The 72089-nt window shown below is 36.5% G+C and overlaps 2 protein-coding genes and 1 long non-coding RNA gene across 3 annotated transcripts; 1 reads left to right on the top strand and 2 right to left on the bottom strand.

Annotated features, from left to right (window-relative positions):
* Nucleotides 1-34658: 34658 nt before the first annotated feature.
* LOC140182530 (uncharacterized) lies at nt 34659-35852 on the bottom strand. Its single transcript, XR_011878289.1, has 2 exons — nt 35334-35852; nt 34659-35079 (listed from the first exon to the last, which is right to left on the bottom strand). It is a non-coding gene; the product is annotated as an uncharacterized lncRNA (long non-coding RNA).
* A 1511-nt stretch (nt 35853-37363) lies between these two features.
* Nucleotides 37364-44359, top strand: LOC112784083 (solanesyl diphosphate synthase 3, chloroplastic/mitochondrial). Its single transcript, XM_025827196.3, has 12 exons — nt 37364-37899; nt 38532-38618; nt 38961-39041; nt 39162-39233; nt 39546-39680; nt 41019-41105; nt 41803-41874; nt 41984-42069; nt 42328-42460; nt 42695-42784; nt 42988-43086; nt 43923-44359. Exons 1-12 carry the CDS (start codon nt 37765-37767, stop codon nt 44100-44102), a joined length of 1257 nt encoding a protein of 418 aa, XP_025682981.1. The 5' UTR covers nt 37364-37764; the 3' UTR covers nt 44103-44359.
* Nucleotides 44360-61180: 16821 nt separating this feature from the next.
* LOC112783078 (alpha-soluble NSF attachment protein 2) lies at nt 61181-65871 on the bottom strand. The gene is made up of 9 exons (XM_025825837.2): nt 65432-65871; nt 64431-64480; nt 64245-64317; nt 63468-63547; nt 63119-63270; nt 62496-62655; nt 62365-62412; nt 62109-62189; nt 61181-61456 (listed from the first exon to the last, which is right to left on the bottom strand). Exons 1-9 carry the CDS (start codon nt 65574-65576, stop codon nt 61376-61378), a joined length of 870 nt encoding a protein of 289 aa, XP_025681622.1. The 5' UTR covers nt 65577-65871; the 3' UTR covers nt 61181-61375.
* Between the last annotated feature and the right edge of the window lie 6218 nt (nt 65872-72089).

Below are 72089 nucleotides of genomic sequence, written 5' to 3'. Positions count from 1 at the left end.
AAGTTCCTATAGATGCCAATGACTCTGAGCTTCAATGGATAAAGCGAGGTGCCAAAACTGTTCGGAAGCAAAAAAGCTACTAGCCCCGCTCATCTAATTAGAATATGAGCTTCACTCAAAAACTCTGAGATATTATTGTTTCTTGACTCATTTGTATTCTATTTTATTTATCTAGTTGCTTGAGGAAAAGCAACAGTTTAAGTTTGGTGTTGTGATGTGCGGGTATTTTATACGCTTTTTGGGGTTAATTTCATATAGATTTTAATATATTTTAGTTAGTTTTTAGTTTATTCTCATTAGTTTCTAGGCAAAATTCATATTTCTGGACTTTACTATGAGTTTGTGTGTTTTTCTATAATTTCAGATATTTTCTGGCTGAAATTGAGGGAGCTGAGCAAAAATCTGATTTAGGCTGAAAAAGTACTACTGATGCTGTTGGATTCTGACCTTCCTGCACTCAAAGTGGATTTTCTGGAGCTACAGAACTCCAAATGGCGCGCTTCCAATTGCGTTGGAAATTAGACATCCAGGGCTTTCCAGAAATATATAATAGTCCATACTTTGCTCAAGGATAGATGACGTAAACTGGCGTTCAACGCCAGTTCCATGCTGCTGTCTGGTGTCCAGCGCCAGAAACAAGTTAGGAGTTGGAGTTCAACGCCAGAATTGGATCCAAAGCTGGTGTTGAACACCCAAAACAGCCTTATGCATGTGAGAAGCTTTAGTCTCAGTCCCAGCACACACCAAGTGGGCCCCAGAAGTGGATTTCTGCACCATCTATCATAGTTTACTCATTTTCTGTAAACCTAGGTTACTAGTTTAGTATTTAAACAACTTTTAGAGATTTATTTTGTATCTCATGACATTTCAGATCTAAACTTTGTACCTTTTTGACGGCATGAGTCTCTAAACTCCATTGTTGGGGGTGAGGAGCTCTGCTGTGCCTCGATGAGTTAATGCCAGTATTTCTGTTTTCTATTCAATCATGTTTGTTCCTATCTAAGATATTCATTCGCGCCTTATTATGATGAATGTGATGATCTGTGACACTCATCACCATTCTCACCTTATGAATGTGTGCCTGACAACCACCTCCGTTCTACATTAGATTGAATGAGTATCTCTTAGATTCCTTAATCGGAATCTCCGTGGTATAAGCTAGAATCCATTGGCAGCATCCTTGAGAATCCAGAAAGTCTAAACCTTGTCTGTGGTATTCCTAGTAGGATTCTGGGATTGGATGACTGTGACGAGCTTCAAACTCGCGAGTGCTGGGCGTAGTGACAGACGCAAAAGGATGGCGAATCCTATTCCGGTATGATCGAGAACCTACAGATGATTAGCCGTGCGGTGACAGCACACCTGAACCATTTTCACTGAAAGGAAGGATGGTAGCCATTGACAACGGTGATCCTCCAACACACAGCTTGCCATAGGAGGGACGTGCGTGCATGAAGAAGAAGATAGAGAGAAAGCAGAGATTCAAAAGGCAAAGCATCTCCAAAACTCCAACATATTCTCATTTACTGCATAACAAGTAACCTTTAATTCATGCTCTCTTGTTCATTTGCAAGTCAATTGATAACCACTAATTAATATCCTGACTAAGAGTTGCAAGATAACCATAGCTTGCTTCATGCCAACAATCTCCGTGGGATCGACCCTTACTCACGTAAGGTATTACTTGGACGACCCAGTGCACTTGCTGGTTAGTTGTGCGGAATTACATAGTGTGAAGTAATTTTCGTGCACCAGGTTCCTCGTTCGGGAGTTATCATGGTGGCTCGGGATCGCTCCATGAAGGTGTCCGCCATTCCGCGATAATGTTGCAAGTTTTCCACAGACGGCGCCAATGTACTGGATGCCTCCGGTACGGGTTGAGAGATGGATCGGGAACTTGCGGGTCGAGGCGGATGCCAGATTATTTGACTGGAGCAATGGGAGGTGGTACCTACAAAGATACTCCGACGCTCAAATTAGAATGGATCTGAGAGGTATAAGATGTGTAGAGTGAATGACATACCTGAGGGGGACAGGGGCTCTCCTTTATATAGGTTATGGTGATTATCTTTATCTTATCTTATTCGGTTAAGATAAGGGAGGTGTTTGAATTTGATTGTTGGTTAGAAGTTCTAGTGGGCCGGTTTTAAACCTTCTAAAAAGACTTGCGGGTTGGACCCGAATAACCAGATTCAGAGACCGTTCTGGGTGTGAGATTCATGGGCCGGATCCGTAACAAATTTATATTAATTATTAATCTCATTTATGTTTATATTTTATAATAAAAACTAATAACTAAAACTATTAAAATATTTAAATTTTTAAGTGTCTTAAAAATACCTGTATTTTAATAATTTTAATAGTTGATTTTAATTAATATATTTTATATATAAATTTTATAATCGAGATAAATAACTAAAATATAAATATTTTTAAAATATCTGAAATTCTTCTTAAAATATTAGTATTTTTAGTACAAGAAATTTTCTTACAAAAAAATCTCTGGACTAATAATGCAACAATGCCTCAACCCAGCAGCAATTATGACTTGCCACAGTTGGTCCTACAATGGTATAACTATAACCTACGAGAATAACAAGAAACATCTTATAATGAACCGAAAATTTGATGCTTGAACAGAGACATTGTCAAGGTAATCAAACTCTGAAGTTAACTTGTAATGCCCCAAATCGAGTTTTCTTAAGATTTACCATTCAAGTTTACTAAAATGCTCACAGCACACTAAAAATTAAAGGCATTTAAATTCAAACCGATTTAAATTAAACTGTTTATCTAATTCAATTCAAATTGAAAATCGATTAAAATCGTATTAATTTGGATTTAATTATATTCTATTTTTGCAAACTACTGGATCGGATCGAATTTTGAATCTACTTTTTATAACCGATCCGATCCAATCCAAACCGTACAATGTACTATAATGTTATTATTTTATTATTATATTTACAATTATACTTATAACATGTTCAATTTGTTATATATTTTTATATTATTCATGTATTATTATTATTTAATAAATATTTTATGTTCAAATATGATTTATTTATTTATTTTAACTAACCTATAATTTTATTTCTATTGTTATGTTATCGTTGATTTTTAAGATATTGTTAAAATTTGTTATGCCATTGTTGGCTATTTAAAATTTGATGTTGAGACTTGTTATATATATATATATATATAATTTTTCAGAAAAGCTCTGCATACAAGCCCTAATGGCTTGTATGCTTTACAAGTTCATTAACAAATAAAACCTAAAACGTGCTGCTACACATACGTCGTATACACGCGCTATATTAGAGATCCCGCTTTTATCTAACTACCAAATTTAAAAGATTTGTTTCCTCCTTTGTTTTCGTTATACAGAGATTTGGTCGTTCTTCTTCTCGCGCCTATTCCCTGCTTCTTCTCGATCGTTCTTTTCCCCTCCTTTCTCACTGGTATGTTCTTCGTCATTTACGTTAGTTCCTCTCTCTGCAACTCCAGCTTCGTTTTCTATTTGATTTGTTGTTTTCTGAAATCAAAGTTTGAACTCGTTTTGAAGATTATGGATGATTCAACCTCAGATTGTCAGCTGAATCAGGGCAAAGTGGATTATGAATTTGAATCTAACGAAGTTCCTGAGGTTTGATTTACATAAGATTACTCTGAATTTTGTTGCAGTCATTTGAATAGCATTGTGTAGACTGAATAATTCGTGAACATTAACTGTGAAACTAACACGTTAACATGAATCTGTCGATTGAATGTAATGTATTAGTTTTGATTAATTATCTGGAATTTATAGCAGACGCTCGGGTGTAGATCAGAACTTTTTTGGGTGTATTTTTGCGAGAACTGTGGGTGTATTTACAGTTTATGGCTTTTTGTGTTATGTTAGCTGAGTTGTTGTTGTTCGGGTGTATTATATTAGACATGATTGGGTGTGTTTTTAGTTTTTGATATGGTGTATTCTGTAGCCTGTGTATTTACAGTTTATGGCTTTTATTGTCATTTTAGTTGAGTTGTTGCAGTTCGGGTGTATTATATCAGACATGATTGGGTGTATTTTTAGTTTTTGACATGGTATATTCTGCAACCTCTCTCTGTTGTTGATGACCAGTTTGTTCCGAAGGTTGGAATGACCTTTACCACCCTTGAAGATGCTGGAAAATTTTACAGGAACTACGTCAAGGCTGCAGGTTTTTCTACAAGAGTTCGGAGCACAAATAGGAATGGAAACGAGATTAAGAATCAATTGATTACATGTAGCAGAGAGGGAAAATGAAAATCTAAAATATCTCCGACCGAGAAGACCAATCCGACAGCCGGTTTAAACTGTTCTGCAAGAATTTATATACACACATTGAAGGATGTCGGTGCTTGGATCATTTCAAAGGTTGTGCTGGAACATTCACACCCCTGCTGTCTAAGTAAAGCAGAGATGCTCAAACAGCACACGGAACTAAGCATGTCCATTCGTCGTACAATAGAGAATAACGAGGAGGCCGATATCAGACTAAGCAAAACCTACCAATCATTTGTTGCGGCTGCCGGGGGTTACCGCGAGTTAAATTTTATCGAAAAGGATGTGAGGAATTACATTACCAGGGAAGTGCGGAATGTTTCCGAACAAGAAGATGTAAAGGAATTCGGGAAATATTTGTTAAGAATGAAAGAAAAGAATCAGAATTTCTTTTTTGAGCTCGAACTCGAGGAGGATCAATCGATTATGCTGGCTTTTTGGGCCGATGCAAGAAGCAGAGCTGCCTTTGAGTATTTCGGAGACGTTATTTCATTTGACACCACCTACAATACAAACAGGTAACAAACTGTCCCTGTTTATGATGCTAAATTAATGTATTTTTATGAATCTGCCGTAGAGGTGTATATTGGCTGTTTTTTGGGTGTATACGAAGCATTTGTTGGGTGTACCTAATGATTTTGCATTTTGCACTATGATAATTTGTTTCAGGTATAATTTGGTTTGTGGTTCTTTTGTCGGGGTGAATCACCACGGTCAGTCAACACTTCTCAGATGCTCTTTGATGAAAAACGAAGAAATTGAATTATTCAAATGGTTATTTGAATGTTGGCTTCGTTGCATGGGAGGAAACGCTCCGAAAGGGTTTCTCATCGATCAATGCGCATCAATGAAAAGGGCTTTAGAGGCCTGTATGCCAACAACAATTCACCGTTGGTGTATTTGGTACATCATGAAGAAGATTCCAAGTAAATTAAACGGGTACAAGGGACATGCAGAAATCGAACAAGAAATGAGCCAAGTTGTTTGGAAATCTCATAGCAAAGACTCATTCGATAGGAATTGGAATGATTTTCTGCTGAATTTTGGTCTTGTGGACAACAAGTGGCTTTCAGGTAATGTTTGTTAAAAATCTGCAGTAGAGGTGTAAATTGCATGTTTTTTCGGGTGTATTTATAGTCTGTGTTTGGGTGTATTCTGCAGATCTGTATGAAGACCATCATATATGGGTTCCTATCTATCTGGATCACCACTTCTAGGCAGGGATGAGAAGCACACAAAGGAGCGAGAGCATGCATTTATTTTTTAACAAGTTTATCACCCGGAACAGCTCACTTATTCAGTTCGTCAAACAATACGATAATTGCCTTGGAAGCCGGGAGCAAGCAGAGAGAGAATCAGATGCTGCAGATTTTTATACGGTCATACCGTGTGCAACCAAATCCTCCATTGAAGCTCAGTTTCAAGATGTGTACACTCATCAAAAGTTTAGGGAAGTCCAAGCGCAATTCAGAGGAAAGGCAAATTGCATCACGAGATTAACGAATTCCGCTCTAGGCTATTCAGTATATAAGGTTGGAGAACAAGTTTCTAGCTCAATATTCAACAAGTTTGTGGTTACTTACGACTCAGTAACAGCCGAGGTAAAATGCCAATGTTTATTATTCGAGTCGAGAGGGATATTGTGCCGTCACGCACTAAGCGTGTTAAGCTTTGGACGAGTAAGCCAAGTGTCACCGAGATATATACTAGAACGATGGAGCAAGAAGGTAAAGAGGCGACACACACACATCAAGAGCAGCCACGACAAGCCACTGTTGGATCCAAGAAGCAAGAGGTTTGACCAATTGGTTTTTCGTTCGCAAAATATTTGCGAATTTACATCCGAATCTGAGGAGCTGACTGCAATTCTGCACCGTACGTACGATAACATCATGGTTGAGATGGAATCATTGAAAGCTAAAAGGAATGGCACATCTTCTTTATCCCACGAAGACACCAACTTGGAATCCGTTAACGAGCTTCAAAGCCCTCCAAGGATTCGAACAAGAGGACGTCCAAAAAATAGGCTAGGTTCAAAGTTGGACAAACAGATTGCAAATGCCACAAAGAAGAAGAAAACAAAAGCTTTAAACGAGGTAAAAGTGATGTTCTGTAAATACGTGGTGATTGAGTTTAATTTTCTCGTTAATAGTTTAGCTAATATGTGAGTTTCTTATATTCAGATAAACTTGTTTGATGCTGCATCAGTGGTGCATTCAAATTCCAGCCAATATTAAGGACATGTTATGAATTATCAGTTCAGGGTACCAGGAGCAGGGGATAACTCTTTGGGTGTATAGTTACAGAATATGGGTGTAAAAGCACTATTCGTTTGGGTGTATTTCTGAATTTTCTTGTGATTCACATTCTACATATAGATACATATATTTAGGGTTTAGGTTTTTAGGGTTTACAGGTTAGGGGTAAGGGTTTATGTTTTAAGTGTTTAGGGTTCAGGGTTTTAGGCTCAAAGCATCAGGGGGGATAGATCTCAGGGTGTATATTCAACTTTCTTTGGGTGTAAAAAATCGCAGGTTATGAGTGTATATTTGATTTGATGTTTCTCTTCATATTATAGTACCTGTAATTCATACATTTTGAATACAACACAGACAGTTTAACAGCACAGACAGTTTGGGTGTATATTTAAGCAATCTTGGGTGTATATTAAACTTCCGTTCAGTGTAAAAGTTTATAATTTGTCTTTCGATCTGCGTTGATGTTTTCCTTCATATTTTACCACCTGTAATACAGAGATTTTGAATACAGCACAGACAGTTTAACTATGGAAAAAAATTTCATTGAACAGAAGTTGTTTATAAATGGCAAATTTTTACAGCATTTATTCAATTTACAAACTAGCTAGCAGTTAGATTACTCAGTTTCTATATCAGTAGAATTTATCTGACAAAATGGACTCAATAATATTGAGGATGGCTTGGACAGTCTTATTGCATTACTCGCTCTAATTGCTTGATCTCTCTCTTTATTCATTTCACTGAATAGTATCCGCGAAGCATATTCTACTCTATAGTGGTCCACCTCCTCCTACAATTAAAAAGTATATTCTGTTTAAACAATAATATTAATTCCAGTAAAGTAATACAGAGTTATATAGTTTTAAAGACAGTTACCTGTGGCCAATTATCTCATTCATACTTCGCCCTTTTAATGTTTTCGGGCTCAATTAACTCAAGCCACTTCATAACGTAAATAGCACAGTCATAGGTGAAAACGAAGAAAATAAATTTCAAATCTCATTTAGGAACGTTTAATGTTCAGAGTCACAAATTTATACCTTGATTTTTGGCCTGAGATTTTAACGTATGTTGCTTTAATTTCCAACTCATTCTCCTTTTTCTTCAGAGGTGCCCCGTCGGCATATGTTCTAATTCTTGAAATTACATATCCCTTAAAAAACAAAATAAATCAGTAATACACCTGAATGAAATACACCCAAAAGAGAACATACTTACACCCAAAGCAAAACATACATACACCTTATATTGAATTGAAATACACCTATCTATTAAAACAAAGAACACATAGCCAACTTACAGTGAATTTATTAAGCTGCTTTCTCCCATTGCTTGGAGCTTTCTTGTGTAGCGGGTCAAGTATATAAAATCTCCCCTTTGTTGTATCAATCATCCATAACCACTAATGGCCTGAGTAGCAAACAGGCGCAAAAATCTGAAGGATTGCCATATTTTAACAGTGTGTTATTTTATTTGGCATATAAGTAAAGAACGGTACTAACAAATTTTACAAATGAAAACTCACATATCGATGCAAAGCTAATTTTTTTCCATCTATGAAGGGAATAAACATTGGATAGTCTTCCACCTTGAATTCTTTATTGGTTTTAGGTGATATGAATTCCCCGTTTGGCTGCTTCGAAACGGCCATGCTCTGCAACAATTGTGAAACAACAAATGAAATACTGAAAATACACCCAAGTGAATACTTTAAATAAACCCAAATGATTACACAACTTACACCCAATTGAACGTAAAAAATACACCCAAAATGAATACAAAAACAGACCCGTTGATCAGAGAATATACACCCTAAGGAATACAGAAAATACAGCTAAAATTCGTAGAAGTAACACTTACCACAATATCAGGGGGGAGACAATATACTTGTTTTTGAAACCTTTTATCATTTTTCTGGTTAAGGATGAGGCACATGGCAGATACAATCTAGAAATATATGCCGAAATCAATTTACATTAATAAATATTGCAGTTAACTTTGGTGTTAAAACATTAATGTGATTCTAATATTACCTCAGATTCTATATAACTTCCTGCCTAGAGCGATGCAAGGTGCATTCTATTCAAAATGTATTTGTCTTGGGCAACCAGAGTGCACAGGTTGTCAAACTCGTTAGTACTGTCATCTGCGTATGTCTCACTCACGTCGCCCAGATGTAGCACTTCTCTTTCATATCACCCGTATTCTGATTTATTCCCGCAGGAGTTTCAAACTTCCCAGAACTTTCTCCGCCAGTCTCCTTTTGAATTTGTGGACTTTTACTTTCTTCTTTCACCGCACTGCTTGCTATTTTTTGTACTAAATCCTCTAATTGTTCTAGCAAATTTGTAGTTTCTGGAGTTTTTCTCCTGTCTGCCTCCTGCATTGATGCTCCCTCCTACGTTGCTGCTTCTTCTAGGCTTGAATCAGTGAAGCCCAGGCTGAATGATGGCATTGGATCTGTTTTAGGAACATACGATGCTGTCCGTGCCATCATCATCATCAGCGCAGTAGCGTCTTCTTCGGCTGGATAACTGCGTGATCATGTATAACGTATTATAAGAGTAAGAATATACGGATGATAAGCAAAGATTGATTTTAGTCTGATGAACTTACCTTTTAGATGGAGCTGGGGGAAGCGTGGGTGTGCATCCTTCAAGTTTTGGGGGGGGGGGGGGTTCAGGAGTGCTGCACGGCACAGAAAATTAATCATGACATAAAAAAAACTATTCAGGAACAATATACACCCAAACTGTAACCCAATATACACCTATACATTGATTTTACTCTAATGAACTTACCTTTTAAATGGAGCTGGGGGAAGTGTGGCTGTGCTTTCTTCAAGTTGTTGGGGGCTTCAGGAGTGCTGCACGGCACATCAAATTAATCATGACGAAAAAATTATTCAGGAACAATATACACGCAAACTGTAAGCAAATATACACCCGAACTATAACCCAATATACACCCAAACTCTAAACAAATATACACCCAATACTATTTCTTACGTTTTTGTAGTTCCTTCAATTTGTAGCAGAGGGGTTGGTTCAAAATCTGTCTCAGGTGTTTCTTCAAATTCCGGCACGGTGGTTGTTTGGGACACTGGCACGAAAACTTGAATCGAAACTCTAAACAAGAAGAAAAATGAAAGGTTAACAATGCCTTTGAAAATAATAAGGTTATAAGGTTGAAATATTCTTGAAAAACTCACATTGCAAGCGCTTCCGACGGTGTCTCTTCCCTCACAACCATTATATTCGAATCAGCCGGCTCACTGGCTGACTCTTGAACCAGACTCAACCTAAAATACACCCAAATAAAGTCAAAAAATACACCCGAACAATTCAAAAGGAAGACATGCTTTGTTTTTTGGGAACTTACATACTTGCAGTTTTTGCTTTTTTTTCCTGCCTTTTTTTTCTCGAATAAAATAATAAAGGGCTTTTTTTTCTAAAAAAAATATATACAGAATTAGAAGTAGAAGGTAATAAAAGAACAAAAGTAACAATTATTTGAAAGAGAAATTACATGCTCTCTGCAAGCCTGTTTACACTACTTTGTTCTGTGTGTCCTTGAGAGGAAGGATCATCACTTCCGAAGTTCACGTCCGGTATTCTGTGCAGTCCTGTTTACACTACTTTGTTCTGTGTGTCCGATAAAATAATAAATTTATAATTAATATAATATAATATTAAAATGAATTTAAAACATATATACATTTTTTAGTTTCTTAGCGTGCACATGGGTCGGGTGAAGCCGGGTTCGCTTTCACTTAGATCGATCCTAAATAATAACAGGGTCTATTTTTGAGACCCTTATCCGACCCTAAACTTAGTAAAGTCACACCAAATTAGCCCCAAAGTATTCGGGTTCAGACTAGGTTTTCGGATCGATCCGGATCATATGCACCCCTATTTTAAGGTTATTTTTGTCAGCGTGGTGAATTTTCGGATACTATTTTAGCACTTTATCATATATATAGTGATAAATTTACATATCGATTAGTGTGGTAAGTGGTTGATGACGGCCAATTGCACGGGTTTGGATTTTCACACTAAAAATAGGATTTGTCCGTTGCAAGTATAGTCCAAACCTAACAATTGATCATCAATCAACTGATAAAGTCAATACAAAATATAAACCGAGATCAAGAGTATTTCAACCTTGGGTCGTTCTCCCTAGGAATGCAAATGAAATGTTTTCTCTTTCAGTTGTGAGGAAAAGGGGGTTTTCAAGCAATTAATGAAAGATTAAAAGAACTAAGCAATAAAAGAACAAAGAGATGATCAAAATTAGAATTTATGCAAGTAAAGAGAGGATGGGATCAAAACTAGTAAAAATGCTATAAATGCAGTAAAAGAGCCTTGACTTGGGAATGAGAACCCAAGGAATCCTTGTTGGAATAAATTAATTTTCAATAATCCAGATCATCCATATTGAATCATCAAAAATATAACATAATGCGGAAGCGTACCTTTACTCATAAGAGTTAGAAATTGATGGAAGAATTTGGATCTTGTGGTTCTTTCGATCTTCTTCAACCAAAGCCTTCTGTATTCCTAGGAGGCTGAACTGCAACTCTTTTGATGGGGAAAGAGCAACAAAGGCGGCTTTGGTATGTTGGGGACCGAAACCCTGAAGGTCTATTTATATTTGAGCATGGCACCCATTAAACCCTAAAGCCCAAATAAAATAGTATCTAAAGCCCAAAAGATAATATATCTAAAATCCAAAAAAGATAATTATCTAAGGAACAAAAGATAATATCCGGTTTTATTCTCATTTAATTCCAAATCAAAAGTAATAATGACTTATTCAATTAGCATTTATAACAATAAATGAGATCATCATTATATAAGTCATTTAATTTGAAATAGCATAATTTGTGATTATAATTAATATATGTATTGCCCACAAATAAGTTAGAAAATCAAATAATTTCCTAACAATCTCCCACTTGGGCTATACATATATTATTTCTTGACATAATCACATCTTTATAAACTTTATGCGCGCATCTGAATGCTATTTCTCTCATTACTTTAACAATCTGGTCCATCTCATACATTAGATATGGAACTACTGCAGCTTTTATCACATTAAATGTCGTGACTAAACCACGCCAATCACCATCCTAATATACTCAACGACATAGATCAAATTTGAATGAGTAATATGGAAATTACATGCCAAGTGATCTCATGCATGTCTATTTCCAGCTGGTCCAACTTTATTGAGATCAAACACAATACAAATATTACAAAATGAACATTTCACATAACATGAAATAAACCATCAACTTAATTCTGCAGAAAAAATAACTCAATATCTGTCATAAGATATATACCATAAACTCCCACTAAATCAAGGCATCACAACTATTGACACCCATCCGAGCAGTGTGCTCATGAAAGACTTTAGGGATCAATTCCTTGGTTAGTGAGTCTGCTAGCATATACTCTGTTCCTATATGTTCTATGAAATCTGTTTTTCTTAACCTTTCTCCTTGACAACTAAGAACTTGATGTCTGTTTGCTTCGATTCTGTCAAGCTCTTATTGTTATTAGAGTATAGTACTGCTGACTTATTGTCACAAAATATCTTTAATGACCTTTCAATGTCATCTACTATACGAAGCTCAGTGACAAAGTTTTGCAACCATATGCCTTGAAATCGGAATCAGAGTACCTAATGATCTCTAAATTTTCTGATCTCCGATAAATAAGCATGTAATCCTTTGTTCTCTTTAAATAACGCATTACACGTTTAACAGCTATCCAATGATCCATATCCGGATTGCTCAAGTATCTACCTAACACTCACACTATAAATGATATATCAGGACATGTGCAGACTTGAGCATACATTAAGCTCCCTAATGCTAATGCATAAGGTTTATCATGCATTGTTGTCCTCTCAAGATCATTTTTAGGGCATTGCTTGAGACTGAACTTGTCTCCTTTAGCTACGGGTGTGTCCATTGGTCTAAAATTTTTCATGCCATATCTACTTAAAATCTTTTCGATATAGGTCTTTTGTGATAATCCAAGAATACCTTGAGAACGATCTCTTAGTATCTCGATTCCTAATACAAAAGAGGCATCACCAAGATCTTTCATTTCGAATTTGTTCGATAGAAATTTCTTAGTTTCATGCAATAAGCCTATATCATTGCTGGCAAGTAGAATGTCATCAATATATAAGACCAAAAAGATATATTTACTCCCACTGAACTTGCAGTATACACACTCATCTATGATATTTCCTCAAAACCATGAGATAATGACTTGATGAACTTGTGATACCATTAACGGGAAGCTTGTTTGAGACCATAGATGAATTTTCTCCATTTTATTTTGGAACTCCTTAATGACACTTCTTGAGGTTGTTGAGCTTGCTGTATGGGTTGGGGTTGATGAGGATTCTCATCATTTTCTTGTACTATAGCAGTATCTCGAGCAACAACAATATTCTCATTGTTCTCTTGTACTGTAACTGGATCTACAGTATGATTCTCATTTTGCTCTTGTACTATAACTGTATCTTGAACAACAATAGGCACAAGGACCTGATCATTGTCAGTTACAGAATCCTCATCAAAAGCAACATTCCTAATATTTCCTTCCCCCCCAAACTCAACATCCTCAAGAAATCTCGCATTTTCCGACTCAAAAATAGACCTTGATGCAGGATTGTAAAACTTGTACCCCCGTGAACGCTCAGCGTAACCAACAAAGTAGCAACTAATTGTCCTTGAGTCCAATTTTCTTTCATGCAGCCTATAAGGTCCCGTCTCAGCTGGACATCCCCAAATATGCAGATGCTTTATATTGGGCCTTTTCCTAGTCCAAATTTCATATGGGGTTTTGTTAACTACTTTGCTTGGCACCCTATTAAGGATGTATGTGGTTTTTAAGGCTTCTCCCCAGAGTGATTCAGACAAGGAAGAATGACTAATCATACTTCTCACCATATCCTTAAGAGTTCGGTTCCTTCGCTCTGCAATACCATTCATGCTAGGTTTGCCTGGCATGGTGTATTGCGGAACAATACCACACTCCTCTAGGAAAAGAGCAAAAGGCCCGGGACGTTGCTCACCTGAATCGTCATATCTTCCGTAGTATTCACCACCACGATCAGATTTGACAGCTTTAATTTTCTTTCCAAGTTGAAGTTCAACTTCAACTTTGAAAGACTTGAAAACATCCAAGGCTTGAGACTTTTCATGAATTAAATATAGATACCCATAACGAGAGTAATCATCTATGAACGTAATAAAGTACCGTTGTTCATTCCAAGAGACAGTAGGGAATGGGTCACATATATCGGTATGTATCAGTTCTAAGACATCTTTAGCTCTCTCGGCACCTAATTTCCTTTCGTTTGTCCTTTTCCTTTTTATGCACTCAATGCAGACTTCAAAGTCCGCCAAATTTAGGGGTCCAAAAATTCCATCAGACACGAGTCTCTGAATTCTCTGTTTAGAGATGTGACCTAGGCGTTTGTGCCATAATGATGTCGAATTCTCATTTAGTTTTCGTTTTGTACCCGTTTGCAGTATTTCATTATTATAGGAATTTAAGTCAAGCCTATATAGATTATCCACCAAATGACCAGAGCAAATATTATTCGAATTATAAAAGAGACTGACTTTATTGTCTCCGAACGAACAAAAATAACCTGATTTGTCCAAACGAGAAACAGAAACCAAATTTCGTCTAAATGACGGTACATAAAATGTCTCTAATAAATCCAAGTAAAATCCACTCGTGGAACATAATCTAAAGGTTCCTATAGCTTCGACTGCAACTATATTTCCGTTTGCCACATAGATGTATCTTTCAGCATCACTTGGCGGTCGGCTCCACAGGCAACCCTGCATAATAACACTTACATGAGTAGTAGTAACAGAATCTACCCACCAAGTATCAACAGGTGCATAACTTAAACTAGCCTCAAAACAAACGAAAGTAAGAATTATACCCTTCTTTACACGCCAAGTGGCATATTTGGTACAATCCTTCTTCATGTGTCCCACCTTCTTACAGAAGAAACAGGTTGAAACTTGATCCTGTTTCTTAGACTTTTTCTGCTGAGAAGGCACATCCGCAGTAGTATCACGCTTTCTTTTATACTGAGAAGATGAAGCCATATGAACACTTTCACTCTTATCTTGCTGTAGCCTCTCTTCTTCTTGCACACAGTGAGATATAAGCTCATTTAAGGACCAAGTGTCCTTCAGAGTGTTATAACTCACTTTGAATTGCCCAAAGTGTGCAGGAAGGGAAATCAAAATAAAATGCACGAGTAAATCTTCAGACAACTCTAACTTTAGTGCTTTCAATTTTGAAGCAAGATGAGACATTTTCATAATGTACTCCCTTATGTTCCCTTTACCTTTATACCTCATGGAGACAAGTTTGCTCAAAAGGCTACTTGCCTCTGCCTTTTCATTCTTAGTAAAGAATTTTTCAACATCTTTCAGGAACTGTTTAGCATCTTTATCCTCAGTAATTGAGCCCCGAAACGCCTCAAGAATTGAGCGTTTCATGATCATAATGCTCATTCGATTAGATCTCTCCCACTTCTCTATTTTAACCTCATTGAGATTTTCCGGAGTGGAAGTGGGTTTCTCCTCTCAAAGAGCTATATCTAGATCTATACAACCGAGGACAATCTCCACGGTATCCTTCCAAACTTTAAAGTTTGAACCATTCAACATAGGAATACTGCTAATTTGTGCAGAAACATTGGTAGCTAAAGCCATAGTTTCTGGATTAGAACAAATAAACATGCAGTAAACATTAGTTAAATAATGGAAAAAAATTCATATTGAGATATCTAGAACAACATTAATTTTCAATCTTTGGATAGAAAAATTAACTGTAAGTGATACTCTCATTGCAGTAATCAAATATTGTCAAAATTCCTGTCACACATTAAGCCTTTCTTTAGACCGACTTAATGTGCACATGAAGACTTAAACTTTTCAATCTATTTATTACCGCATGTATTTTCTATTAATTGGCCAAACAATAAATTTTCTTTGGGCCGATTATTGTTCGCATAAATAATAAGTATTACTTTATTCTTAGTTACCCAAATATTTATTTACTATTAATATGTGTATGTAATTCGGCCAAATATAGGCCTTCCTTTGAGCCGACCAATATTCGCATGAATTACATATCACCATATTCCTTATGTTTTGAATAAATCAATTTTCACAAAAGAGGCTACTTTGGCAGCATAATGTTCAATCAATTTATTTCAAAACCAAATCTTTATAAAATAGGTGGGTATAATAATCCAAATTGTTACTAATTTTTTTATGTAACAATTAATATTTTTTATTACTCAAATATTATTGATGTATACTCATAACTTGGCCAAATATAGATTTTCCTTTAAATAGATCAATATTCGCATAAGTGACATATACATAATAATCCTTATATCTCATACAGATAATCAATTATCTTTACACCAAATTAATGACACATACAATTGAATACCAATTGTATAGGTTACAATAATATACGGAAAAAGACATGATAAAAAAATATCTATTTAATTAACCGTATAAAAAAAATGCAACCAAGACAACATTAACCTCTCAGTAATTATATATTGTATACCGTGAAGATAGATTATATATAGTCCAAATATATACATATATAATAAATGGCCGACGATAAACATAATGCAATGTATATATAAATAAAAGCAACCAAAACGGCACGGAGGGGATTCTTTTACATATATAACGCGAATATATACATATCGATGCACGCACATAATCAAGAACAATTTCATTAAGCGTGCATCAATTTCATATATAATGTAAACACGCATATGTATATCTATATTGATCTAATAAAATAAAATCGAATATTTTCGATGATTGAATTATGGATGGCTTTGATACCACTTGTTGGAATAAATTAATTTTCAATAATTCAGATCATCCATATTGAATCATCAAAAATATAACATAATGCGAAAGCGTACCTTTACTCATAAGAGTTAGAAATTAATGGAAGAATTTGGATCTTGTGGTTCTTTCGATCTTCCTCAACCAAAACCTTCTGTATTTCTAGGAGGCTGAACTGCAACTCTTTTGATGGGAAAAGAGCAACAAAGGTGGCTTTGGTATGTTGGGAACCGAAACCCTGAAGGTCTATTTATATTTGAGCATGGCACCCATTAAACCCTAAAGTCCAAATAAAATAATATCTAAAATCCAAAAGATAATATATCTAAAATCCAAAAAAGATAATTATCTAAGGAACAAAAGATAATATCCGGTTTTATTTTCATTTAATTCCAAATCAAAAGTAATAATGACTTATTCAATTAGCATTTATAGCAATAAATGAGATCATCATTATATAAGTCATTTAATTTGAAATAACATAATTTGTGATTATAATTAATATATGTATTGCCCACAAATAAGTTAGAAAATCAAATAATTTCCTAACAATCCTATCATCACCATAACCACAACTATGATAATTATGATGAGTCAATCTCGCCTAGTCAACCCCAACCATCGAGGAGTAAGTCAAGCAAGCATAATTGACCTTAATCCACAAGTCCTAACCAACTTACCAAACTAGTTGGTAAAAGGCTAGCGTCAATGGAAACAAGAGTCAACTAACTACCCAAGAATTACCACTAAATGTCGGACATTATGACTCTAGTATCCTAGGAACTCAAACCACAAGCCAAGGTGGGAAAATCTACTCAAAATCTAGAGTTGGCATTTTCACTAACACCTTGTGTGAATAAAAGTAAAGCATGAGAAATTGTAAAGGAAATTGGAAAACTATACCCAACTAGTGTATGTTCCCGTACTTTGTACGGGATAATATATAAAATTATATTAAAAATTTTATTAAAAAATTAAATAATATATATAGTAATTATTATTATAAATATTTTATAAAGTTATAATTAAAATTAAATTCTCAAAATTTTTAATACTAAAATATTAAAAATAATTAGTATTTATCTTAATCAATTTGAGTTTGTTAAGTGATCATCTCACTCGTCCGCTTAAACAACTATTAGGAATTAGAATCTCGCCTTGTGTATATAGCAATCCATTGGCTAGCGATAAACCCTTAATAAAAGGAGTATCAATACGTGGTTAGACTTGGCAGGAGTTTTCGAATACGCAGGTACCCGACCCGTCCATACCCGGATGAAAAGGATAATAACTTGACCCGAGTTGGGGCAGATTTTGCTCAAGACAGGTATCGTCGGGTTTAGGGTGTACCCGCCCCGAATATATACATATAAACACTTTTAGGAATTAGGATTTGCCTCACATCACACATGATTCATAGCTTCCGTCTATACTCTATAGCCATGCAAGATAAATTCAATCATCCTCACCTAAAATCTTCTTCTTTTCGACTTCTTCACAAAAAACCGCATAGCTCCTGTCATGTTGTTGTTGAGTCCATCGCTGCTTACCTATTTACAACTCCCATCTTCCTTCACAGCCAGAGACGGACCCACGTTTAATATAGAGGGGCATTTGCCCCCACAAATTTTAAAAAAAAAATTAATACTTATATACATATATACCACTTATTATATTATATTTGTCTCAAAATAAAATATAAATAGTTCTTTTGTATTTTATGTTAAAAAATATTTTGTTAAACTTAACACATAATAATAATTATATTGTTAAATTTGATTTAGTATGAAAAATAAATAAATACACTCAAAAATTAGTGATAATTAATTATATTATATTAGTTAATTATTTAATAATTAAATTAAAACTTAGTTTTCTAAATACAACTTAAATTATTAGTGATTTTTTAAAAATTGTTTAAGATAAAAAAATACAGTATCTATGTATTAATATATTGTAATTATTTTGGTTAAAAAAATTATTTATAGTATAAAAATTATAATAAATAAATTTGACAATTAAGTAAAATAATTGTTTAAAAATATATATAAAAAAAATAATATTTAATCATGTTAAAAATAAAAAAAGTCTTTATAAATATTTTTTGTTATTTTAAATATTATACTATGTGTATAAAATTATATTTTTATTATTTTAAATATTATAATAATGATTGTGTGTATTTCTAGTTCTTATTAATATGTATTAGATAGTTCTAATTTTAAATTTTGAATATATCTAAACCAATTTAGATTGATCAAGTGATCAACTTAGTCGTCCGCTTAAATAAGTATTGAGGGTTTGAATTCTGTCTCGTATGTATAGCAACTCATTGCCGGCCAATTGTAGATTCTTAAATGGAATTCAAATTCATGACGGATTAGTCCTTAACTTGTTGAATATCGTGGGAAGCAAAAAAAATATCTATACCTAAATTTTATTATATTTTTGTCCCAATTACTAAATCTCTCTCTCTCTCTGAGTCTGTTAAGTTCTTCTATTCAAACATTGATATTTAAATTATAAAAAAAATTGATTTTCATATTTTATAAAAAATCATACTGGCGGTAATTGTAAATATGACGCTACTTAAAATTAAATAAAGTAACATAAATAAAATAAATAAAAAAATAAAAAATAACTTAATCTTATATAAAATTTACCTATAAAATTCTGTACCGAAAAATGAATTTAATTTTAGTATATTAATAATATAAAATATTTTATATAATCATTCAATTCAATTAGATTTATCTATTTAAGTCATTATTGAAAATAAATTTAAGATACCAACATACAATTACTTTAAATTAAGCAACAATTATCAATACTATATAAAGGATACACTATTCCACTAAGAATGATTGCCATAAGGAATAATTTTCCAATTTTTTATACTAATATTAGAAAGTTTATATAATACTATATAATAATATTATCATTATCAATACTATATGATATCAAAACAAAACAAAAAAAAATCACTGTGCCAATATAATATTATTAATATTATATAAATCATCTTTGTATTTATTTTTTTGTGCGTATATAATATTTAATTAACACATTAAGACATATATAATATTTTGTTAATAGATATATAATATAAAGCGATTTACAAATTATTATTAATTCGTATATAATATATAATTAAATTTAATGAATTCAATTAGAATAAATAATAAATTATTTATTTTATTTCAGATTTTATAAATGAATAAATTAATTAACTAATATAACAAATTACAATTAATGTAGTAAAATTAATTAAGTAATATATATTATAATAAATTATATTAATATTCAAATATCTAATCAAATCAATTAGCTGATATAATTAAATCATGGTAATAAATTGTATTGAATGAGTTAAAATAATTAAATCGGGAAACACTCTCCAGAACATGCCATGTCAGCTCATCATTAAGTGCAGACATCCGATTTTTATATAATAGAATAGATTATCAACAAAACAAAATATAAACAAGCAATCAAATATAAAATTCATTAATCAAAACTTCAAGAAACACAAAATTGCAATATAAACAAAGTAACTTGAATCAAGGGAATGAAAATGCTTTAATCAAGAGGAAATTGAGAGTACTTACAATTAAGGAAGCAAAATGAAAGATCAAAGCTTGCTATAAAATGCTACAATGGAAATTAATAAATCCTAGGAGAGCTATCTACTCTACACTACTTCTACTCCTAATTACTATGTAAAACTATGTAAAAATTGCTCCAATGCTTCCCCCCCTTTGATAAGTGTTGAACTCTCTTCTATATAGCACTTCAATTCAGCATCCAATCCATCCAAAATGGGCCAAGAGGCCTAAGAAATCGCGAAGCACATGCATCATGAAATCACGTGTTGGGACCTGTGCGGACGCACGCACGATGTGCGGCCGCACACGCGGCTGGAAATTCTCCTATGCGTACGCACAGGCACTCGTGCGCACGCACACGTCGCTGTATGTGCTTTCTTTGTTTTCTTCATATTTTCTCCCTTGTACATGTTTTCCTCCACTTTTGCCCATCCATTCTTGCCTTCAAGGCCTGAAATCACTCACAAATCATATTACGGCATCGAATGACATAGAAGTGGAATTAAAATCGCTAATCCAAGCATTAAAATGCATGTTTTCACATTTAGGATCAAATTAGGGATCAAACACAAAAGTATGCTATTTTGGTGCTTAAGTGTGAGTTCATGTGCTAGAATCCATCCAAAGTGAGTGAAAATACACCATCAAATATGGACTCATCAACTCCCCCACACTTAAACAATAGCATGTCCTTATGTTAAACTAATAAGGAGAATGATCAAAGGGGTAATCAACTTATTAAATGCAACTATCTATATGCATGCAAGTATGTAAATACAATCTATACCTATGTATCTATCTATAGTATCTATATGAAATTGGTAAAAATAAACAATCGAATTCCCAAGCAAGTATGGACAAATAGGGCAAAGCAAGGAAATACCCCATTGCAACCAAAATCTAGATAATTGATCCAACTCATCGAAAATGAAGCAACTTGCAAGAATACATGATAAGAAGCATGGGAACATAGAGTTGAGTAATTGAACACTCACTAGGTGTATATACACTCTAAGCACTCGGTGTTTAGGGGTTTAATCACTCAAGTCTCCTTTAATCATGTTTTCAAGGATTTGCCTTTCATCAAACAATCAACAACAAGTGATGCATGAACGCAATTATCATGAGGACTTCATATGGTTGTAATGGGGTTAGGATAAAGGTGGGATAGATATGGTTAAGTGGACTAAATGCAATTGAATCCTTGATTAGTTTAAGTCTCCAACCCAACCTAGATCAACCAAATTACCACAAAATGCAATCCTAACCTTCCATTAACTCTTTTTTCACAAACACTCATGTATAGCTCATCATTCACCTCGCATATGCATTTCTTATTCATTTCCTTTCATTTAGGGGTAACTTTTATCCTTTTTTTTTTAAGATAAAATGCATATGATTAAGCAGCTCATACATGATTGTTCCCATTTTCCAAAATTTTCAATGAAATACCCAGAAATAACCTTTTTCAATCACTACCAAAGTTTTCCAAAATTCTCCCACACTTAAATGAAACAAACTTCCTCAACCTAAGCTAATCAAGGATGCAATCCAAGGTAATTCATGGTTTTTCTGCTTAAGGTTGTGATGTGCTAAAGTCAAGAACAATGGGGTAAATAAAGCTCAAAGGGGTTAACAATGGTAAGTGCAAAGTGTAGGCTATATGAGAAAGGTGAGCTTTTAAACAAAGATGGCCTCAATCATGCTCAATGCAATTCAAAACATCAATCACTGGAAATAAAGAATCACACAAAACCAAGATTACAATCATAGAAGAGATATATCACACAAGAACAAAAATTAGTGGTTAAAATGTGTAACCACTCAATATAGCTCAAAACTCACAGGGTGGTTGTTCTTTACTCTTCTATGTTCTATGAGGAAATCATTCAAGCAAGTTTGAAAAATATTTTTCCAATCAATTCAATAGAATGCCTTTGAAACAAAATTCTTGAAAATTTTTGTTGTTTTTCACCAAAATAATTTCCTATATATGTAGGTATGTATGTTGTGATGGATGCAAAATTTTTCAAAATTTCCTAGTTTTTTCTCCTAATTTTCAACAAGCAAAAAGTAACATGAACAATTAGGACCAAGATACTAGGCATAAGCTATTCACATCATCCAATCACAATCCAACTCTGTACTATATACCATGCAAAATAAAATATATATATATATATATATATATATACTAAAAAATGAAAGTGCAATGCTAGATATAACCAGAAACAACTAATATATATACCAAAGTTAAAAGTGCATAAGTTAAAGTACTAAAAGTATCTACAAAAGCATAATAAGGACTGAAAATAAACTAAAATGACAAGTGTTCGGAAGAGAATATTTACACCTAACAATAGTAGAACCTCCCCCACACCTAGATGATGCACGGTCCTCCGTGCCAAAATAATGAATCTGGGGAAGTCAACTTTGAGAAGGTGATGGGTGATGATGATGACGGTGATATACAATCAGCTCTCGGGATGTCACTGGCGCGGTCTCAGCTCTCGGCTGGTCAAGTGTCGGGTCAGGTGTCTCAACTACCATCTCTACTCTCGGCTCAGGTCCAGCTGCCTGCTCCTCAACTCTGGGCTGCTCAGCTGTGGGCTCCTCAACCATATACTCTGCAAGCTCCTTAACTGTCTGCTCCTCAACTCCATGCTCTTCAGCTATTACCTCCTCAACCATAGGCTCCCCCGGTCTCCGGTCTAGGTGCTCGACGACTTGGCCAGCTTCAGCTGCTGGCTCCTCCAATGGAGGCTCCTCGGCCTCTGACTCTGGTGTATCAGGAGGAGGTGGCCTATGGTCTCTACCCTCAAACTTCACCATTATCCACTGGAAGCAGTGAGCGTTGCGGCGCTTATAACGGTGCACGGCCTGGAGGATATCTCGACACAACTCATACGGTGTCTGAGGTCGGGGTATAGGTACAGGAGCTGTGGGAGGTGCTGATGGCTTTGCTGTGGCTGATGAAGGCTCAGAAGTCTTCCTCTTCTTCTGGGGTGGCCCGTCGTAATCTCTGTATGGCAGGAAAGGCTGCTTACTGATGTAGACAAATGTTCGGTCTGTCGGACATCTATCGACACCAGATAAGGCTGCTAATATGGTGATCAGTGATGGAAAGGGAATGTTGAATTTCAGTTGTTGGTTTACCTTTATCATTGACTCTCTGATAAGGGAAATAACAGAGATCCTCTTCCCCTCCAGAATAGCCCATAGTAATACTGCCACCCGGATCCTGATGTGCGTGGCATGCATGCTAGGAAGAATGTAATCAGCAATGATCTGCTGTCAGATCCTTGCCTCTGGGTTAAGATCGTTGCACGCAATACTCAACGGAACCGCGTTGTCCCCTTTACTGTACTCCCATCTAGCCTCAGGCTGGCCTATCTTCTCTAGGACCACATCCAAAGAAATCTTGCCCAGTGACACATCCTTCATCACTTGAGTATAAGCGTCGCGTGCCGGAGGAATATGCGGGATATCTAAGAGGGCCTCTAAAGCAGTGTCAGAGGTGTCCATGGTGACACCTCTGAGAAAAATGGTTTGGGCATCCCTCTTTAGGAAATTGGCATAAAATTCTTTGACCTGGTGTTCATTTACCTCCACCGGGTCAAATTTTATGAATTCCCAATGATAGAAGTTAATTCTGTTAAGGATCATATCTGCATATTTCTCAGGAAGATTTAGCTTCCTCTCATAATGAAAGGCGCGCTTTTCTAACTTCTTGTACTATTCTTGGGCCTCTACGTTTATAAAGGTGTCTGGTTGGTCACTTGGAGGTATAGGAGGAGGAGGAAGAGCCAAAGGATTGGCTTTCTCCTTTCCTTTGTGGGCCATCCTGAGAAAGGTAAAACAGAGCACAACTCAGGGGAACAGAAAAAATCACAGAAAAAAGAAGGATATAATCAAACAATTCAATTAAGGGCCAGTCAAATAAACAAACATCAATCAGGGGAAAACACGTTTAAAATAATTAAATGTTTAAAGAAAATGCGTTTCTCCAAAATCAGGCAACCTAAGTAACAAATGAATGAATGAACAAACAAACAAAGCATGTATATGACTTAGGTGCATTGTGTTTGTGAATTGAATGGAAAGAAACTGATTGTTGCCATTGTGCCTTAAAGGTTGAAAAATTTGTAAAAATTGGCAAAATGGGTACAAATCAGATTCAGAGTGAAAGCCTATGCATATTCATGCTTAAAAGATAAGAAGTGACCACATATACACAATCTCTTGTCCAAAGCAATGCTTGATTGAAAAGAAAAGTTGCCTTGCTCAAAAACATAAAGGAACAAGTGACTATGTATATGGCTTTGATGTTAAGAGCACATGAATAGGCAGTTAGTCAATTCACCGAACAAACATTATATGTACTGCTGCGAAAAGCGCCAAACAGAATTGAAGATTGATAATATTCAAGCTAGTTTGGGTTTAAAACAAAATGGTTCAGCAGTTAACATATAATGCAGGGAATCAGCATGCTATACACTTTAAAGTACCAAATAGGAGGATCAAAGATGCGAATTCAAATCCAATTTGGTTACAGGACACAATCAGCAAAGAAGTGCATAATGGCATGTTAATTATCAAAGGATGATATGCTCAGCAAAATTTTGTCATCAAACTCGATAATCACAAGGGCAAGTGAAGCTCAGATTAATGTTTTCAGCAGGGGCACAGAATACAGTAAGTAAATCATCTCAGACAGCAGTTACATTTAACAGAATATGTTGCACAAGCATGAAGTAAGAATGCAGAATGGCAAGAAAACCAAAAGCTATGGTGATCATTCATAGAAAGTTAGTCAAAAATCCCATTCAGGCATTTCAATAAGCATACCATGTGCAAAATTCAGCAGCAACAAGCATAGTTCAATATACATGGCAGCAGTCACCGTTCAAGTAAGAACAACAACATCATCCAGTTCAGAAAACAAACCAAAAAGACTCAGCTAGCATTACACATTCAATCCAGAGAATAGAAGTCATCTATCTTAATACCACCTAATAACTAGAACAGAATAAAAAAGCAGTAAAGAAAGAAGCAGTAAGGATAATCCAGCATAAAAGAAGTGGAACAGAGGGAAGGGAAACTGGGCTCGAACCTGCAATGCTTAAGAGAGAAGAGGATGAAGGCGGGTGAGGGTGAGGTGGAGAGGGACGCAGTGGCACATGGGTCCGCCGCTGCTGGGCGCTACTCACCAAAACAGAAGGGGCGCGGCCTAGGGCTGGCTCGGTGACTGGGAAGAAAAGAAGAAGGGAATGTAGAACATAGAGAAGAGGGAAAAGAAAGAGAGAAATGGATGGGTGAGTGGTAATCTTCAGAGAGGGAAGAAAAGAAGAAGAAAGGGTTACTGAGGAAACTGAAACGCGACACTCCCTCTCCTTTTGAATTAACGTTCGAAAATTGACCTGTGCGGACGCACGAGGTCGTGTGTAGACACACACAAGGAGAATGAGGGAGGCATGCGCGCGCACAGAAGCATGCGAGCGCTGCAGACAGAAGATGTAAAGCAGCTTGTGTGGGCGCTGCGAACAGAGGGATTTGTTCATGCTGTGCGGGCGCACAAGGGGTGAGCGCTCGCACATTTTTTTTTTTTGAACTTGAGAGGTGGGTGAAGCGTGCGGATGCACGCACAGTGTGCGGCCACACAGAGGGAAAAGATGGTTGGTGTGCAGACGCACGAAAGATGCGATCGCCACGACCAGAGGAAGTATTTAGGGTTATGCGGACGCACAGATTCGTGCGGACGCACAGGGACTAGGGAACAGGGGGCTGTGCGGACGCACAAGGCTGTGCGGACGCACAGGTCTCTGTTTCTGCAACAAAAATTATGCCTCTAGGGCATCAATCTTGACATCCAAAACAGTTTTTCAAGTCCCGGAACACCACAAAACTCCCAAAAACACATTATTTTACCAAAATTACTTAGCAAACATCAAAATAAAGAAACCAACCAAGCAATATAACCAATTATTCATGAAACAAGAGGTAAAAGAGAGAAAGTTAGAAGGATATTACCTTGGTGGGGTGTCTCCCACCTAACACTTTGGTTTATAGTCCTAAGTTGGACTTGGTGAGAAGATCCTCGTTAGGGCAGCTTATACTTCCACTCCTCCTTGAAACTCCAACCAAGTTTGCTATTGATTTGACCTTCAGGGTCCCAAATGAATTTCATCAAACTCTTAAGAGACTTCAAGCTAGCATCTAGGATTCTCAAGTATTGACTCTTAAAATTAATTCCTGGATCCCATACTTGAGTTCCTCTATCACCATTAACATACTTTTGCATTCCATGAAATCTACTAAATTGACTCTTGCACCAAAATTGAGCTTTAAATGCTACATTGGCTCCATGAATGAGCTTTCCATTTTTTTGCCAATTAATATTCTTCTCTACACCATCCACTACTCCAAGAAGGTTCCGAAGTTGACCATCCATTTCCAAAACGGCATATTGATGTGGGCCTAAGAAGCTTGTTAGAGAAGTCTTCACCCGCTCAATTTGTTCTTGCTCAACTGCTTCCACCCTTTGGAAACAAAAATCTTCCTCAACCTCCTTAGAATTTTCTTCATCATCACTCAAGTCAATGATTGGAGGTTGTGTAAAATCCATATCAACATCTCCTTCCAAATTTAATGATAGAGGTTCATGAAGGTCATAGAAGGAATTGCCCAAGTTGGACAAAAAATCTTGAATGATGAAATCCTCTTGATCAATTCCTACCAATGCTTCATTTATCTCCTTTTGCACTTCATGTTGTGCCTCAACTTCTTCTTCTTAATTTTGCAATTCTTCTTTCACTCCACACTTTTCACTTGGTTCCACACGTTCATCCACCAAACTCTCTTGCTCGTGGCATGAACGCAATGAAGCTAAATGAGCCAAAGCTCGTGCTAAGGTGGACATGACTTGCTCTTGCTTCTTACGAAACTCTTGTTGTTCTTGAATAAGCATGAAAAGTGCTTCTTGTGTGGCTTGATCCACGTATGAAGATGAAGATTAAGGTGACGAAGGTTGACAATCAAACTCATGAAGGTAAGGATTTTGTATGTAGTGAAGTGATGGTGTGTAAGATTGGTAACTATAAAGGTAGGTGTTTGGGCTCCATTGGGGTGCATTGTGGTAATAGCGTGAAAAAGTCATGAAGAAAATATAAACAAGAAGCTACTGGCAAAAGCAAACAAACAACTAAAAAGTGCTATTTACACTATTAACATATTCACAACAACCAAAAGATATAACACCATTTGCACATTCCCCGGCAACGGCGCCAAATTTGATGACTGCCAATTGCACGGGTTTGGATTTTCACACTAAAAATAGGATTTGTCCATTGAAAGTATAGTCCAAACCCAACAATTGATCATCAATCAAATGATAAAGTCAATACAAAATATAAATCGAGATCAAGAGTATTTCAACCTCGGGTCGTTCTCCTTAGGAATGCAAATGAAATGTTTTCTCTTTTGGTTGTGAGGAAAATGGGGTTTTCAAGTAATTAATGAAAGATTAAAAGAACTAAGCAATAAAAGAACAAAGAGATGATCAAAATTAGAATTTGTGCAAGTAAAGAGAGGATGAGATCAAAACTAGTGAAAATTCTATAAATGCAGTAAAAGAGCCTTGACTTAGGAATGAGAACCCAATGAATCCTATCATCGCCATAACCACAACTATGATAATTTTGATGAGTCAATCTCGCCTAGTCAACCCCAACCATCGAGGAGTAAGTCAAGCAAGCATAATTGACCTTAATCCATAAGTCCTAATCAACTTACCAAACTAATTGGTAAAATGCTAGCGTCAATGGAAACAAGAGTCAAATAATTACCCAAGAATTACCACTAAATGTCGGACATTATGACTCTAGTATCCTAGGAACTCAAACCACAAAATACACCATCAAATATGGACTCATCAGTGGTATCAAAAGACACTGCATCTCCAAGGTACTCGTAAGCAACTCGCAAATATAGTGAAAGAAGCTTGGCTCACTCAAGTGAAAGAATCAGTAATGTTCAAATTTATACTATTCCTAATCCTTTTCTTTCAGCAACACAGTAAATTCAGCAACAACAACCACAAAATAAATCAACAGCAACAACCACAAAATAAATCAACAGAAAATTTCAGATTAAACAACAATTTAGCAATCATTAACCACAACTTCAAATCCAAAATCAACAACAATAGAAATTAAAAAAATTGAAAAAAAATGATGTTTATGTTTTTCAAAAATAAAAAAAATAATAAAAAAGAAGAATGAAAATAGGAATAGAAAACTCGAAAGAGGGGTGGTGTTGCTGCCGTTTGTTGCCGTCGCGGTTGAGGAGAAGAGGAGAAAAAACGACAGTGCGGGAAGCTAGCGCTTTCGCAGCTGTGGTTGAGGATAGGAACAGATCGAGAGGGAGGGGAGCAGATCCCCTCACCACCAGAAGCTCGACGACGGTGATGGAGCTCGACGCCAAGAGAGTAGCTCCCACCTCAGTCGCGACGCGATGTTGGCGGCCGCACTGGAGTAGAAGACCCAAATTGGCGGCCTGAGCTGAAACGATGCCATTGAGGTCGATACCAACATGATTGTCATTGAGGACTAAAGAGGTGTGGAGATCGCAGAGGGAGTCGTCGTCGTAGGAGATGAGAAAGGCGAGGCCGACGCCAATGAAGGAAGGGTTGAGGTTGGAGATGGAGAGGGAGAATAAGGTGGAAAAGGAGGCAGGGGCGGAGGTGGTAGGGTGGCAAAAAGGGAAAGAAGAAGAATTGGGGTGGGGAGAGGAGAGTTCAAAGAGAGTGGTAGGAGGAAGGAAATGACGAAGAAAGAGAGTAAAAATTATTTTTATTATTTTTATTAATTGTTAAGTGTAATTTGGTTAAAAAATTAAAATTAAAATAAAAAATGACGATTTTATAACATTATCATTTTGTAACATTAAGGATGATTTGGCAATTAAAGTGTGTACCAATTAAAGTGAGATTTTGAATAATTCAAATGCATGCATTACACAGATTTTGACCACTTCTCTGGTTTTATTTTTGCATTTATTTAATCATTGTACTTTCCTTTCTTGTTTGTCAAATTAGGCGGGCTACATATTAAGTCTGATTGTTCTTTTCTTATTTGCTTTGACCAGAATTTTGAAATTTGGATTGAGTTGGTTTTTGTTTGGCACCAAATCTGCTCCAACACCTTTGGATATTGCTTCAATGCAATTCTTGCTTTATTTTCTTTCTTAAATGCTGCCAAGTCTGCAGTCCTAACTTGATGACATTGAAGCTGATTCTTTTCTTTTGTTTTTTATTTTTATTATGCAAATCTGTCACCCTAAACCACTACACACATGTTGAATAATAAGTCTTGCTCCAATCTGCGCTGCTAGATTGAACCACTTCTATACTACATATCGCTGTTCATACATTTCCTCATGTTGTAAAATTTGTGCATGTTGCTGGGGGCAAGGTACCTGAAGGCATGAACAAAATTTATGCTAGTTGAGGTGTTCTTTCGGTTAGTTGACTCAAGGCAAGCGTTTAGCTTGTCATCAAAATTTATGTCAGTCTTCAAATGTTGATAGTTGTTAGAAAATGAAAAGCAGCCCTGCAACATTATTATACTAAAATGGTAATGGCGGAAAAATAAATGTGGCCTATGACATGGTAAAAAAACAAAAATTTTAGGTGACAATAGAAGAGCATCAAGGGCTAGTGTTGATACATATGTTGAAGTGATCTTCGTGTTGATAATGAAACACTAGAAGTAAAACACTAGAATGTGTTTATGAATTTCAATATATGGGGCTGGACATCTATTTTGGACTATAGTTATGAACTACATGGTTAAAATTAGAAAAATATAACTAATTTAGGTGGTTTAGTCATTAGTTTATTGAGTTAATACTCAAAATCGTCCCTGAAAGATGCCTCGATCTCCATTTTGGTCCTCGAAAGATAAAATTAATCAAAATCGTCCCCGAAAGATACACGACTTGGTCACGTTAGTCCTTCCGTCAGTTGGGCGATGACGTGTCATGTTAAGTGCCACGTGGCACATGATGACGTGGCAGATGATGCCACGTGTCACGATATGATTGGTTGACGTGTCAGGTCAGTGACACGTGGCATGCCACGTGTCACTTGACATGTAAAAAAGTCATTTTTAATCAAAATAGTCCTTAAAAGTTCAGACGTAAGTCATTTTCATCCCTAAAATTTTAAAAAATAATCAAATTAGTCCATATATAATTTTTTTTATTTTTTTTATAATATTAAATTTGAAATATTTGTTAATACTACTAATTTTAATAGAAATGTAATTGACAAACAAAAAATTAGTAATAGTATCTTTTCTTCTTAAAAATTGTCAATAAAATTATCTCTCTCCTTTAAATCTTCTCAAAATCTCTCTTATTCTTTTCTATTCTAAAACATTTTTCTTACATTATCATATTTTGCTAGAATATATATATATATACTCAAAATTGAAATGTATGTATTTATTAACCTAAACAAAGTTATATGCTCAAAATCAAAATTTATATATTAAAAGAAAAATTATATAATCTATCTCAAACATATGAAACACACAAAATATTAAATATTTTTAACTATATGGAAGTACTAAAGAAAATATTAATTTGGTCATAATATATATTCGTTAACAGCGTTAATATCTTAGTTGTCAAATTATTTTGGTTTGAGTCAAATAGATCTATTAAGAGATCCAAATCTTTTTTTTTATTAAATATTTACAAGAAACAAATATAAAATAGCACAAATGAAATTATTAAACTAATTATGTGATTATCAAATCTAAATTTATAAATGATGTTATTCAAGGGTCGAAGGAGTGTCATTTTACTTTTTCTAAATAATGAATTTGAAAAGAAATTCAATTTTTCTTAGAACTTTCTAAATTTAATTAGTTTCAATTTATAATTCTGAAAGATTATATAATTTTTGTGTTTTATATGTTTGAGATAGATTATATAATTTTTCTTTTAATACATAAATTTTGATTTTAAGCATATAACTTTATTTAGGTTAAGAAATACATACATTTCAATTTTGAGAATATATATTCTAGCAAAATATGATAATGTAAGAAAAAGGTTTTAGAATAGAAAAGAATAAGAGAGATTTTGAGAAGATTTAAAGGAGAGAGATAATTTTATTGACAAAATTTTTAAGAAAAAAAGATACCATTACTAATTTTTTGTTTGTCAATTACATTTCTATTAAAATTAGTAGTATCAAAAAATATTTCAAATTTAATATTATCAAGAAAAAATAAAAAAAAATTATATAAGGACTAATTTGATTATTTTTTAAAATTTTAGGGATGAAAATGACTTACGTCTGAACTTTCAAGGACTATTTTGATTAAAAATAATTTTTTTACATGTCAAGTGACACGTGGCATGCCACGTGTCACTGACCTGACACGTGGCATGTCACGTGTCACTGATCTGACACGTCAGCCAATCATATTGTGACACGTGGCATCACTCGCCACGTCATCACCCAACTGACGGAAGGACTAACGTGACCAAGTCGTGTATCTTTCGGGGACAATTTTGATTAACTTTATTTTTCGAGGACCAAAATGGAGATCGGGGTATCTTTCAGGGACGATTTTGAGTATTAACTCTTAGTTTATTAGTTCGTCTAAATAAGTGTTGAAAGTTCAAATTTCGTCTTGTGCATATAATAATCCATTGACCAATAATAAATCTTTCAATGAAGTTCAAATTCACGACGGATTAATTTTTTATTTGACAGACTAAAAGCTATGATAAGAAAAAAAATTAGAGAAGCATAACACATTAGGAAGTTCCTCAATTTTTACATGAACTTGTACCTTCCCCTCTTTTATTTTCATTGTTTATTTTAATTCTTAGACTAAAGTATTAAGCATTATATTTAGGGAGCATCTCTCGTGGTCAAGGTTATGGCGCCCAAGAGTGAAGCGTGGTAATTGTTATTGGTCACCGCAGGACGGATTTGGAAATGTCTTGACAAAAAATGTGTATATCATGTGGGTAGGAATGGAAATAGGTTAGACTTTGTTTTTAATAGACTTGATTTATCATGTAGTTAATTGATTTGAGCTTAATTTATAATCTGTTATAGAATTTTTTTAAAATACCAAGTCTGATATGTTATTTAGATTGGACTGATGTGAAATCTGTTAAAAGGTCTGATAAATTTTTTTACAAAAATAAAAATATTATTTAAAAAATTATTTTTTAATAAACATATTTATATGTAATATATCATATTTAATATTTATAAAAAATTTTAAATTTTAAAGTATTTAAAATATATAAAACTATTTATAATTAAATATAATAAATTTAAAATATTTCATAATTTATCAAAAATAAAAAAATTATTTATATATATAATTATGTATTAACGAGCTTAGACAAGTCTAACAAACCAATAAAACTAATTAGTAAATTTGGGCGTGATCTATTAACATAATAAATCTTTTATAAAAATTTAAATCTGTACCTATTTTATAACAGGCCAAATCAAACTAAACATAAACCAAACTACAGATCACCTAGCCTTTTTTCACCCGTACATGTGCGCTGTTTATGAATGGAAAAAAGCTCTTATTAATTTATATGCAGTGGGTCGTACAAAAAACCAATAGTTGAATACCCATATTGTAAAATTCCATTAGGTATGAGATGTAGAGTAATTCAAAGTGCATGTTTATGTTCATGCTTGTTCGCTGAAAAAAAAATTATTATTTACAAAAAAATGAAAGATGATATTTTTTCTTATTCACTAATAAATCGACTAATTAAAATCATATTTTTATAATCAATTCGATCTTCCGATTGAATCGGAGGCGAACGTCTAGGAAAAGATCGTTTGAGTTTAAAAAAGAATCGCTTAGATTTATCCATGATTTATTTATTCCTATTCTGAAAATTCTATTTCTTAACAAAAGGGTTTTTTTATGTATACTTATACAATGTATTGACTTTTTTTTGGAAGTCTCATTTTTTTGTTATTAATTTATTTGAAGTTAATTATTTTTTGTTAAAAATTAAATAACTTGACAAATTTATAAGAATAATATCTTAAATTTTAAATATTATTCTTAGAAAAATATATTCTAATCCAAGAAACAATATTTAATTTAAAAATAACATGGGAGTTCTAATTTTTTTTATAATTTCATTTACATTTCCTTAATTCAGATATATTTCATTTAATAATACATCACAAAATACTTTCACTGTTTAGATATATGTCTTCTAACACTTCACATAGTATATCATCTCCAACCATTCTTTAATATTGGCATTTTAAAGTATTTTATGACAAAAAGATACATGTAACAAATTTTTTTTTTTATTATTATTATCCATTCTAATTTTTTTTTATGCCAAATATTAAAAAGCATTAATGTTTTTGAATTCTATTAGAAATCTATTATAAAAAAAAAATACTAATTTCACCTGAAATTCATGATTCAAAAGCATTTTTTGAGTCTTGACAATTAATTGAATTATTTAATTTCTCAAAAATTTCAAAAAAGAAAAACTTTTCTCTATCAATGATATAGAAAGTAAATTATTTCATATATATATATATAACTTGATAATAGTGCTAAGTGCTAACTTCGGACCCTGAAGACTATTTTTATTAGTAAAACATCAAAATTTCAGCTTCTTGCAGATTTTAAATGCCACTATCTGTTTATTTGGGTGTTATTATTTTTATAAAAGAGATTTTTTTTAAATTTTTTAACGTGTTCGACAAATTTTTAGTAATAAAAATAAAAATACTAAAAAAATAAAAAATATTTTTTTTGAGAAGATATAATTTACATCTTTTTTTAAAAGATCTTTTTTCTTTAAAAAAGATGTTTTTTACGTAATAAATAAATAAAAAAATATTTTTATATTGTTATACACAAACATAATTAATAGATAAAAAAATCTTTTTATATGAAATATCTAAACATAAAATTATTTTTACTTTTTTATAAAATTTAAAAAAAAAATAATTAAAAAAAATATTTTCTTAAAGCTCACCCAAACAAACTATCTATAGCTGATATTTAATCAGGAAAAAAAGGGGACACCAATGAAGTCCTATTGGAGGCAGTTGAATACATCAATACATACTCACTATCATAAGCAATACATTGTTCCAACATCAGGCATAAGCTACTCTACAACAATGACAGCAACGAACTAAAGAGGAAAAAAAAAAAATAGAAGATTAATCTACTATTTCAACTTCATATCGTAAAAAGATATTGATGCAGAGTAAAACTGCAGTTTTTTCATAAACTTATCAGAGACTAAAGTTTATCAAGATCCATTTTATTTCCACCTCACCCTCCAATAAATAATTGAAGCATCCGACCTTCATCATTATCAAATTTCAACCCGAATTAACACTTTCAATCATGTCTGAGAGCTAATTTACAGGTAAAATTACCAAACCTCCCCCTTAAAATTAACCATAGTTGTGGCCTAATTCGACTAAATTTGTGACAAAATAACTACAAGAATCAATCTTCATGTTAGCTTAATCAATATAAATAAGGAATTAGAACATGAGAATTCTATAGGATAGGTCCACAACCATAGCATTCGTAAATTCTCCTAAACCATTTGGAAGAATCGAACCACATATGGTCTTGTACAATAAAAAGACGAACAATCTCTGCAAGTCAAATTAAAAGTATACATAAAGGTTTTTACTCATCAAACGTATAAAATATAATGATCTAGAGCTTCTGGCATAACCACCGGACACCAAAGGTGTTTGGACTTTATTAGTCATGCTGAATTGTTGAGTTCACCAACTGTCCTTTGTAGTTTATGATCGTCGAAGCTCCCTTCATCACGTAGAAATGCTGTCCTGGCTGGTCCCACAATTTTGAGGCGAGATCTTTTTTCGTTATCCTGAGTTGGTCTCAAACCTGACTCTGATGGCTGCACAACAAGTAATGCAAAAATAAAATAGTAAATCCACAAGCAGAACATAAGGGATACAAAACCTATATTACATTGTTATTAACAAATTAAGAACCCAAAAGAGGTTGGACACTTTCATGAAAATTTCAATAATAATCCAAAGATGACCAAGTAGCATGCCTCCAAGATCTATACTTATCCAAGATACTAACAAAAAAACCAAAGAGCTCAACAAGAACAACGGGGCAAAGAGAGAAATGATGATAACATACCTTTGAATATAGCGCCTATTAACCCCTTCCTCCAAGCCGCTTCCGACACCTTGATAGCCGAATCCACGCACACAACTTTCTCCGATCTGCGCTTAACAGGTACGCCGCCAATGACTCACGACGCTTGTCCCGGATTTTACCTCCGATGACGACCGCGGGCCACAAAGTGAGACCAAGAGCCTTCAAGAAAAACCACTCAATTTGACTCACTAAACCTACATTCAACTAAATTCCCTGTTGAAACTCTAACTATATTTTTGAAATTTTTTTAATTTTCCTCAATAAATTTTTTTCCAAATCAAAATTTCAAATTTCTAATCACTTCCTCTATTACTATTATCAACTGTTATTAGTTTTACTGTCATTAGTGAATTTACCGTGTTTCATAATATAAGTCAACTACAAACTCCCACTACACGTGTCCACAAATCACATATCACATAGTCACCTTAGCCACTTTAAACACTTGGCCACTACAGAAGCTCCCATTTATTTATACCTTGCCTAATTGCCTGATCCTCTTTTTTTCTCTAACAGAAGCAAGAAGTCAAAATATTTTAACACTCATCCTATCATCCAGATGTATTTTCTGATTCCTGAAAATTAAGAGCGCAAAGTACTTAATAGAAGATTAGATCTTGAAATGCCTAATTGTTGTTGTTATTCGAACACAAATATTAGACAAGTACTAGAGAAGGAAGCCATTTAGTTTATATATTTTAATAGGGATGTTCGTGAATTGGATCTAATATGTATATCAACAAAGTTTATACGAATATGATCCGAAAATTTTAGATATGGATCCGATCACACAAATAAGATCGGATTGCGAATTTTGTGTAGGTATTCGCATATCTGCATATTCACAAAAATAAAAAAATAAATAAGTAAATATTCTTTCTATGTTTTATTTTAACTAATAATTATCATATATATTGTATTATTTTAATTTATTATTTAAGAAAAATATGTTCAATATTATTTTAAAAGTAAACATATTTTAAAAGAATAGAAAAAATGAATTTTATGATATTTTTAATAAAAATAAGTTTTTAAAAATATTTTTGCATTTTGCAAGTATATCCAATATTCGGTCCGATCCGATTCGTATATGTGCGGATCGGATCCAAACTTAAAAACTGCGGTTATTGGATCTTATCCGATTTGATGATTTTAGTGCGGATCGAATTAAAATTTTGACTATATCAAATTTAATCCGCGTTCACCCCTATATTTTAACGTAGCATTTTCGAATTTATTATTAGAAACAAAACAAAAACATTGATGGCGATGAATAAGAGAATAAAATCTGTTGAGAAGAATTGGCTTGAAAGATAATTAGAGAATAGTGTATTTGGAAGAATTAATAGTGTGCAAACAAGGATTCTCAGTGGAAAACAAAAATCAGAGTGAGGGTAGCTAAACTAAAAATTTGGATTGAAAATTTAGATCAAAAGAGTGAAAAAATGAGAACAAAAGAATGGTTTAAATTTTAAACAGTTTCAACAAAAAATAATATTAAGAAAATATAAGAAAAAGGCACGTTAATGAAAAAAAATAAAGAAGAGAGTTAGAAATGATCAGACTTATTTAAAAATATTAAGTGAAATGATTACTATAATAACATAAATTCATTTTTACATTATTAAATATAATTTGATAAAAAATTATATATATTTAATCATGTAACGTTATATTAATAAAAATAATTATTTAAATAAATATAATTAAATTATTATATAAAATATTTTATATAATTATATTTTTTAAAAAATATTTAAATGTAATGACTACTATAATAACATAAATTTATTTATGTATTGTTAAATTTAATTTTGATTCAAAAACAGTTTTATATATATTTAAAATATTAAAATTAATTATTAAAATAAATATATAATAAAAATAAATTAAATTTTAATTTTAATAATTAATTTTAATATATATATAATAAAATAATTATTTAAATAAAAATAATTAAATAATTATATAAAATATTTTATATTGTCTCTCAACTCTTCAAAATTAAAATCCGTATTATTATTATTATTGTGATTTTAGTTAGAAACACAGGAAAAAAGAAAGAAAGAAAGAAAGAAAGTAAAACTCCAAATAACTGTGAGGTTCATAACTCCACACACCATCAGAGACCAGATACCAATTCTTCTCCTGCCGGTAGCTGCTGTGTGCTCTTCTCTTCTCCCCAATCCATCTCACGCCTCCTCCCTTTTCTTTTGTCCTGAACGCGCCGCTACCTAAATCTTACGGCGGCCTATATCGCCGGCGACGCCGACGTACGCGTTCCATTTCCACGCCGCCTACATCAGCCTTAGGTCAGCCGGCATCCACCAGTAACTAACAAGGGCGGTCGTGTGTGCTCTCTGCCTCTCTCTTTTGACCGTTAACTTCAACTGCCGTTTCTTCCAATACCATGTCGTTTTATCGCGGACTGTCACGGATTTCGAGAAATCTCAGAGGCGGCGGTAGCTTCAATGGAAGTCGGTTCCGTAGTCTCCAATTTCTTGCTTCTCACGAACACCACTCATCTATGGGCTCTGCTGAAAAGGTAAATGTCTTCTCCCTGCTTTCAACCTTGCTTCGTGTTTGTAATTAGGATCTAAAAGTAGTTAATTCCTTTTAATCAACTCATTGGAACGATTGGAGCCACGAGTAAATTTGGAATCGGTTTATGTTTTCTGAATTTTCTATTACTATCAATAAGCATAATCATAGTGCTTCCACAATGTTTGGTTTCAAAATCGCAATACTCTAATGATTAAATTATTACTTCCAATATAAGATGGATTAGGCACTTCATACCTAGATGATTATTGTAGGTTCATATTTGTTCACTAGTTTGAAATTGATATGAAGCAAATCATGAATAGTGGTTCTTGCTACAGGAGTCAGGGTAAGTGGCGGGTTAGACCAATGAATTTGTTTAATGCTTCTTTTTAAATTGTGAAGTAAGGGGAAATGATTGCGATTTAAAGAAAAAATGAATACCTAGCTGAAAATAGTTATGTTAACGAGAAGGAATTTTGAATTTACCAATTATGGAGATTTATTTTCAGTGGTTACAGTTTGTGCTAGTTTTAGAATATTATGGCTGAGGAAGATTGATGCTATTGAAACTTGGTTGATTAACAGAGTAATTGGAGAAATCTACTTTACTAATGCTTTAATTGTGAGATGCAGGTCAGAAGTTTTGTTTTTACAAAGGGTCTGCCAGCATTGCATAGTAGCAGATATAAAATCCATCAACAAAGCCACTCCATTTCTGAGGTTAGTTAATTTATGCACACTGCTATACTGCTCTGAATCCCATTTCTTATAGTTTTAAAGCTATATATATTTCACTTTCTTTACATAGAAGCTTCTACATTGCAGAACAGAATTCAAAAAATCTGTTTGAGTTGCTACATTATTTATAAATTTCACTGTTAGGATATCCATAACTGTAGATGTTCTCCAGAGAAGCTTAAACTAGTTCGACTAGTAGAGATTAACTTATTCATCATACCTTTTAAGAATTTAATTGGGAATGTCTCTTCAATCTTACATTTCTCAATGATTTTCACATTCCTAATCTTCTATTGAGACATATGTACTGTTGTTACTTGTCAGGATGAACTTGATCCATTTTCCATGGTTGCTGATGAACTCTCACTTGTTGCTAACAACTTGCGAGCGATGGTAGTTGCTGAGGTATTAAGTTTGTAAGTTTTTTATTTACTTTTAATGCAAATGCTTGGAAGTAACAAAAAATTTCAAAACTTATTTCTGTTTAAAGTCAGGTGTAGCTCATGGTGAAATTGAATATGACAGGTTCCTAAGCTTGCCTCAAGTGCTGAATACTTCTTCAGAATGGGGGTGGAAGGAAAAAGATTTCGTCCAACTGTAAGAATAGTTTTAATTGTAATCTGATCTAATGGTTATTCTCTTATCCAAAAATGTTTTCTTCTATGTTTTATAATATTGGAATTTGGAAATATTTGGGAAACCTAAATGTTCAGACTGTGCGATGGACAAGGGTTTTACAAACTAAAGCTCCAATTTTTCCTTGTTTTAGTATTTCTAAGTATCAAGATGCATTATTGCCATATTTTACTTTATCAATTTTATGTGGAAAGTGGATTTGGCATCAACATGTTTCTGTTGTCCTTATGCTTTCATATACAGGGTATGGTTGATGTATGTATATCTCTGCAGGTTTTATTGTTGATGTCAACAGCATTAAATCTATCAACACCCAAGCCACCTCATCATTTCGACCAAGGAGGCAGTGTTGCGACAGATCTACGCACAAGACAGCAATGCATAGCTGAAATAACAGAGATGATCCATGTGAGTCCTTCAGAAAATGTGCTGTATTAAATAAATGATACTTTCTTGACAGTGTTGATTCTCTTATGAATAAATAGAACTTACATGGTAGTTGGTTATTGATCTATATTTTTTCTTTGGCTTATGATTGTATGATGGAATTCCTATGAAATATAAAATAGATAAATCTGAACTTATTAAGCTCATTAATTTGTAGTCAGAATTGGAAGAAGAAATGTCTTATACTTAAGTCTGCACAAAGCATGGAATTGTGTTTATGATCTCTGCCCGCAGGTTACAGTTGTTTTAAGGGAAAATTCCTTTTTTTAGGCTGAGCGCGAGATAATTTTATAAATGTGTTCTAGGTTTAGCCATGTGTGGAAAGTATTGAAAGATAACTGTGACCATAAGATAATGCATAAACAACAAGAAAAACAACTCAGCCTTTTTTTTCCCCACAAGGTCGAGTTGGCTATATGGATTACACAATACCATAGTGTTTTGTTGTGAACCATATATCAATTTACACCATTTATAATCTAATTATCTTTTAATAATTTCACCACAGTTAGGTCTTCCTCCTCTTTCATCCATCCAGTCTCCTCTTTCTGGTATCTGTAGGTCTCCTTTGCACATATCCAAATCACCTAAGCGGAGATTGTACCATCTTTTTAACAATATGTGCAACCCCAACTTTTTTATCATGCATTCATTCCAAATCTTATCTCTTCTAGTATGCCCACCCAGGCACACATCCAATGCAACATCCTCATCTCTATCACATAGCTACTGTGTAGTTTATTTTCTTGTTCAATTTTTACCGAACAATCTTAACTCCCATATAGCAATGAGTAGACAGTTGTGGAGTAAAATCTATCCTTAAGCTTTAGTGGGAATTTTTTATTTTTTTTAAAAGAAATAATCTCAAACAACTTTGATAGCACACCTCCATTTTGTCCATCCAGCATGAATTTTATTTTATTTACATCTCCATCCATTTTGGTTTAATCACTATATCCATTAATTACTGTTTTTTTAATATCTATAGCAAAAACTTTTCATTCAAGCCATACATGATCATGTTTCCTGGTCTTTCTATTTTCCCTTAATAAGACAATAAAATTACCTTTTGTGGACTTCTGTCTACTAAAATAGCTGCCTCCTGCCGCCTCTACTATTGAATGAGTTAGTGTTGCTTAAGTCTTTAGGGAGAGCACCCAGTGATATTAACTAGTTGTTTTGTTGCAATTTGACTCTGTCTTTTGCTTGTTTTATTTATTCGTAATGTTAAGTTATTTATTTGTTTTGGGAGTTGGGGGTGGATTTCTGCCAAACTAATGGTGTTATAATTTGCCACAGGTGGCTAGTCTTCTTCATGATGATGTTCTGGATGATGCAGACACCAGGCGTGGTATTGGTTCATTAAATTTTGTAATGGGCAATAAGGTATATTAAGTTGTGTTCATATTACCTACTTAGTATTTTCGATCTGTTCTCAAATGTTTAATGATATTTCCATAGTTGATACAACTTTTCTGAGATGGTTGCTTTTCTATATTCTTTTTAGGGGAAACTACCAAAATTTCTCCCCATTTTTGAAAGCACTAACAAAAATACCCTCCACCTTTGATAATGACAAAAATATCCTCAAAATGTTATAAAACGCGACAAAATAACCAAAAAGAATATTATTTTTTTATAAGTGGCAAACGACTTTTATATTTGGCAAACCGCTTATGGATTTGAACCAAAATTTTGTATGAATTTTCGGATAAATTATTTATAAAGTACATACAAAAAAGGTATCAAAATTCAATCTCTAGATTTTTTTTTCATTTTTTTAAAGTACTGTTGGCCATTAACAAAAAAAAAATCGCAAAAAAATCTACATAGCATAAAATCTCCAAATTTTAAGGATAAAAATGTTTCGTGTTTCTAATCATCCTTGCAAAAACTGCATCAAAATCTGATCTCTAATGCACATTTTGAGAATATATATTTAACCGTAGGTATTTTTGTTGCGTTTTAAAGTATTTTGAGGACATTTTTAACGTTAACTAAAGTAAGAGGTGTAATTGTCAGCGTTTTCAAAATTCGGGGCGATTTTGGTAGTTTACCCTTCTTTTTGTAACTTTTGATGCAGTTGGCAGTGTTGGCTGGGGATTTTTTGCTTTCTAGGGCTTGTGTTGCTTTGGCTTCTCTGCAAAACACAGAGGTAAGACCCAAGGCATGTGGCTGATATTTTGTATAGTAAAAATATAAAGATGAGAAAAATAGTTATGGACTTAACACCTTATATTTACCTAAGGACTGTACTTCTGCAGGTTGTATCTTTGTTGGCAAAAGTTGTAGAACATCTTGTAACAGGAGAGACCATGCAAATGAGTACGACAGCAGATCAGCGGTGTAGGTATGTGTTATATTTGTGACGACTATGCTTCTATGGTCTCTGTACACAGGACCTGTACGTGGGAAGTTTATATTCATTCTACATAATTTGTACCACTATATCTGAATTACTTATGGTTTGTGTTAAAACTTCCCAATGTAATTATTAGTTAGTTAGATAGATAGTAAAGTTTATTTGATTTTCTCTTGCACGAATACATAATTAGGGGCAAGTCTTGGACGCATTTGTTGGATTTCTAACAATCGTTTATATTTTCAGTATGGAGTATTATATGCAGAAGACATATTACAAGACAGCATCATTGATTTCAAATAGTTGCAAGGCAATAGCCATCCTAGCTGGCCAAACAGCAGAAGTTGCAATGCTTGCTTTTGACTATGGAAAAAATCTGGTTTGTATACTTGGGTTTTCATTTTTAAGTACATGTTACACTTTTAAATACCGAGTCTTTACAGAAAGAAAGATATTGCATTTAGCCTTTAACGTGTGCCCTTCATTTTATCTGGCATCGGAGCAACATTTCAGCTGATATCTTTTTATATACCAGTTCTTGTTTATTGTGAATGTTTGTGAATTTATTTTTTTTCTGGACAGCACATTCTGACCCCCCTTTCCTCTTTTGTAGGGATTGGCGTTTCAGTTGATAGATGATGTGCTTGATTTCACAGGCACATCGGCTTCCCTTGGAAAGGGTTCTTTGTCAGACATTCGCCATGTACTTTCAAATACTTCTGATTCTTCATTAGTCCTCAGTTTTTATCTCCAATGTAGTTTAAAATATTTTGATGAAAGCATATGAATCCACAATTTGATCATTTTGTCAAATGCATTATCCATGTCCATTCTTGTTTCTCATGACTTGATTTCTGCCTTTCTTCGATACTGAGTTCTTGACCCACTATTTATCCAATTTGGTAGGGAATTGTAACTGCTCCAATATTGTTTGCAATGGAGGAGTTCCCTCAGCTGCGTGCAGTTGTTGATAAGGGCTTTGACAACCCTGACAATGTTGATATTGTAAGTTAATGTGACTGATTTCATCAATATTTTCTCCCTTTGGAAAGTAATAACTAATAACTACCCTGTATTAAGACAAAGCTCAATTTTGATAGTATCTCCATTGGAATAACGTGTAAATATTAAATAATCCTCTGGGCTTAGAAGCATGAAAAATACTTGTGCCTATTTTGTCTTATGGTTAAAATTTTAATTAATTTAAGTAAGAATTGGGATGGAAATGGATGAAAAGTTTTGATAGCTTAATGAGTTAATGTCAAGGATCAACTCTCCCCAAGCTTAACGTATTGCATATGTCCAACTGCCTAGAAAGAACATTTATTTGATAGGTGTTAGTGTCAGCCACTCAAAGACCCCTGTATGCTAACACATGGCACATGCATCCATTATCAAATATCTGATATACCATAATCATTTATGATGAACAAGTGTTCATATTATACTTCTCAATACAACTTACAACTTTAGGCTGAATAGATTATTATTAAGTACCAGGAAGCCTCCAACTATCATATAACGTAACTTAGTAAGAGCAAGTATGCATGTGACATATACCAAGATTCTTGGCCTCCCAAAATGTTTCAGATGTATTGAGCTGTAGCAAGTTCTGCTATGGCATTGAGTATAATTTGTAGTCGTTAATTTGAAGTTCATTTCATTCTTTCTGTGATCATGATATCATGTTTTTGCATCATGCGGGTTGACGTGCGGGCTTGTCATTTTAGCAACAAATATATTAGGGTTATCTTGGAAAGTTCATAGTTATGTATTGTAATTTCCTTTTTTTATTTTCCCGCTAACATGTTTAATGTATATTTGTATATTTGCAAATATAGGCTCTTGAGTACCTTGGAAAGAGCAGAGGTATACAAAGGACAAAAGACCTGGCCATAATGCATGCTAATCTTGCAGCAGCAGCAATTGATTCCTTACCAGACAGTGATGATGAGGAAGTGAAAAAATCAAGGAGAGCCCTTGTACATCTTACTCAGAGAGTCATTACAAGAACCAAATAAAATGAGAACATTCAGGAATTTTAACAATTATTCTGTTCCAATTTTTCAAATTTCTATACTTGTTCCCCCAAAATTGAGGGGAAATAATTTGTTTTAGGACCAATTTTGTTATTCATAATGTTCCTTAGGTTTAATTCTTTTTTAAGGCTTGATAGTTTCCCTCTATTTTTAAATAGGCCTTTATAATTTTAAAAAATTTTGTAATCAGAAACTCCTATAGTGAATAAAATATTGTAATCAAAGTCCCTTCAACCAAATGATTGGTATGAATAATGTCACTTCAACTTCTAACATCTTTTGCTCTATCAAATGTCGGAAATTATATTGTGTTGGTGGGAATTATGTTTTCCCACAAAATTATGCATTTTAGTGTTTCACATGTATAGGGTACTGCAGGAATAGAAATTACTATTTCACCTTTTCAATTTTTTAATTTTCAAAAAATAAAAATTAGTCATGATGAAATTGCTCCTCACGATTTAGATTTATCCCTTATTCTGGAAAAAGTTCAGAAAAACCCCAATATTTTTGTATTTCACACAAAACTCCCGGTATAAAAAAAAATAGTGAATATCTAACTTGGTTCTTCACAATTTTTTTGAAGGACAACAAGGCCCATAAAAAAAATTTACTTTTCGACCTCTGATATTTTTTTTCGTGAGACAAATTAGTCTTTCTATTAAAAATCTATCTCTGGAGTTAATGGAATGTAAATACGTGACATGTTAAGATGGTGATGTGCCCATTAAGTGCCAGCTTGGATTGGCATATTAATGAATCACCCAATCCGACCCTTGACAATTTTTAAAAAATATAACTTTGTCTCTTTCAAATGTAGAGAACATAAGCAAACCCTAAGTGTCTCTTCCTCCTTGTATAGAACCCTAAGTGTCTCTTTCTCCTTGTGTAGAACCCTAACGATTACGGTGCTACCACCATGAGCCATGGAGATCATTTTTCACAAACTAGGAGTCACACTCTACGTGATTATATTGTTGGCGGAGACAGTAGGAGCTGCACCTTTTCTTCTGGGAGTGTTGGGCAGCCAAGAAAGAAGAAATTCATGTCTTCAAAATGTCACCTGGACACCTACGCAATTCTCTTCCAATCTTGCACAAAACTTAACCCAAATAGGTTCTCCTGAGATGCCCTAATTATAATGCAAGTATTGATTTATAATTTTTGCATGAATTTGATTTTTTTTTTGTATATTTTTTAAATCTAAAGAAGTTATATAATTTTATATTTTTACAATCAAAATTTTTAATTTTCAGGCATCCGTTCCACATTACAAGTATTTCAAGTGGCTAGATGTATTAGTTGAAAAAACTACTGATGAGAACATTATTTTTAAGAATGCTATTTTAATGGAAAGAAAATTGAAGGAAGTAGAACATAGAGTAAAGGAGTTAGAGATGGAATCAGATTTGAAAATTCAAAACGAAATTGAATCCCAAAGTAGTAAATATTATCTCAAATGTTTTAGGCTTATAATTTTGGGTTTAATTAGTATCATACTTGCATTAGCCTTTAGGACATGCCCTAAGTAGTTATCATAACTTTATTTTTGGCATTTTGTGGTAATTATGTTGCTGCGTAATGCTTTTCAGATGTAACTAAACTTATGTAAGGTTATATTTTATGTTAATGAATTTGAAATCATTTTAATCTAAAATCATAGTGTTGAAAGAAATTACATTATACTACAAATGTGTAATCACATCTTCTGATGGATAAATATATAAAAATCTAGGTTGAGGTATGGTCCACATCATTGCAGTAGAATTCGGATTGCTCCTTAACAGCTCACTCAAGTAGTCTTGTATTTTACTGTATTATTCTCCTTCTTTTCCAATTACTTGTTCCCTTGCACTCTTGCAGCCTTCAAGACTTTTGTGATCATCTCGTCATGCAGTTGCACGTTATACTCTTGAACCATATGCACCTTAGCCTCTCTGGTTATCAAGTCTGGCCGAATTTTCAAAACCTTAACCAACTTTCTTGCAACTCACTTGCAATCGGCCTGATTAGAACCAAATTCCCTCCCACACGTATGGTTATTTACAAAAATTTTGATCTGATAGCAACAATCTCTAAAATTATATGAGGTATAGATTAACCACAGACATCCTTCTTCAGCACACGTCGTCCTAATTCTTTCTGATTCGTTCTCTCATAGACAAAATAATTCTTCAAGCACTCCTTGAACTCGGCCATTGTGTCAAACTCCATACCCAACTCAAAGTACACTTTTTTATAGCCATAACCGATTTCGTGCTCTAGCCATTTGTGTTTATTACCTCCCTCATCATCTGATGAAGCAGGGAAGGCAAATACTTCACTCATAAACATACTAGGGCACGGATTCAGTACACGGAAGGAGTTTGCGCACCGAAATGCCAAAATGCTGTTTGGCGCACTAATAAGCTAAAATGTATCAAAATCAAAATATATATTTTTGTGGGGTCTTCTTCATAATTACACATAAAATAGGGGTAATTTCTTTTAATTTTTTTTAAACGAATATATTTCACTTCATTGTTAAAAGCCGTCTCCTCTTTCAGGTTCTCTTCCTCTCCTTCCTTTGTCGTCCCCTTCCATTATCTCCACCGCCAACAACGACAGAAAAAAAGAGCTAAAGCTCCACCATTCAACACTGTGAATCTCGGTGCTTCCTTGTGTAGAACCAGAAAAGCACCATGACCAATGATCCTATTAGCATTGAAACACCTTTATACACAGTACCAAAAGTACCATGACCAATGATCCTATTAGCATTGAAATACTTAGTAGCAACCTTCAACTCCTTATAACTAAACTGTTTAGGCATCTTAATAATCTCAGAACCAAGTGTATCCATTTCTTAACACGCTTGAATTTCTTAGAATAAACCCAAATTAAAGCACCAGCAAATAAAGCAAGAACAAAAGCACAGGCAGTAACAACACCGGCAACCGCACCCAAATTTTCTTTACACAAACCATTGTGACAAGAAGACGACTTACTCTCCTTTTGTGCCACTGAAGGCGCAATTGATGGCAGTGGCGACAACGACGATGAAGAACCAGCTGAATTAGCCCCCGGATTCATCAGAGTAACCGCCGGCGGTGGCGCCGCCGCCACCCCCGCCGACGACAACGGAAAGAAAGAGCTAAAGCTCCACCATTCGATTTCTTCCCGTTGTTCAAGTGAGCGTCGCCGAGGAGCTTGAGAGAATTGAGCCTTAAGGTTCCAAAGTCAAACTGAATTAATTTAAATATTTGATTTTTTAATTTTTTTTAATATAATACCACAAAATATTTTAAATTTAACAATAATAACTATCATAAAACTAATATTATAAAGTTACCTCACTGACACAAAAGTAAACTAAAATATTACTAGCCAATCATATGAAATTAGATTCAGACAAATTTCTACCATTAGATTAAAAAGCATATATAATCCAATGACTCCTTATCAACAAGCGCACCGGTCAGCCAAAACTAAATGATATGCACATTGGTAAGTCAAACACACACGGCACATGGAATCCGTGCCCAACATACTACTTCACTTCTTCAGAATCAACCTCTTCTATAATGGGCTCAACACCCTTAGTGTGACTTGACCCACTTTTATCTTACCTAGAATTGAGTTGAACCTTACAACCATTATGTCCAGGTGTTGTCTACCTATATTGTCTCTTGAACCAACTCCAACATCACCCCCTCCACTAGGACTAAAGTTGGGCCTTGTACGTTTCTTTCTCTTCCTAACATATTTTCTTGAATCAACCTTTTTCTTGTCCGTGTTCACATTTCTAGTAGCCTTCTAATCAACACTACCCTTCTCATTACCACAATCATCTTTTCCCTTTGCTAAATTGTTAACCTTCTTCTTTTTAGTAAACGTCCTTAGCTTTACTCTGCCTTCATCACTATCAATGTCACTACTCTCATTGTATGCATCTGAAGGAAGCTTGTATGCCTCATCTTCGAAACTCCCGTCATCATTATCAAATGAGGATAAGGAGGAAGAATCATTAACTTGACCGGAAACCTGACCTAAATCCTCGTTAACATAACAAAGCTCACTAATTGGGTTTTCAAAGTATAAATTAAAATCTAGACAGTCATTCGCTAATAAATTATTTCTCAAATCATTTATCTCAGAATCTTCCTTAATCACATGAAGTCCAAGTTTTAAATTACGAACTGTGGGTTCTAGTCAGTACATTGCAACATAATCAGTATATCCTAAACTCTTTAGTAGTTCTTCTAGATAAAAAAAAGTTCACTAAATCTAAATCCATTGGAAGAAATTTATGTACATTTTCATCCAAATACTGCAACACCTCATTACTATCTTTCCCAAGTCTCTCACCATGATTAAATACAGGCACTGTAAAGTTAGACATTTGTAGCAGTAAAAAAAAACAAATTCAACACCAATAACAATAGTTAATACATTTTAAAATAGTTTCATAATAACACTACTAAAGACTAAAAGCTTAATAACATAATAACAATAATACTTTAATATAATGGAAATGTTCTAAATTGATTAAAAAAAGAGAAAAAAATATCTTCACCTCCAAATATAATTAATATAAACAATATTAATATTGGTGTCTTTCTTGTGATACATTGTCTCTTTGTTCCGTTATTGTGATTCCAATGACCTAAGCCATATTCTAATTCAGCCCATCATGCAAAATCTAATTATAAACTAACTCTAAATCACAGGATTCAAAAAAATATTCAACGGAGAGAAGATTAAAAGCAAATTCAACATGATTATACATGTTACAACCCAGCCCAACTGGCCAACACGACTGGCACGCGTCTTTGTCGAATCCGGACAATCGCTCTGTGGGGCACCACGCACCTGGACCTTGACCCGAGCATCTCGTCACCTAGGAGCCAGCTCGCCTGGCGATAGCTAGCAAAAGGAAACTTCGCGGAAGGTGGGTCTTTTGTCCATGAAGGGCCCACCTCTGACACAGTATATATAGGGAGGGTCCTACCCCTCTCCAGAGGTACGTCATCACTACTTTTCCTCCTTACCACCTGCGCACCATATTGACTTGAGCGTCGGAGTGTCCTTACAGGTGGCACCCCCCTCAACTCACGAAGAACCCGGAAAGTCGGCCGCTTACGCTGTTCGTTCCCAGGATCCAGGCCGAGGCAGGGATCCATCTTCACACCCAATCAGTAATCCTAAATCGTCCGGTAACTGACCTACCGAACATTGGCGCCGTTTGTGGGACCTTGCCGATATGGACTTTGTTTTGGTTCGTGGTGGGGCTGACGGCGGAGCTGGGCCCCGCGGGAAGTAAATGGATCCCAGAGGCAGTAGGGTAGCCGCCGGAGCTCCCGCTCGCGAAGGCACCAGATCCCCCCCACGGCAACCCGAGGGACGACCCTTTGGAGGAACAGGCAGTGACAGCTAGGGGTGGCAAGCGGGGAAGCCCGCCCCGCCCCGCCAGAAGCCCGCCCTTTGGCGGGCTGGCCCGCCCCACCCTGCCTAGTGAGGCGGTCCCAAAATTCCAGCCCGCCCCACCTAACGGCGGGCTGACGGGCCGGCGGGTTAAGCCTGCCAAATATTCTCTTTTTTTTTAACTTTTAACTATTAAATAATATATATAAAGATATAAAAAAATCTCTTCTATTTTTTACTTTTAACTATTATAATTTCTAAAGGCATAAAAAATTATATTTTTTATATTCATAAACAATAAAATTTTTGTAATTTTAAATATCTAATAAACATAATTATAAACCAATTTTCCATCCAAAACATAAGTATAAATATTCTCTCCAAAATAAAATAAACACAATTTAAAACATAATTATAAATATTGTCTCCAAAGTAACATAAACATAATCCAAACCACTTAATTTTTATCTTCATACTCTTGTAAGTTAGGTTGGGAGAAGTTAGGTTTTGGCAAAAAAATTGTAAAAATACCCCCTCACTAAAAAAACACTAAGCCTAGCGGGGAAGCCCGCCCTGCCCCGCCAAAGCCCGACAAAGCCCGCGGTTTAAGCGGTGCGGGTTAGGCAGGCTTTTGCTATTTGGCGGTCCCAATTTTCCAGCCCGGCCCGCCTTTTTTGGCGGGTTACACGGGGCAGCCCAGCGGGTTTAGGCCCGTTTGCCACCCCTAGTGACAGCGCCAGGATAATACAAGAGCTGCGCCATAGGGTGCAGAACTTAGAACGAAAAGTAGGCAATCGGGAAAGTCTTCAGCTTACTCCAAGCCAAGAGCCTTCCCAATCCACTCAAAGAGGAGGAAGGAGTCTCCGAAGAAGTCACTCTAGGCGCACTCCGAGCCCCCGGACAGAATCAGAAAGCCAGAAAAGCAGAGAGGTGCCAAGGAGACGACGAGATCCTCTGGTCTACACCCGATCACCAAAAAGAGATACCAAAGAGGAAGACTGGAAAAGCGACAGAGAACGAAGAAGAAGGAGCCGACTACAACAAGAACACCACAGAGAAAGGGCAAGGAGAAGCCGGCCTAACAGAGAGCACAGCAGGGAGAGACCGAGAAGAACCCGGCAACCGGTGGTCATGGGGCGACCCCTTTCCACCACTCGATCCTTGGAGTACGACTGCCGAAGTACTTTGATAAGCTGACAGATATGAGGTACGACGATACTCAAGATCCCCAGGAACATCTAATGGCCTTCGAGGCCAGGATGAACCTGGAAGGGGTAGGCGACGAAGTAAGGTGCCGGGCTTTCCCGGTAACCTTAGCTGGGCTAGCGATTCGTTAGTTTAATGCCCTCCCCCAGGGCTCCATAACCACGTTTGTTGACATCAGTCGCGCCTTCTTGGCCCAGTTCACCACGCGTATCGCCAAAGCAAAACACCCGATTAATCTGCTAGGAGTGACTCAACAAACCGGCGAGCCGACTAGAAAGTACCTGGATAGATTCAATGATGAGTGCCTGGAGATTGACGGCCTAACCGATTCGGTGGCCAGCTTGTGCTTAACCAACGGGCTACTAAATGAGGATTTCATAAAACACCTTACCACCAAGCCCGTCTGGACAATGTAGGAAATTCAGAACGTAGCCAGGGAATATATCAATGATGAAAAAGTAAGTCAGGTCGTGGCAGCCAATAAACAGCAGCCCACACACTCTAATGCCCGCCCATCCGGCGGCGGGAAAAGGTCTAAGGAACACTCCAGAGAAAGAGGATCGGCCAAAACTTTTAAGTCCTTTCCCCATGTTGGAAGGTTCGCCAACTACACCCCCCTAGCGGCTCCAATCGTCGAGGTCTATCAGCAGATCGCCGACAAGGGTATCTTGTCGAAGCCCCGACAACTCAAGGACAGGACGGGAGGAAACAAGAACCTCTATTGTGATTATCACAAGGTTTATGGCCACAAGACCCAAGACTGTTTTGACCTGAAAGACGCCCTGGAGCAAGCCATTCGAGAAGGAAAGTTGGCCGAGTTCTCCCACCTTATAAGGGAACCGAGGAGGAGGGACCGGGACCGATGAACCGAGGACAAAAGCCGTGCCGTAAGGCAAAGACGGGAACTCGAGGAGGACAGTGAGCGTGGTCTCCCTGTGGTAAATGTGGTGATCGGAAGGGACGTCCCTCCCAGATCGAAATCGGCTAGCAAGAAGGACACTAAGGTCTTAACTATGTCCTCTGGCTCCACGCTGCCCTCTCGGAGGGTACCCTCGATATCATTCGGCCTTGAAGATCAATGGTTTGACGAGGTTGCAGAGAACCTGCCGATGGTGATCACGGCCAGGGTGGGTACCGGCCTAGTAAAGCGGATCTTGGTGGACACTGGGGCTAACTCCAATATCATGTTTTGCAATGTATTTGACGCTCTGGGCCTACGGGATACCGACTTGAGGGGCCACCAACACGCCATCGTAGGCCTAGGTGATAACTTCATCAAGCCAGACGGCGTAGTTTCCCTCCCAGTCTCCATTGGCGGAGGCAGGGGGAAGAGGTCGCTAATGGCGGAGTTTGTTGTCTTAAGGGACTCCATGGCCTACAACCTCATCTTAGGAAGAAAGACCATCAACGAGTTTGGGGTGGTGATTTGCACCAAGCTGTTGCTGATGAAGTTTGTTGCTGATGATGGATCAGTGGGGACCATCAGGGGAGACCTGGAGATGACGGTCGCATGCGACAACGCCAGCCTCTCCTTGAGAAAGAAGTCTAAAGAAGCATCCGGCGTCTTTCTTGCCGACCTAGACGCCAGACCAGGCCGGAGCCAGAGGGAAACCTCGAAAAGTTCAAGGTCGGCGACTCAGACGAGAAGTTTACCTTTGTAAACAGAAATCTACCCCATGACCTGAAAGAACCCCTAATGGAGATGATCAAAGCCAACTTGTTTGCCTGGACTCCGGCCGACATGCCGGGTATAGACCCCCAATTCATGTTGCACCAACTAGCCGTGAGACCGGAAGCAAAGCCAGTGGCCCAAAGGAGGAGAAAAATGTCCCAAGAAAGAGCAGAAGAGGTGGCCAAGCAGACGGCCAACCTACTAGAAGCGGGCTTCATTCGGGAACTCGACTACTCGACTTGGTTGTCGAACGTGGTCTTGGTTAAAAAGCCCAGTGGAAAATGGAGAATGTGCGTGGATTACTCTGACCTTAACAAAGCATGTCCCATGAACTCCTTCCCTCTACCCAACATCGATGCTCTTGTTGACGCGACGGCGGGTTACCGGTATCTGAGCTCCATGGATGCCTATTCTGGGTACAATCAGATACCAATGCACCGGCCAAATGAAGAGAAAACGGCGTTCATAACGCCAGGAGGGACATACTGCTACAAGGTGATGCCGTTCGGGCTGAAGAATGCAGAAGTCACATATCAAAGGCTAATGAACAAGGTCTTCAGGGACTTCATCGGTAGGACGGTGGAGGTATACGTAGATGATATCTTGGTCAAGACCATCGGAGCCAAGGACCTCATAGGTGACCTGGAAAATGTCTTCACCTCTCTTCGTCGACACGGAATGAGGCTCAACCCGCTGAAATGTGCCTTCGCCGTCGTAGCCGGAAAGTTCCTGGGATTCATGATAACCCAAAGGGGAGTAGAGGCCAACCCGGAAAAGTGTGAAGCAATTCTACAGATGAAGAGCCCGAGAAGCGTGAAAGATGTCCAAAGGTTGGCGGGCAGACTCACCGTGCTATCCCGTTTCCTCGGTGCGTCGGCGGCCAAAGCTCTGCCTTTCTTTAACTTGATGAAGAAGGGGATTACGTTTGAATGGACCCCGGCGTGTGAGGAGGCTTTCAAACACTTCAAGGAGATAATCTCGGCACCTCCCGTCCTCGCGAGGCCTAAGAACGGAGAAGCGCTGTACTTGTATTTGGCAGTAACTGATGAGGCCTTGGCGGCGATTTTGGTGCGAGAGGAAGGGAAGACCCAACAGCCAATATATTTTGTGAGTAAAGTACTACAAGGAAGCAATCCTACAGATGAAGAGCCCGGGAAGCGTGAAAGATGTCCAAAGGTTGGCGGTCAGACTCACCGTGCTATCCCGTTTCCTCGGTGCATCGGCGGCCAAAGCTCTGCCTTTCTTTAACTTGATGAAGAAGGGGATTGCGTTTGAATGGACCCCGGTGTGTGAGGAGGCTTTCAAACACTTCAAGGAGATAATCTCGGCACCTCCCATCCTCGCAAGGCCTAAGAACAGAGAAGCGCTGTACTTTTATTTGGCAGTAACCGATGAGGCCTTGGCGGCGGTCTTGTGCGGGAGGAAAGGAAGACCCAAAAGCCAATATATTTTGTGAGTAAAGCACTACAAGGAGTAGAGCTAAGGTATAGCAAGCTAGAGAAGGTGGCATATGCGCTCCTGACCTCGTCGCGAAGGTTGCGATAGTACTTTCAAGGACACCAAGTAATCCTCAGGACGGATCAGGCAATCCGACAAGTACTCCAGAAACCTGATCTGACGGGTAGAATGATGACTTGGGCTATTGAACTCTCCCAATATGACTTACAGTATGAACCCAGGCACGCGATCAAAGTGCAAGCCATGGCTTACTTCCTGGTAGAAGTGGCAGGGGACCCGGCCGGGACACTGAGCACACGGTGGAAGCTCCATGTGGACGGAGCATCTAACCAAACGTTTGGAGGAGCATGAATCATCTTAGAAAATCCAACTGGAGTTGTATACGAGCATTTAGTCAAATTCGAGTTCCTGGTGCCAAATAACCAGGCAGAATACGAGGCCCTGCTGGGCAGACTAGCTCTAGCAAAAGAGATCGGAGCTACCCGATTGGAGATATGTAGCGATTCGCAGGTCGTCACTTCTCAGATCAATGGGAGCTACCAAACTAGGGACTCACTGTTACAAAAAATATCTGGGGAAAGTCAAAGAGTTGAGCAAGTAATTTGAGGAGGTCACGATCCAGCACGTTCGAAGAGAAAGGAACACACGGGCAGACCTCTTATCGAAACTGGCGAGCACAAAACCAGGGACGGAAAACCGGTCTCTCATTCAGGGTTTGATAAAAGAACCAGCAGTGGCTTTGCATTTGACCCAGGCAGATCCTTCCTGGATGAACCTGATCATGGACTTCATGGAAAAGGCCAAACTCCTCAGCGACGAGAAGGCGGCCAAGACAATAAGGCGAAAAGCGGGTAAGTATGTGATCATACAGGGACAGTTGTTTAAGAAAGGGCTTAGCCAACCACTGCTGAAATGCCTGCGTCCCGACCAAACGGACTACGTTCTCAGGGAAGTCCATGAAGGATGCTGCAGTCACCACATTGGAGGAAAGGCCCTAGCCAGAAAGCTCGTCAGAGCCGGTTACTACTGGCCCTCTATGATGGCAGACTCTAAGGAATTCGTTCGAAGGTGCAAAAGATGCCAAGAGAACGCCAACTTCCACAGGGCGCTAGCAACTGAACTGAGTCTACTAACGGATTCCTGACCTTTCTCGCTGTGGGGAATCGATTTACTGGGCCATTTCCCGGTTGGACCTGGGCAGGTCAGATACCTGATAGTGGCCATTGATTATTATACAAAGTGGATAGAGGCCGAGCCGCTGGCTAGCATATCCTCGGCAAACTGTCGAAAGTTCATGTGGAGACAGGTAATAACCAGGTTCGGAATACTGGAAGTCGTCATCTCGGATAACGGGACCCAGTTCACCGATAAAAGATTTGGAGAATTCCTTGCCGGCCTAGGCATACAGCAAAAGTTCTCGTCAGTTGAACACCCCCAGACTAATGGACAAGTGGAAGCGACAAACAAGGTCATTCTACAGGGCCTCAAGAAGCGACTCGACCAGAAAAAAGGGACATGGACGGACGAGCTAGGGTCGGTCCTCTGGTCCTACCGCACGACCCAGCAATCATCCACCGGAGAGACCCCTTTCTGACTCACGTATGGGGTAGATGCAATAATACCTGTAGAGATCGGCGAACCGAGCCTGCGAAGATGGCCCACTTGTCGGAAACGGCATTGAAGCAGCGGATGGCTCTGTGCTACAATGCCAAGGTGCTCAAGAGAGAATTCGAGCGGGATGACCTGGTCATGCGACGCAACGATGTCGGGCTACCGACACCAGGGCAAGGAAAGCTGGCAACAAATTGGGAATGCCCATACAGAGTGAAAGAAGTGCTCGGCAACGGCACCTACAAAATGGAACGGCTTAACAGCAAAGAAATACCAAGGACATGGAATGCGATTAACCTAAGGAGGTTTTATCCCTAGCAGCCAAGGCATGCTAGGCGAGCAAACACCTTACCGGTTCAACCAGGCGAGTAAGATTTGTATTGCTGTATACAGGCTCATTTGACTTTGATTATTGTTTATGTTGTCTTTTTACCCCGCATTTATATTACTCGGCTTTATCATGCCTCGTTGATTTTATTTAAGACTCATCGTACTCTCTCTGCGCGCTTGAATAAGCAAAACAAAACCGCACCCCGGGACTGATCACCCCGGGAACCCAAAATATTAAAAGCCACAAAATCGGCTCCAATGACTACCAAGCGAAAACATTAGCTACCAGTAAAACGGTAAGAAACAATGGCGGTAGACGAGCAATTAGATACATATATGCCAAAAACGGCAACCGAGTTCACTACAACTACCTTGTTACACACACCAAAAAATGGCAGTAAAGCTAGCAAAAAAAGTATATAAAAATCTACATATCACAAACGCAAAGTACAAAGACAAGGCCAAATCACTTCTTCAGGATGTCGACAATCTTGCCATCCTTGATGGTCTTGAAAACGCTAACAGCAGAGATGTCAAAGTCGGGAGCCAGCAGCTTTACTTGGGCCTTGAGGGCCTCCTCAGTCATCAAGATGGCGTTCTTCCCCTGCTTCACGGTCTCCTTGAACTTCTTTTTCGATTCAACCGCCTCTTCTTTAGCCGCGGCTGCCGAGGCAAGGGCCTCATCACGCTCCTTCTCGACTTCTTTCACCTTGCCTTGAGCAGCGTTGAGCTGCCTCTCCAGAGTCATCTCCCGCTCGGTAAGCCGCACCACGGCGGCATCAAAAGTCTTGACCTTCTCTGCGGCAGTAGCCAACTGCTCCCGAAGTGATTCAACTTCAGCTTTGTATTTATTACTTGCTCTAACAGAGGACTGAAGCTTGTTCTCTAGGGAGTACGCTCCCGCCAGAGCAAACTCCGCCTTCCTCGCTATAGCATCTCCCCGGAGCAACGTGCGATACATCCACCTCGCTTGCCCAGGAAAATCCCCACCGTGGAAGAAGTCCTCCGTGTCCGGGAGCAGTTGCGAATCAATAAAGTTTCCGGCATCGAAGTTCTTCTCCATCACGGTAAGAACTCCTTCCGGGCTCGAAGACGATTTCCTTTTTCTCGGATTGTCCACTATCACGACGTCTGGATTCTCCACCTCGACTTTCGGCTGAGGTGTTGGGCCACCGCTAGCCCCGGTCACCTCGCTCTGAGAGGGATGGGATTGGGCCCCGGCCTCAGGGGGGTTCTGAGAAGGCTCCTCTTGGTTACCGGCAGCCTGGTTCTCAGAGGCCAGTTCCTTGTCATTATCACCAGCAAGGAAGGTGTTGAACAAAATTTCAAGGCCAACTTGCTCGCCAGCCATCGACACTGGTACAGAACACGGAAGCTCGTTAGTCGCTGGACTAAAAAAAACTACAATTACTCACGTATATAATTCCTAGCTACATCCTGGTCACCCATAAGAAGATGGGGATTAATGTTATTCTTTCCAAATACAGCCAACAAGACGTCGGCTACCCTTTTATTCTCTGTGGACAACCCCTTATACGTCACTTTGGTAAGGCGTTGGCTCACGCCCCGAAACTCCAATAGGTCGGGATGCGGCACATGCCCTCCAACATCAGCCAAAAAGGGTGATGGCCCTCCATTGGACGAACCTTGAAAAACTTATCTTTAAACCCATGATAGGAATCCTCAAACAAGCAAAAAATCCTCCGACCCAGGGCAGATCGGAAAGACATAAAGCCCTTCTTAGCCTTCCCCTCCTTAGAGGGATTCTTCAGAGTAAAAAGAAACAAAAAGACTTCAACAGAGACTGGCAGCTCCAGAAAGTCACAAACCATCTCAAAACAGCGGATCGAAGCCCAACTGTTCGGATGCAACTAAGACGGCGCTACATTACACCGGTTGAGTAGCGCCATTTGAAAAGGGGAAAAGGGGATGCGAACTCCCACTTGAGTGAACATTGCCTTATAAAACCAGATCCAATCGGCAATTCGGGAGGCATGAAGGTTTAGTTGATAGATCCGCTCATGTGCGGCAGGAACAAAGACCTCATAGTGGGACTCCCCGTCGGTCCCACCACATAAGTACTCGACTTGTCGGAACTCAGTGAGCTCCTCTAGATCCAGCTGATTGGGAGAATCCTTCACGTCTGAGGTCACCTAAGCGTACCGATCGTAAGGCGCTCTTGCAACAGGAGCCCGTGCAACAGGGCACTGGGCCATACCTACAGTGGGGCACCACTCGGTTAGTCTACGAGACCAGGAGATCGGCACAAATATCAGGAAGTTACAGTTTGCCTATCAGAAACTTACGGTCAAGCTAAGCCTAAACCTAGTCAAAATAAGGCCTGAAAAACCAACAGTTTGGAATGGTAACCCCCCTTAATGCATCAACCTAATACTGACAGTGTTCGATACGTAATCCAACCCAAAAGAGCAACACACGCACATAGAAATGGCGCAATTACAAAACGAAGCTAAACAAGTCGAAAAAGAAGAAATAGAACATACCTGGATAGTTGCGTTGACGCGAAGGAGTCGAAAGGATAAGGGAAGTTTGAAAGGGGGAAGGAAGATTGCAGCAGCGAATTTGGAATCAAGAAGAAGAGTGACAAAGGGATTCGATGGTTGCAGATGAAAACTGAATAATGAAGGAAACTGAAAGGAAAACTGACGCATGAAGAAGCGCGAAAGACAAGGGGTAAAACAGTCATTGCGCGCGGGGTTTTGAATTTCCCATTATGAGCATTTAATGCTCAGCGCAAGAAACGAGGGGAGAAGCAGCGCACCCCTGCAACGAAGAAGCCCACGCGCCCAGGAAATGCGCCCCTGTCATGATCAGCCAACCAACCGACACCGCATGTGAAGAGAAATAGAACGTGCCACCTACGGCGCTCGCGGCCCTAGCTGGCGCGTTGGGGGCACTGTTGCGGCCCAGCCCAACTGGCTGACACGACTGGCACGCACCTTTGTCAGATCCGGGCAACCGCTCTGCGAGGCACCACGCGCCCGGACCTTGACCCGAGCATCCCGCCACCTAGGAGCCAGCTCGCCTGGCGACAACTAGCGAAAGGAAACTTCGCGGAAGGTGGGTCTCTGTCCATGAGGGGCCCACCTCTGACACAGTATATATAGGGAGGGTCCTACCCCTCTCCAGAGGTACATCATCACTACTTTTTCTCCTTACCACCTGCGCACCATACTGACTTGAGCGTCGGAGTGTCCTTGCAGGTGGCACCCCCCTCAACTCACGAAGAACCCAGGAAGTCGGCCGCTCACGCTGTTCGTTCCCAGGATCCAGGCCGAGGTAGGGACCCATCTTCACACCCAATCAGTAATCCTAAATCGTCCGATAACCGACCTACCGAACAATACACATGCAATGGTAGAAAGAGTGAGTAACAAAGCTTACCTCAACCGTCAGTTCTGCTGTCACAGCGCCATTAATAGTTCTATCGGAACCAACTTCTTCCTCGGAGTAAAGCGCTGTCAACGAATTTTTGAAAGGAGAGAATTAGGGTTTTTTGTAATTCCAGAGAGCAAAAGAGGGATTTTGTGTTATCATGGTTTAACATTTCATTTTTTAGTAGAATTGTTAGGAGCCATTAATCTGCCCATCCAAGTTGGTATTTAATTGACATATCATCACCTTAACATGCCATATATTCATCCTCCGTTAGCTCTAGAGAGAAATTATTGACCGAGGGGGTAACTTATCTAACAGAGTTAAAAACCGGGACCAAAACCTTGTTGTCTTTTGATATAATTGTTAGGGCCATTTAAGATGTTCTACTAAAGAAAAAAAGCCATCGAATGACAATAGTAAAAGAAAATAATAAAGGAAAAACTACCAAAAGTACCCATGAAGTTTACGAACGCTGACAAAAGTACCCATAAACTAAGGAAATCAACGTTGTACCCATGAAAGATGGGTTCCATATGACAAAAGTATCAAAATCTTAATTTTTTGTTGATTTTTTAATAAAATTCCTAAACTACCCTACACTCAACCTCAACTCACTTTTTCAACCTTTCATAACTCAATTTGCACCAACTCTTGCCATGGAATCCAGAACTACTCCTACAACAAACCAGACCGAAATCAATGGTAGTGGTGGTGGTGGTAGAGGATCGGACCTCAACCGATTCACTCATAAGTTTATAATCTATACCCAAACTAAATTAATCAAACACCAAAAAATACTCAAAACATAAAATTTTCAAATCCATTCATCCAATTTCAATTCACTTTAACAAAAGTAGAAATAGAAAAAGCCATCAACCATAAAAAATCAAGAAATCCATTCATCCAATTTGAAAATTATTTCAGCAAAAATCAGAAGTAGAAGTAGCCATCAACTGAATCTTCTGTAAATCAATCTCAGCCTTTCATAAAAAATAGAAGCAGATTAAAAAAAATAGAACAGTATCATAACTAAATCAATTTCTGAAAAGAAGAAAAATAAAATAAAAATGTTTTAAAAAAAAGAAATACATTTTTCTTCGTCGGCCGACTGTAACATCGTCAATAGCAGAACCTCCATCCACAGTGCCGCCTCCCTTTCTTCTCTGACCGAACCCGCTTTCTGCATGCAAGAGTACTACGACCCCTCTCTCTTCTCAGGTGTGCGACGACGGTGTTCTCCTCGGCTGGGTCAGATGCGCCACGACGACGTTCTCTTCGGCTGCAACAGGCGCGCCACGGCAGCATTCTCCTCAGGTTGGGTCACAGGTATGCGATGAAGGTGTTGTAGTCACCTTAATAGTGAGAGGAAGAAGCAGTGAGAGGGGAAGAGATTGGCGGTAATGGAGTAGGTGGGTGGTGGACGGCAATGAGGAGGTAGGAGAGTTTCTGTGACTCTGTGAGGGTTTTTGAGGGATAAGTGAGGAGAGAGGAAGAAGAGAAGAGAGGAAGAAGAGAAGAGAGGAAGTGACGGTAGAATGAGATTAGGGTGAGGTAGTTTAGGAATTTTATTAAAAAAACAACAAAAAATTAGAATTTGGATACTTTTGTTATACGAAATCCATCTTTCATGAGTACAACGTTAATTTCCTTAATTTATGGATACTTTTGTCAACGTTCGTAAACTTCATAGGTACTTTTGGTAATTTTTCCAATAATAAAAATAAAACTTCATCAAAAGAGAATAATTTGAACATCATACTGCGCATTCTGTTAATATTTTAATGTTTGAATATAAGTTTCCGTAGAGAGAATAAATTGTAGTGGTTTTCACTTCCATATGATTTCCTGAAGTGGGTCTAAAACCAAATATTTGATTGCTTAAATTAAAGTAGTAATGAACCGTAAAGCTTCATGATAAATTAACACTGAAGGGTGAAGGTGGCTCATCATTCAAAGTAGCAAATAGGCACTACACAGAGTCTTTTTCAAAATAGAGCAACCTCATGAACTCATTTCTTAAATTCAGGCAACCACTTTAATAGAAAAACCAAGGAAAGTACAATATGTGCTGAAGAGACGTAAGATGAATAAAGTGGACAAACAAGCATGGTGGTACAATGAAAATCATCAAACAAACATGAGGTTCAACCAAGATAGAGAATAACTAATGTGCAAGTTAAGTAAGATCGTCCTCCTCAAGTTCTTTGGCCTTCAGCTTTTCCTTTACCCTCAAAAGAAGTGTTGTCTTCCAAGAATCCTGCACAAACAGGCAATATTGATTAGCGACATGGAGGGAAACAGATAATCAGAACAAAGGCATCAACGACCTGTGCGATTTAAGGATTTGTTGTCAAATTTCAATGCATAGTATAACAAAAACAAAAGAAGTTAATTATTTCCTGAGGTTTCCTTTTCGCATATATAAATGATGAAAATGAAACAGGTAACTGAGACCATCAGCTGAAATATCTGAACCTAAGCATCTCATAATCGGTAGACCAGAAACGATGAAATGGAGAAAGACTACGTTTGAAGCACATCCTGCAAACCCATCCCCTCTAACATTTTCCCCTATTTTGGGATAAAAAAGCTTTGGCTACAAAGTTTTTCGTCAAAATCCTACAAATTTTTGGGTCACCTTACTAATTATTTGACCATTCCCAATCACGGTCACTTGAGTCAAATTCATAATACCCAATATCAAATAGGTGGATTTGAATGGAATTCTCCAACCGAAAAATTTCTGGACGAAGATCCAATCAGGGATACATTAATCGAATTATTTATCCATTTAATTTCTGTAAATTATGGAACTCAGTTATAAAAAGTTATATTTCTTCTATTATAAAATGTGGACACAATCTACATTAGAAATTCATTGGGAAATACAAAACTATTGGTGTGCTTACCAGAGGGGTCATGCTATCAAATTCCTTGACAATGGTAGTAAAGTGTCCAACATCTTCTTCTTCAATTGCAGAAGCAATATCCTACAAAAAAAAAAGGTCAGCAAGTCTCATGGTAAATATAAGTGTAATGACAAAGCAGCCAAATTGTAATTAAACATTACGGTAGAGATAGAAGCTATGGAAAATCCACATATTATGGTCCAGTTTAATTTGTCATAAAAAAGTTTATAATGAAATTTCAAAACTGGTACTTTACCGTCAAAAATCTATATTCACGTGTTCCTGAAAATGTTGGATCCAGCTCCTGCAAACGAAGTATGTAGCCAAAAAGTTGAGCAACTAAAAGATGTCCAGTCTCAAAATGTAAATTATGGAAATTTCTCAGACCTGATATCTCTCTAGTGCATTGTTTATAGCAACGAGATCCCCTTTACAGAGTTCGCAAATGCCAGCATTAAGAAGATGTCCTTTAACTCCATACTTCAGCAAGTTATTGTTGAGAGACTGGCGAGCTATGGCTTCATAAATGTCAATTGATTTTTGATATCTGAGGAGTTGCCATAAAACAGAAACAGTTAATATTCTTCTAAACACAAAGGCAACGCTCCGATAAGTTCCCATTTAAAAAATAAGGTTTGAATTTTTTAACATTATTCTTGCAGTTCCTGCTGTAACTAGTGCATAACATACACATCGATTTATGATAGCCCAAATGTAGCTGTGGACTAACTTCCATTACCAGCATGCATAAGTGTCAACATAAAACAGATTGTGAAAAATAAAGATGCTAGACATCAGTTTAGTAGGTTTTCCTATATAAATCCTTGAAACTTCAGCAACCTACAGCGGATTAAGAAAATGCTAACCTCCGAAAAAGGCTAGAAACCAAATACCCCAGACTAAATTACCAAACAAATAAAGAAAAAAGTCATGTTGGTAATGGAAACAATATTATTCAAGCTATATAACAACAGTAAAAGAAAGAGAACTCAGAAGGTAAAAAATCTCACTGTTCTAGCTGGGCAGCATATTGAGCAACCTTTTGCTTGCACTGGTTTGCACTAGTTGTAACTTCTTCATTTTGGAAAAAATCAGCTGATTTTTCGTAGTAAACAACAGCCTGCTCAATATTCTGTTGAGACTCGTACAATTCAGCAATTTCCTGAGTGTACAATAGCAAAACCAAGTAAAGGCATGTACTTTCGAAGCTTTATCAACTTAAATGTGTCCAATTGCACAAACCTCAGAACATAAAAAGTCATTAAAAAGGGTGCCCATAAAAGGGATACCACATCTAACACAACCCCCCCCCCCCCCCCCAAAAAAAAAAAAAAACACTGAATTTACACTACAGTGTACCTTCAAATATCTAGCAGCCATGGAGAGTCTTCCAATATCACAGAATAGATTCACAGCATGGTCCAAGCAATTTACAGCCTCTGTGTACAATGAAAGGAAAAAAAGAGCTTCACATTAAGCATACTACTGCCTTCAATACTAATACGAGTGAAAACATTCTTTCACATGCTAGGCAGCCTAGGCTGCTCTATTATTTTTTTCTGAACTTAGCTACATAACAATGAATCCCAATCTAAAAATAGTTAACATGACAAATAATACATATAAACCCTAAAACAAAAAATGCAAATAGAAATCAAACATAACCAACTTACACATGAAAAACTTAATCACAATATCTGACTTAAGAAAACCTCGAAAGAGTACATAGTGCTTGTTACCCTACATGTGAAGCAATGTACGTGTTTTACACCAAAAGAAAACTTAAAAGTGGAATAACAGAACAATTTCTTATGTCATATAATAGCAGAATGGCTGAAACTTCTTTATATGACACCAATGCACCTGACACTTAAGAGAAGTAAGAGAATATACAAGGCACAATAAAGAAAGAAGACAAAGAAGATAAAAGGATTATGACTAAATTAATCAGTAAAAATCATCTGTTCTTCTCCAGTTCTCCGGAAACAGATTCTGATAACTAATGCCAATAACATTGATTATTTTAATTTTACCAGCAAAATCTTTTGCATACAACGTCAACACAGTACTATTCTTGCGTTCAGAACCCCAAAAGAAATTTTAGTTTATATAAATAATAATGACTAACTTGCATACCATTTATATTAGTCTTTTTATAGCAATGAGCGGCATCGACATAGGCTTGGGCAGCTTCATGTTTACTTTCCAACTACAAGCAGAAAACTACATTATCATACAGGCTTACTGACCAACAAAGGATTCAAAACTAGACAGCAAGATAAACCCTATTAGACGGTGCTCCAAACATTTCGATCCCATTACCTTCAAATGGCAACTTGCCAACCTGAGGTATGTTGCTCCCGCTTTGTCCCCTACAGATGCCACAACAATCGAATAAAGAACAACATATAGAACTGCTTGATACCAAAATATTAGGGTAAGAAACATTTGCGATTTTCTTCAAAAATACCCCTAAAGTTTAGTTTCATTCAATTTTGTCGGTAACATTTTCGATTTGTGTCAAAACTGCCCCAGGAAGTTTTCAATTTTGTCTCTAATGTTTTACATGGAGTTAACTAGAGATAATTTTGACACAAATCGAAAACATTGGGAACAATATTGCATGAAACTAAATGTTAGGGGTATTTTTGAAAAAAAATTAAATTGTTAGGGACAAGAAGTGTATTTACTCCAAAATATTAAGTCAATTACACCAACAAAATAAAGTGATTACTTAATGCTGATCAAAGTGAAGCTGAGCACAGCAGAATACAGGCAGCAAAAGAGAACATTGTTCATCAGTTGTAATATCATGATCATCAAATCTTTTTTTTTTTAAAGCACCTCGAATATCGTTAAGAATAAATCATTCACTTCTCTCGGCTGAAAATCTCTAAGCCTAAATCCAACCAATTTCTCAATAAATTGCGATTACATCAGGTTCACAAAATTCTCGGATTTTACTTCCTAAGCAACTAATCGATCAACAAAAATCAGGTCAAAACATTTTCCGGCAAAATCTGAGTAAACTTGTACTTCAACCATTGGTAGCATTTCAAATCTGCAATAGGCCATCTCGGATTCAACAACAAGCTAAAGTAGCCGAAGTAACTTCCGATCACCGATCGTATCATCGCAATAACAATACAACCAATAAAACTAACAAAAATAAAAAAAAAAAGAATAAAAGAGAGGGAAATCATTTCAGAAATTCTCGGTAAACAAAAACAGACAGAGGTGGCGAGAGTCACTAAATCTAAACAAGACTAAGAAAATAATAAATGAAAATTGAGAATAATTTAGAAGATGAGTAGAATAGATACATGATTTAGCGAGCTTGAAGGAATTGGCAGCTTTATCGAAGAGATCAGCAGCATCCTCATATTTGGAGCCAAACAAGCCCCAACCATTCAGCTTCTTCTCTGCTTTCTTCTCGTATTCTTCTGCCTTCGATAATTGATCCGCCATTTCCAACGATCAATTCTCACACAACACTCTCCGCTACTTTTTTTTTTCTTCTTCTTCCTAATAAAATAAGTTGCCGTGAAACAAAGATAAATCACAGAATAAGAGAGAGAGAAGAGTTGGACTCTGCAGAGGACCGAGTCCAAAACTAGAACAACAACGGCAAAAGAAGACTGAGAAGAAAAGGGAAAAAGGGGTTTCAGAAGATTTTTTTTTGGTCGAATTCTTTGCTCTTTCTTTTCGAGAAAGGAAAGTAATTTCATAGTTAAGTTTTTCTTAGTTGAGTAACTTTCCTTCTTTTTTTTTTTTTTTTTTGCCATACTTTATGTTTTTGTTTTTGGTATTAAAACGGGGCAGCAATACTTTATGTTAATTCTTTATTGTTATTACGTGGGCTCAATTATTTTGAGCTTACACTACCGTTCATAAGCCCAAATTCCTGACCTGGAGTAAAATGTATTATCTTTGTATTGTACCAAAAAAAAAAGTGTATTCTCATGGTCCATTTAGTTTTAAGTTTTATTTTTTATTTTTACATATTTTCACAAAATTTTAAAAATAAAAATAATTACAAATAAAAAATATTTAAATAAAAAATTAATTATTTATCACTTTAAATGCGAATACAGAAATATACTGCTTTCTGAATATTTAGTTATGTTTTTGCTCATATGTGATACAAAAATAGAATATTACGTTTTAGCAATCTTAACATGCTAAAACAAGGCCAAATAGATTGCCATTTTCGCTAAAGAATTCTGCGAAAACATGGCGAAAAAGAAGTTGATATTTACGCAATACATGCTTGTGAAATTTGGAAAAAAATTTAAATGTTTTTTGTGTAAGTAACATTTAAAAATTTATCTATAAATACCAGAACATTCATACAAATTTCGCTACATCTCACTCTCACAATTCTCACCTCTCTTTCTCTTTTAAATTTTTTACAAATGACTACTGAATGTATAATAGTCGATGTTTATCCGAATCCAATAATTAGACGTAATAATGATGGTGCATTCTTTGAATGCAGTGATCCAATTACAATGCAAACTTGACGGTTGCAGTCGTTTCTTAGCTCAAAAGTTTGATTTTGATGAATATGAATTTATTGAGGACACACATAAGAAAAATCGATATCAATTTCTATTTGTGAAGGATACAACTTATATGGATTTATTATTTAATGTTTTTTTTTTTTTTTTGAGAAAGACAATGTTGTGTTAGTAAGGGGTTGCTGCTCTAATTTTTTCTTTCACATAATCTCTTTGATCACACTTTCTCTTTCTCTTTTTCGTTATTTCTCCTATAGCCTTGAGCAAGAAAAAGTTGATCTTGATCCTGTGTCAAAGACAATAATGAGCTTGACATTCTATATGCTATGGTATTCTTCTATCTCCAAAGAATTTCAGTGGAGGAATTCAGACCAGGCTGACTTGCAAGAGTACTCACATATTAAAATGCATTTTCTCACTATGATATTCTTCTTTATTTTAATTTTTTTTATGTTCACTGCTGTTCTAATAGCTGCTGCTATTTTTTGCGTTTAATTTGTTATTGATTCAGTAAATTATTACTGTTCTGTTTTTGGCTTTGATTCACTTCTATGCTATTATATAGTGTTTATTGTTTAGTGTTTTCATTCTGATTTTTGTTATAATTTCTAATTTGTTCTTGATTCTTGGTTGGGATACTTTCTGCAATTTTTCAAACATAAATTATGGCTAGGTGAATATCAGAGCAGCAGCTGGATCTCATGATACTGAAGCTCCAACAAGAATCTTCGCCACTTCGGCTCTGCGACGAAGAATCTGCTACGTCGCCGGCCACCTCCTTCATTGCAAGTTAGCCGTTTCTACCATTTCAAATTGATGAAATTGCTGTGAAATCGGGGTTTAGGGTTTGGATTCTATTACTGTGAAATTGATTTAGTGTTTTGATTCTGTTACTTTGAAATTAAGTTTAGAGTTTGGAATTGATTACTGTGAAATTGAGCATCGTTTTTCTGCTCTTTTTAACTTAATTTAAATTCTACTCTTTTTTTCCTTAAACTTCTTCTATGCTTACTATTTTGTTATGATTTTATTTCAAAGTAAGCAAAACTTATGTCATAGCGTATGGTTTGAAAAGAGCAATAGGTGAGGTAAACCTTTTCCGAAATAAATAAATTATTATTTTTCCATATTGATGTTTCAAATGAGTTTGTGTTTTCTTGTTTAATTTCGTAAGAATATTGTTCTTGATGGGTTAGGAACTCTTATCTTTTTTTGTCATTATTTCTTTTGTTTGTATTATTATCAGGTGATTTGTAAAGTTCTAATGTAGAATTCTTCAACTTCAATGTTGTTGTTGTCAGTTTTTGCGATGCTCACTTATAGCCAAAGTAATATTACATCTTTAAGAATTATAAATTAGTAATTGCAATATTATGCAAACTCAATTTGTCCATTATCTGTTAACATTCTTGTTTGTATTTATTCCTCTAGATGTTTTTTTAGACTATCCAAAGTAACTCCTAACTTAAACACCTGTCTTATGGGTTGTATTTTAGAATTTAGCTTAGCTTGTTTTCATGTGCAGCTTGTTGGTAACTCATAGCCTCATATCTTGAAGAATTAACAGTTTCATACTGATATGATATTTATTTATATACTAAATTATATTAAATTCATTATTCTAAAATTTTTTTAAGGCTTAACAATTTGCTTACTTTTTCTATGGAATTAAATGATAGTTTATTAGTAACAAATCTTCCATCTTGCTTGTTCAACACAATTGAACTGAAGCATAAGAATAATTGTCAATGGTAGCCTTTTTAGACATACTTTACAATCTCAAATGATGGTTTACTTATCTTTTCATTGGTAGCTTGTTTCTTCTTGTATTATATTTAAATGAGATTATTAATTTGCTTGACCAAATTAATATTAGCTATATGACCTAGCTATTAATAAGGAAATGCATAAGAAAAATCACTAGCAGTTATCTTTCTTTCCCTCATTCCCTCTCTCTGTTAGTAAGCATTATTAGCATTAGACTTAGTATTATATTTAATTTACTAATTTTTTTGTTCACAGAAAAATTATTATGAAGGTCAGGGAGAACTTAATTACACATTGTGAAGATCAAACACTAGAGAGTAAAAATCATTAATTTGTGGAGATGATGGGGAGTCTATTTGCTATTGTAATATATCAAATCTCTTTTGTTTATGATTAGATATTGTTATGACTTAGACTCTTATCATGTGATTTTAATGCATCTTAGTTTATTTGACTTCTAAAATCTTCTTTTTTTTTTATAGGTCACAAACATGTATGGATCTTGGGTAGTAGCAAAACAGAGATTGGGAGACCATAACTGAGAGACAGAAACTAAAATAAGTCTCAGTATTGTATTTGGCGTATAAGTGTACAGAACTTAATTATGTCTCAGTATTGATGCCAGGGCATTTTGGCCAGTTTCACTGACCTTTTCTTTACTATTTTTAGGATAGTTTCATGCATTTTCTTAGGAAATAAGCTAGTTTTGGGTAGATATTCACTTACACCTTGATTCAAGCATACATTGTGCATTTTACATGATTTCATGAGGATTTTGCATGAGTTTAGTGACAAATTGTATGCTGCATTTCCCATGACTTGGACTAGAACTTTGATGCACTCTATTGCCTGATTTCAGGACCAAAGGAAGCAAGGAATGGGAGGTAACTTGCAAAGTTAATGAGAAAAGTGACTGCCAATAACGCTCTCGAAGCCATCATTACCCACGTTAAGAGTCACGTTAACTAAGTTAACGTAAACTCTAATGTGAAGAAGGAAATTTGAGCCAACGTTAGTGACACTTAACATTATCACTAACGTTGGCCAATGCTCATAAGTGGCCACGTTAGAGTCCACGTTAACTTAGTTAACGTGGCCTCTAACGTTAAAAGGGAGAAAGGAAGCAAACATTAGTGACATTCAACATTGTCACTAACGTTGGCCTAAGTGCACAATGCCACGTTAACTTGGTTAACGTGGGAGCTAACGTGAAGAGGCAAGGGTGGTCGACAACGTTAGTGACACCCAACATTGTCACTAACGTTGGAAGCAACCACACAACCCCAAGGAGCCATGTTAACTTAGTTAACGTGGAGGCTAACGTGAAAGAAGAAGGTGATGGCCAACGTTAGTGACACTCAACATTGTCACTAACGTTGGAAGGAGCCACACAAGCCACTATGAGCCACGTTAACTTAGTTAACGTGGAAGCTAACGTGGATGAGTAAAAGATGAGCCAACATTAGTGACACTCAACATTGTCACTAACGTTGGGGATGGCTAAGCAATGCCACGTTAAAGAGCCACGTTAACTAAGTTAACGTGGGCTCTAACGTGAGACATGGGGGCACATTGGAACGTTAGTGACAATGTTGAGTGTCACTAACATTCTCGAAGGATGGCAAGCCCACGTTAAAGAGCCACGTTAACTAAGTTAACGTGGGCTCTAACGTAGGAGCAATGGGGGCTTTTCAACGTTATTAGGAAAGTTAAGCCCCAATAACGTGTGCGAAGGACCTAGAGGCAACGTTAGTGGCAATGTTTGTGCCACTAACGTTGAAGTTAACGTGGCTTTTACTTAGGAACGTTAGTGAGAAAGTTGATTGTCACTAACGTTCTCGAACTCATGTTTTCACTAAACGTTAACACCCCTAACGCCCTGAGCTAAAGTCTCTGCCCACTTCACACTTTCTCTCTACAAGTAAAGCCAAGCCCAAATAAAGAAAAGAACTGCTTCAAACTCAAGATCCAAAGGCCCAAGACTTGAAGAGCCAACTAGAAGATGAGAAGAGTAGTATATATAGGAGTAGCTTTGAATTATTTTGGGAGTTCCGGGAGTTGGAAAATAGCATAGAACTACTCCCTGTATTTACTTTCTCTGCACTTCTAGTTTTCATTATGTATTCTCCATCTTTGTTTTCACTTTCCAGAGCTATGAACAACTAAACTCCTTTCATTGGGTTAGGGAGCTCTGTTGTAATTTGATGGATCAATACTAGTTTTCATTATTCTTCTTCTATCTTTTCTCTTGATTTTACTTGAAATCTTTCGATCTTCATCCAATTGGGTAGTTATCTTGGAAAAGAAACTATTCATACTTGGATCTCTTTTGAACCTTGGAAGAGGAATGAAGAGATCAAGCTAGAAATGCTTTCTCATGCTGGACCAAATTGGGTTTGGATGGATACGTGACTATAATCCTCTCAATGCTTGATTTGGGAAATGTATGTGGTATAATCAGTGACCATACTTCATCTCTTCTCATGAGCAATTGACCAAGAAATTGGCTATTGATCAAGATTTGAGAGATTGAATTACAAGAAATTGTAATTCAATCACTTAAGATTGCCAAGGAGATCAATGAGTGCATTGATTGAGGAAGAGATGTAAATGAGATTGATCCGGAGAATGCAACATCTCCTAAGCCCAATGAACTTCCCATTTCTGATCTTACCCATTCTCTTTAATTTCTGTCATTTACATTTATGAGCAATTCCCCCATTCCCATTTAAGATTCTGCAATTTACTTTCTGCCATTTACTTTCCCGCCATTTAATTTTCTGCAATTCTCAACTCAATTTCTGATTCGCTCAACTAGAACATTCCTCTAATTAAAGTTGCTTGATCAATCAATCCTTGTGGGATTCGACCTCACTCTATTGTGAGTTCTTACTTGACGACAAATTCGGTACACTTGCCGAAGGAAATTTGTTATGAGACAAGTTTTCCGTGCATCAAGTATCTTGTTTGGTTTGAATTAAAACTAGAGACCAAAATGTTTAAATTTACAAAATTACCCTTAACCTTACAATGCAACCCTAACCCCAAACCCAAATTTATTTTTTCAGAAATGCTACCTTGGTGCCCTAACCCACTCCAGACCCCTTCTCGTCTCCTCTCCCCAAATCCTCCAATCTTTCCCATTGCCGGTAGAAACGGCGAGGACTACAGAGAGACAACGGTGCGTCTGTCTCCACTTTCCAGCGATTCACAATCGCGTCTTCAAGCGTCTGACGGTCCTGTAGTTGCTGCAGTTTGCGTGCTTCTGGGTCTGCGCCGCCACCATCGCCACCGTCTCAGAGCTGTGTCTCTTGTTTCGGGTCTTTGTCTCTCAATGGACTTGGTAAGTTCGTGAAGTTCAATGTTGATATTTGGTTTGGCATTTGTTTAAAACTTTATCTGATTTAGTATAGCCATCAAATTCATCTTATTTCAATTGATTTTCTTCACATGATTATATGATTTCCAATGTGCTTGTGATTAAAGGCTCACTGTTGTATTGCTTTTTGTTATGGCAAACTGAATCAAGATGCTTCTTCCTTACAATGATAAAGGATTCAAGCATAATGAGTTTTATTAAATCGGATTATTGTGATTGTTGATGCATTACGATGCAACTTCAGTTTTAGAAGAGATTGCAATTTTGAGCCAGAAAGATTGATGTTTGATTAGTATTAGAAGCTTGGTTTTGCTC

This window comes from Arachis hypogaea, chromosome 20, assembly GCF_003086295.3.
Source record: "Arachis hypogaea cultivar Tifrunner chromosome 20, arahy.Tifrunner.gnm2.J5K5, whole genome shotgun sequence".
NCBI classification, from domain to species: Eukaryota; Viridiplantae; Streptophyta; class Magnoliopsida; order Fabales; family Fabaceae; genus Arachis; species Arachis hypogaea.
Note: the sequence above shows the minus strand (reverse complement) of the source record. Positions and strands in the feature narration are given on the sequence as shown.

Excerpts from the sequence above, each read along its gene's own strand:
- LOC112784083 (XM_025827196.3), top strand. The coding sequence starts at position 37,765 with ATGTCGTTTTATCGCGGACTGTCACGGATTTCGAGAAATCTCAGAGGC. Across the intron at positions 41,106-41,802 it reads ATTTTGTAATGGGCAATAAG|TTGGCAGTGTTGGCTGGGGA; the intron begins GTATATTAAGTT and ends CTTTTGATGCAG. Across the intron at positions 42,461-42,694 it reads TTGACTATGGAAAAAATCTG|GGATTGGCGTTTCAGTTGAT; the intron begins GTTTGTATACTT and ends CCTCTTTTGTAG.
- LOC112783078 (XM_025825837.2), bottom strand. The coding sequence starts at position 65,576 with ATGGCGGATCAATTATCGAAGGCAGAAGAATACGAGAAGAAAGCAGAG. Across the intron at positions 64,318-64,430 it reads TGGCAAGTTGCCATTTGAAG|TTGGAAAGTAAACATGAAGC; the intron begins GTAATGGGATCG and ends TTCTGCTTGTAG. Across the intron at positions 63,548-64,244 it reads TAAAAAGACTAATATAAATG|AGGCTGTAAATTGCTTGGAC; the intron begins GTATGCAAGTTA and ends CATTGTACACAG.